We start from the raw sequence: 72,089 nt of genomic DNA on the forward strand, positions 1-72,089 counted from the left end.
TATATCCACTGCACACGCTCATCCTGGTTTTTCTAATCAATTAATTATTTGCATAATTTAAAATGGGAAAAAATTACCTACGGCATGTGTAAACATTTAAAGCATTTAAATGCTTTACTTTAATGCATGTAGTTATGTTTATTGCTCAAACTCCAACCTTTAACGTAACCATCCGCTGTCGGCTAATAAGGATCATCTGCGGTCAAAATTAATAGTGTGATTAATCTGTGGTAATACAATGATTAATGTGATAAATTTTTGTGATTAATTAATTAGTTAACGCTTTAACTTTGACAGCACTAATTATATTATTATATGACAATTTCATCCTCATACCATGATGACTGAAACTAGGATTTTTTTTTTTGTCTTGTTAAACTTATGACTTCATTAACTTAATGTTACACCTTTTTCTTGTAGTATTCTAACTTTATTCTCCTAATATTTTGATTTACTTTTTTTGTCCCGCAATTATGACTTTATTCTTGTGCATGATTTTTTGTAATATTACAAATCTATAATATTGCGACTTACTTTCAACTTTTTGTAATAACTTGATTTGTTCATGAATTGTGGCTTTTTATTTTACAAAACTGACTTTATACTACATCTGTATTCTCCTAAAATTTGGACTTGTCATAAAATTAAAAGAAAAAACATGTTTCGTAACATCAACGTGTATATTTTATTTTCTCCCTGCCCGACTCATAATAAAATTACCATGACATCATTACACGGTTTCCTTGTCTTATTTTTCGTTTTCTCTCCCCTCATAAAGGATTTCAATTTACAAATGCAATTATACTTTGAATCCATTATTCAACCGCTGAGGTGCACCAAGTGCCCTGCCTTGTAATTATGCATCAGACCGCCACTAGGCTCTTGTAATTGCTTTGGCATGCCCTCGACCCCTTGCACAAACACACACTACAAATTGTCCAGTAATGTTCTTACATAAGCGGAAAAAGTCTCCCTTTTGTAATTTCCTCATTCTTCGTGCATGTAAATTATTGAACAACAATGTCAAGCATGCCACGCTATGCTCATGTTTCATGTTACTTTATTTTTGGGTCCTGCAATGGGTTGAATGCCTTTTTATGCTGTGTGTGTGTGTGTGTGTGTGGGGGGGGGTGTTCTTTTAATAATTGTGCTTAATAAAACGCACATTCATATTAATCTTGCCCGGCACATTCATCATACAACCCCTATTAAAAAGTATGGAATCACCAGTCTTGGACGAGCACTCACTCAGACGTTTTAATCTGTAGATCAAACTCAGATAAAAAGCACGAAACAGTCGTAAGGTCATTCCAAAGTGCAACATCTTGGCTTTCAGAAACACTAAAAGAAATTAAGAAAAAACATTGTGCTGGTCAGTAAATGTTACTTTTATAGAGCAAGTGCAGGGAAATAAATATAGAATCACTCCATTCTGAGGAAAAAATATGGAATCACTCCATTTTGAGCAGAAAATAAAAGACACACCCAGTCAATTCCCTTTCCTTAATTGGGCACCTGCCTCAAACTACATCTGCTCGTTAGCCAGCAGTTTAAAAACGGTGCAGTTATCACACCTTGGAGGGCTTCTGGACCAAGTGGATTGGCAAGAATCATGACTCCAACAATGGAGATGTCTCTTGAGACCAAAGACAGGATTATCAAACTTGTTGAAGAAGGTAACGCTACACGTATGGTTGCCAAAGATGTGGGCTATTCACAGTCAGCTGTATCGAAGATCTGGAAAGCTAAAAGGAAACCATCATTGACGCTTAAACAAAAAAGAACAAGACTGCAACGGGCTAAGAAGAGGCAATCATGGACTGTGGATGACTGGATGAAGGTTATCTTCAGTGATGAGTCACCAATCTGCATTGGACAAGGTGATGAGGCTGGAACTTTTGTTTGGTGCCGTTCCAGAAAGAAGACTGCCTAAAGAAAACATCCAAATTCCCACAGTCCTTGATAATATGGGGCTGCATGTCAGGCAAAGGCACTGGAGTTAAATCTTCAATAAATGCACAAGTTGACATTGACATTTTGGACAGCTTTCTTATCCCGTCAATTGGAAAAATGTTTGGGGATGATGAAATCACTTTCCAAGATGACACAGCAAAAACTGTGAAAGCATTCCTTGGAGAAAATAGCCCAGATCTCAACCCAATTGAAAACCTGTGGTGGAAATTGGAAAAAAAAAATGGTCCACAGCAAGGCTCCGACCTGCAAAGATGATCTGGCAACTGCAATCAAAGAGAGTTGGCACCAGATTGATGAAGAATACTGTTTGTCACTCATCAAGTCCATGCCTCAGAGACTGCAAGCTGTCATAAAAGCCAGAGGTGGTGCAACTAAATACTAGTGATGTGTTTTGACTGTTTTTTCTTTGTCTTTCAGGATTCCCTACTTTTTCCTCAGAATGTAGTGATTCCATATTTATTTCCAGGCACTTGCTCTATAAAAGTAACATTTACTGACCAGCACAATGTTTTTTCTTCATTTCTTTTACTGCTTCTGAAAGCCAAGATGTTGCACTTTGGAATGTCCTTTCGACTGTTTCAAGCTTTTTATCGGAGTTTGATCTACAGAATAAAACGTCTGAGTGAGTGCTAGTCCAAGACTGGTGAGTACATACTTTTTGCTAGGGGTTGTACTAACAGAAACAAATCAAAGCACAAAGCAACGTTTCAAATTGTGAAGAAATAAGTGATTGTGCTTAGCTATTATATTATTTGAATGAATGAGCCCTAGATTAGCAGTAGCCTATTTGTAAAATGGTGTACACTGTCAGTGATAAATGATCACTCAGCTTGGCTGTTAGCTAACAAATAAGTACATGAGCTATAAGTATGATAAAGTACACAAAAGCCATGAAATGACAAAGAAACAGGCAATGTCTAGGAAAACAAGATCAGCAAAATGTTGCTTTTTACTTAGATTTGGTCCTGCTTAGATTATGAGTGTGTTGTGCAAATCTTCTCTATATGTGTGCATATGTCATGAAACCCTGACTGTGGGTTGGTGGTATGACAAGCAAAGGCTTACTGGCCTTGAACACTATATTGGCAAGGCAGAATACACAGATATATGTGTAGATGACAAGTGTCAATTGATGGTCACTCTGGCCACCCCACTGCAAAAGTTCTCCTTCTGGACATGTTTTTAGCCTTTCTTCAACATGTGCTATGTTATGATGCTATGATATTATGTAACTATATCACACTGTACTGCAGTTTGTTGTCTATGTATTAGTTTTGCTTTGTCTTACTCAGCTCTCTGCTGCAAGGAGGACATTGTAAACAAGAAGCTGTTCTTCATTGTCTTGCATAAATACATTATTAATAACTGTTCAATTACATTAAAAAGAGTGGGGGTTTGTCAGGATGGAGCTGAAGGGAGGCTGAGATAAATGGCCGAGGTGTCCTCCCAGGACTATCATGAGGTCTTCATGCATCTTTTTGGTCGTTTGTCATTTCAAGTTGCTGTCAATGCCATGTCGCTGTGACATCACTGACCACTGACTCAATGTTGACCCTTCCCCTAATAGCCTCGGCTGGACACACAGCTTCTTGAAGCATTATGGGTGTATGTGTATTCCCATGTTGAACATACATTGCTGTGGTTAGTGGCTGTCAACTCATAGTTACCAGTGAATACATTACATCCGCTTATAATAGTCATTATGTATTCAACATGCAGTACTGAGAGCTGGATGTCTTTCCTGAGCTGTAAAGACGCAAACATTACGTACAGCAGAAGAATCGACGTAATTTTTTTTATGTTTGTTTGTTTGTTTTGTTTTTGGCAACCCTCTTAATGAAAACGGGTAAAAGCAGTATCTCTCCATGTTACTTTCCCAGGGCTTTTGGACCGCTTACAGCTGCAACAACAGTTTTGTGGTTTGTACACAAACATTCATCTCAGGATGCTCCTCATACAAACATGTGCACTGTCTGCAGTCTCATTTAATACCGTACATGATAAAACAGTCATTTTTTAAAAGACTTTATAATGTTTCAAAAGGCCGAAAAACTGCAAAAATCATCTTTATTTCCAAAAATAAAACCAAAGAGTTGTCGTCACCAAAAGTCATAATGTAGCCATTTTATCACGCGAGAAACTGTCATATCATAAAACAATTCCCTGTACTGCAAGTGATTATTGTCCTTCTAACATTGTACACGTGACATGCGTTATTTCAGCTTGTGTCCTAATAGTCTTTTCTTGATTCATCAGCAGTGGGAAAATCTTGGTGCTCAAGGGCCACATTTGTTTTTTTAACACGGATGACAGATGGGCCAGGTCATTTATGATGAATTAAAACAAAACAAAACAAAAAAATGAAATCTGTATGTAAAATAATTTATTTTAATAGTAATTCATTTTTATTGTATTGGTCAAATAATTGACTAATCACGTAATAGAACATTTTTGTCTGCACGTTTTATTTTATTTTTTTTACCTATATGTTAGTCATTTCATTATCTACAATAAATCAATTAGTCATTTATATACTGTGATAAATTAATTGACCAATTATTGTATTTTTATTATTTGACAGGACTCTGTAAATGCTTTGTGGTCTTGATAACGATGTAGGTTGTTTGCGGCCCGCGGGCCAGAACTTCTCCACCCTCACTGCTGAACTTTAATGCCGTTAGTTGGATTAAAACCTCTTTAAAGACACACAGAACATATAAAATGCTGTTGTTTATGTCCACTTTGAACAGAGCCAGTGGGTCAACATCAAAAGCAGGATTATGCGGAAAAAAAATGATGCATGACTGATTACCATGAATATTTTTTTTTTGTTTTTTTGCAGCGTTTAGGCAAGAGAAAATTTTGGTGTGGATCCAAGACACTTCTATGTAGCATGGTGGGAAAACGTCACAGAAAGCCACAGGAGACGATGGAAAAACCCCAAACTCGGATAAATGTGAGAGTTGCGTGAGGGATGACATCCGGCGTAAAGTGAAAATCCCTGCGAAATTGCCACATCAGAGGCATAACAGAAGGCTCAACATTTTTGAATTTGGTGGCATTTGATGTGACGGATCAACTATCTGACTGACAGTCTACATCGCTTGCAATCCCGCCTCTGTTACGGCTCCGATTATTACCTCTGTAGGAGGTAAATTGCTTGGTTGACGTTGTCCGATCTTCATTCTGTTTTACGCAGTGTAAAGCGGCTCGGCGAAGCAAATCATGCAAGGAAAAGCCTGATTCTAGCGACACCCATGGAGCAAAACAAAACAAAAAAAACAAGCCGTTTTGGCCTTGAGAGCCACATCTCTTTGTCATGGATTTTCTATTACTGCCTCTTTAGTCAGGAAATTGCTGGGTTAATATCACCCCCATTTGTGCTAAAGGCGCTTAATATAAGCAAATCATGCAAGGGAAAAGCACAATTCCATGTGGCGTCACCCAAGGGGCTTAAGTCACAAAACGCAAAGAGCTTTGGCCTTGGAGGAGGTCTCAGAGTGCTCATCCCACCTCTTTTTTTTACGTGACATCCCGCTGAAGGTGTGTAAAAGGGGCTTATGAAAATTGATCCATCCTTACCATTTTCTATTCCATTTATCCAGATTAGAGTCGCAGTTGAGTTGGTTCCTATCCCAATAAACTTTGGCTGTGAGGAGCAGGGTAATTTTAGGGTATTTATAGACAAACAAGCATTCACGCTCACATTCACACCAATGAACGATATAGTCTTGAAAGGAGGAAACTGCAGTACCGTGTAAAACCTAATGCAAGCATAAGAAGAACATGCAAACTCCAATCATGAAGGCCAGAGCCCAGATGTAAACCTTGAACCTCAAACCAGCAGATGTGCCAACTATCTGACCACCGTTTTGCTGCCAAGCAAATCATGTAAAGAAAAGCATGAGTCGGGGTGGCTGCTCTGAATGCTAGAATGATTAGACATGTATAAGAAAGAACACAGTTATTCACTCCCTCCGTCGTGGGTTCTAGGTGCATGGTTACGCTATTCCATGGAGGTTTTTTTGGTGCAGTTCTTAACTATATTTTGATCTGCCTCCTGCTAATTTTGGGTGTTATTCCCACTGCCGACCTCTAGATGGTGGCACACTATTTTATTCCACACTGAATTTGAAAGAAGAAGAATGGAATACGGGAAGTATTTCAGCTCAGCCTAGTTTTTGCTGAAGGTGGCTGAATGTCAAATCTTATATAATCCTGCTTTTTACGCCTACAGAAAGCAAAGGCTGTAGGTTCGTATATAATATACTGTACATCTTTGGGTGTGCTGTTTGATTATTGATTGATTACGGGGGTGGAATGGAACATATCCCCTGTAACGGAGTGGGGGAATAATATGTACAAGGTCTGTCTTTGGGGGTTTTTTGTTCATAAAGTGAGAAGGTTACTGAATACATGAGGCATAAGTCAGAGTTATTGCTTCACACCTCTGTCACCTCAGTCCTGACCGGAGGTCCCAAATGCAGACCGACGGCCGACCAGCTGGCCTTCTGCTTGACAAAGAGCTTCAACTTGTCCCGGAAGGTCTCCCCCAGAAAGCTGTAGATGATGGGGTTGAGGCAGCTGTTGGAGAAGGCGGCCAGGTTGACGATGTGGCCCGCCAGCGGGTAGTCGTGCCACAGCGTGGCGGTGGTCCTGCGGGCCGGGTCGGCGGTGCCCTGCAGCAGCTGGATGCTGATGAAGACGTTCTCGGGCAGCCAGCAGATGAAGAAGACCAGCACCACCACCACGATCATGCGCAGCGCCTTCTGCCGCCTCGGCCACAGGCCGCGGTGCTTCTGCGCCCGCATGAGGATCCGCACGATCAAGGAGTAGCACAGGCCGATGACGGAGAAGGGCAGCAGGAAGCCGATGGTCACCTCCAGCCACTGGATCTCGAAGACGTTGGCGAAGCAGAAGTGGAGCTCGCCGCGGTGCTGCGTCTGCACGATGGTGAAGGGCAGAAGCGTGGCCAGGATGGACGCCATCCAGATGAGGCCGCAGCTGAGCTTGGCGTGGCGCATGGTCCTCAGCGGGCTGCAGCCCACCGAGCCGGCCAATGCCACGTAGCGGTCGAAGCTCATCCATGTGAGGAAGAAGATGCTGCTGTACATGTTGACCTGCAGGAAGAGCGACATGAAGGTGCACAGCACGGCGTAGTCGTAGTACTTCTCGTTCAGGTTGAACACCTCGATGAGCGAGTCGGCCACCAAGATCAGGTCGGCCACCGCCAGGTTGACAAAGTACAGGTCGGGGATGGTCATCTTCTCGCGGTGGTTCAGGTTGACCACCAGGATCAGGATGTTGCCGATGAATCCGATGGGGAAGAGGAGGATGGTGTAGAGGCAGGACAGGAAGAGGCCGATGGCGTAAGACTCCTCCGAGGTCTCGGTGGAGTTGAGCTCGCCGGAAGCGTTGACCGTGACGTTAACGTAAATCCACACCAGGGAGGTGGTCTGCACTTCCATAGTGGCTAGCGGGGGAACCTTTCGCATCACCTGACACCGCTACATGGTTGGAGCCCGTCTGCTGGGCGGGCCCGATCATCGATGTGCTTTACGCTCCATCGGCAGCCGTGGACATCGAACTCCGGACGCAACATGGAAGCGCCTCCATGCCACCTTTGGCCTTAGCACACCTGAGATTGACTCGATGCGTCACTGGCCGCCGTGTTCCCCCCGCTGCCCCATCTTTATTCAGCAGAACTCGGCTGGAGACAACGCCGATGTGACACCTGAGCTAAGGAGGGAAGAGAAGATTAGAACAAACTCAATGCAAAAGGGAATTTGTTACCAAGGGGAAAAAACAAAAGAAAACCGTTTTTTAGTTCAATTCGTGACCCAGAGATTTACTATGCAAGGAGAAATTCTAAAAAAAAAATATGTTCTTGTTTTTTGTTGTGTCCTAACAGGATGGCAGACAAATAAGTGCCTTCATTAAAATTCAAGCTTCAGCTTAAGCAGATGCATTGAAAGTCCTCCTTTAAAATCCTTTTGGCCAATTCCGCCTGCCACGTCGTCCATATGGCAAACTGAACACATCGATTTACATTTTGGACAGTTATCCCACGATTATTAAATACGCTGTACACCATGGCACAATATATATATATAATGACATTACTGTTTTTTAAATTACGTACTTTAACGTCAACCGCCTTTGGTTGTCAGATGCTCCCCAGAGAAAGAAATCCTGATATCTGTTTGGCCAACATGACCTTTAACAAACATTCCCAGCCCGCAGGCTTTTCTCTGCACCAGAGGAAACTGCAAAATTAATGCACTCTTATTAGGAATATTAACTTCTTATGTGCAGTGTCATGCATACACAAAAGAACGAGATAAAATTCCCTTTTAATTAAGAGCTAATATTGTGCTTTTAAGACAAGAGAGCGTAATCATGCGTACACATTTGAGTAAATATACGATAGTCACTTTTTATTGCTGACGTGATTCTTTGCAGCATAATATGCTAAATTAACAAGCAGCAGGATTTTAATTTACTTTTTAATGCAAATTAAACGTTACACAGAAACACAAGAAATGTTAAAAAAAAAAAAAAAAAAAAAGACAGAGTGAACTAATGGATGGATATTCAATAACGCCAGTTCCTCATGAAATATTGTCTGACAAAACAGCTACAGAACAAGAGACAAATATTACATAACACTGATAAACATATTATAAGGTACAGTAGGGTCATAACAATACATACTGATATTAACCTAAATACCCAAAGACACTTTACAACGTTAAAGTTTAACCTTCCTCAAAAATTGTGTAGTATTTTCTTAATTTCTTTACGTGGCCAAATAATTATGGAGTGAAATGAGATTTTAATCTGACCATATTATGATCAGCATATTAAGAGACCGGTAATTATATATTAATCTTTAATAACAATTTTGGGGCAAAACGTGAGAGGAAAAGAAAATTAATAACACAGCTGGAATCACTTAAAACAAAGTAGCATAATTTTTTTTTTTGCATTTAATTCAATAGAGTGCAGAAATAAAGTATACCATGGGTGTCATTTCCATGCAAAGGGCCTTCGAAGTTCCTCCAAAACAACCCCAAAAATATGAATTATTGCACTTACTTGTCCCCAATTTTGGCTCTCCTTATCCTGTGCACAAGTCAGACAAGTGGAGATTATCAAATCCCATGTCCGTGATCCTCTGTTGCACCACCTGCTGTGTGTGCCCCCCACCCACTTTTCAGAGAGGGGAGGAGGCGGGCCGGAGAAGATGTCACTTGGACTTTTGACATGACCACTCGTCTTCCCTTTTTTTTTTTTTTTTTTTTTTTTTACCCCTTAAACGTTAAATAAATTGGCTGATTTTAAACAGCTCAATCACTATTTAACTAAAATACACTTTTACAGATTATTTTATGCATACGATTTTGCTGATATGACCTCATTTGTGTATGAAGTCATTGTCAGTTGCCTCGATTTACAGTATGACGTTTACTGTACTGTAGATAAGGATTTTAATAACGTGAATATAATACGTATAATAGGGCACCTGTCTACATCAATGAGGTGGCACAGACCAGAACCTTTGCCGCTGGGAAAATTAATGCAGACTGAATCAAAATAATACAATTAGAATAAAATATAATTATTGTTTATAGGCAACTTTCAAGACACCTATTGTCACTTTATAGGCTATTAGAAAGATAAAGAACTGTTGTCTTTGATATTTATGCTACATTTGGGTCATTGAATACCATAAATAGTCTTTGTTTACAAAAACAAAAGTAAATGTTGAAGATTGAATTTTTTTTCATGACAACAAAGATTCTTTAAAGATGCTAAATTGTCTTTGCTGTTTATGAAAACATGCAAATTTTGTTCTGTTGAAAACTAAACTTTCTGTTTACAAAAAAAACAAAAAACATCCACCCTTTGATGTTTGGGAGAAATCATGAGTGAGTTTTGCTGAAGATGCCAAGTCATCCTCAAGGTTCAGGGAATGCGGTTTCTAAAAACAAACATGTTACCATTGTTGACAACTAAACTAATTTGATGAGAACAAAAACAGGTTTGTTTCATTGCAAATGACACCACAACATAAAAATAAAAAGTAAAAAAATGCTATATTAGAAAAAGTAATAGCAGTAGACAGGCAGTAGGGGGGAAAAAAATGAAGATAAATGACCTTCACCCCTGAGGGTAGCAAGACCTAAGTGAAGGGGTAAAGGTGGGAGGTCTTTAAATGTATGAAAACATGCTAATTTTGTTGAATGCTAATGGAAATTTGTTGACCTGGTTTGTTGATGGCGAAACCGACTTTTGTGTTTACAAAAATGCATTCACTCAGTGCTCCTTTCGTTGAAGAAAAATATCCGCGCCCATTTGGTATCTTGGTGGTTTACACTACTTATGTTGGAGACTTCAACTGTCTTTGATGTTTACAAAAATAAGGTATTTTGTTGTTGCATAAAATCTCTGATGTTTATGAAAATGTGTACATTAGGTTTGTTAAAGACTTTAATTGTTATTGATGTTTATGCCAACAAATATGCTTCTTTTGTTGAAAACCAACAGTTGTTGATGTTCACAAAAACATCCTAGTTTTTGAGAAGATTGCTACGGAAACCACAAGAAAAAATATCTGCAAAAGCAGTTGAAAAAAAATTGTGGATTATGTCGTCTGGAGTGTCTTTGATGCTGTGGAAACATGCTAGTTTAGTTGAAAGGTAACGAAAATGCGCCCAGTAGGTTTATTGATAACTTAATTTCATTTCATGTTGTTTGTTGACAAGAAGAAGCCACATCCAAATAGTTCATCTAAATTTCCTTTCTTGTTTTACAGAAACCCATGCAAAGCTTCTTTTGTTGAAGATGAAACAACTTTGAATTCATAAAAACGCATACATTAGGTTCAATGAAGACTAAATGTCTTTGATGTTGATAAAAAAAAATGTTATCACTGGCATCGGGTCAAAAGCTTGTACCACTAAAATGGCCACTTTTCAGGAGACCCCGAAAATGGTAAGTTTGTTAAACCATTTACATTGCATCATTAAAGAGAGCAAGCCATTTTCAACAACTTTATAGATTGGGCAATTATTTGAAAAAAAACAACAACAACACCCATACATGTAATAGCATAGATTTGTGAACAAAATATGAAATTTGCCCAAATAGTGAGTTCAGCCCGACGCCAGCGATACACGATGCCTTTCCACCTAAATGAGGTGGACACTGACACTGGTGGGCAAACTGAATGAAGTTAATAAAAATAGAATTATAATCTTTTTTTTAATTTTTTTTATAGACAACAATTACCATCAACAGACACAACTATAAAATCTTCATCGCCATCTGTGTGGTTCTTGTCAGAGCACTTGCTGCTGACGAAAACCAGGCAGATTGATGGCCTAAACTGTGAGAAGCCACAAGCAAAATACATTCAGATATACAGTAAATACAAAAGAGGGCCTGTTTCAAATTAAATAGGGGCTCTTAATCAATGACAGTGTACACTGTGCAATGACAGTAAAGACTTTCTGTGACCTAATTAGCCTTCAGGCACATGTGAAAACGGTATGAGTCAATATCTAATTTAGTGCCTTGCCTGTGTTTGGGGGACTGATGACGAGTGACTGTTTTAATGCCTCAGGCACTGGGCGGGAAAAAAACAACAACAACAAAAACAACAAAGGAAGTCAAGCACTAAAGACTGTGCTTCCGGTTGGAATCCACGAGGGGGCCCTCTAGCATAAACAGTGTTTGATTGTGGTTGGCGCACACTTGTTACAGACCACTAAATAAATAAATACAATAACAATATATAAGTAAATAAATAAATACAGTTCCACTGTTCATATTTTTCTCTTTAATTTTGTAATATTTACGTAGCAATAAAATGTGGAAAAAGTGAAGCACTGATTAGTTTCACTGTCACAACTCTACTGCGGATAAAGATTTACAGGTGTACCTAATAAATTCTCCAATGACTTTAATCTGGCTGTAATAACCTTCAAAGTGACATTTGATTGTGAGTAGTGGGGTTCAGGGGTGTGTGGTAATGACAGTGAGAGGTCTTCACAAGGGATGATCCAACCAGCCTCATCTGCCTCCACTTAAGCGTCTGGAAGCAAACGATGACATCTTAACATCTCCAAGAGCCGCAAACCACACACAAGAAAGCACCAATTTCGTAACTGCTTTTTTTTTTTTTTTTTTTTTTGCTGTCCTTTGCAACAAGGCAAATCAACAAAGGAAGATTGACAAGGGTGAGGAAGGTTATGTTTTCTTCCCTTAATGAGGAGTGATGCAAGGGATAACTGGCATCAAAGACTAGCAACTAACTCGTCACAACAATTTTCAATCTTTGTTTATGAAAACACATCCGCTAATTTGGTGAAGGATTCTAATTGTTTCAAGTGCTTAAGAAAACAGGTAAAGTAGGTTTTGGCCAAGAATAAATCATGTTTGCTGTTTTATTAAAAACATTCACTAAATGATCTTTTACGGAAACATCAGGTTAAAAACAATGTCATTTATTTCATGTTACTGAAAAAGCATACATTAGTTTTGTCGAAGACTATAAATCATCTTTAATGTTTCTGAAAACACATACAGTATAGATTACTGCACTGGTACTACTAAAATATATTTTTATGTTTTCTTCAAATACATAAATTCACTAAATAGAATATTGCCTTTAATGTTTACGTATCTTTTCCTTGCTGTTTTGTGGGTTTAGAAGAGGGGAAGTCATGCACATGAACGTATCAACCTTAGATGCCCTATGATTAAGGGAATTATAAAATAAACCTGACAAATTGATAACTAAATCATCTTTGACCATTCCAGAGGGGGGAAAAAAAAGTAAAAAGTTTAACAACATGTACTCTATAAAGTCTATATCATCTTTGTCATTAACAAAAACAAAAACAAAAAAACAACAATACAAAAACCCAATATTCGGTTTGTCAATTAAATTGTCTTGATATGAATGAAAGCAAGTGCGCTGAAGACTCAAAATTGTTCTTACGTTAATAGAAGACTGTGACTCTTGACCTCAGGTAAAATACTCCAAGGTTAGGCAACTCAAACACTTAAAAGGGCTTTGTAAACTCAACTTGCTGGCCAAACCAAACATGCAAAACCAGGGGTCAAATGTTCCAACTCGTTGGTCCCACGATCTGTCAATGTGTTTGCGTGTGCGCCTTTGCGACTTTTTAGCCCGGCAACAAGCTTCTTAATGAGGGGGAAAACAACAAGAAAAACAAGTCTAACGGCCAATGTCATTGTAACCTTATTTTCCTCGGTTGACGCTTGTGAAAACCTTTTTCTAGTTTCAGAACTCGGGTGAAATTTGAGATGAAACGTGCCTTTTTACACAACTTCATTTGTGCAGATGTAAAAGCAAAATTCAGATGGAACACATTAGAACGGTAAAAGTGGATAAACAATATTCCTCATCAATATGTCATCAGTGCAGAATAATCGTGAAAACGGAGACACGCACATGCACTCGGGTCTGTGATAGAATCAGTCATCCAGTATATCGACGGGTTCTCGGTCCAAATATAAAAGGATTAGCTCAGTTTGGCTGGCTGTACGGTTGCTAGGCAACAGCCCAGTCCAGGTTAGACACGCGGCTTGACCCTCGCGCCAATATAATACTGTCATTATGTTGAATATTCTTAACTGCAAAAAACACAAAACAAAGATATAGCTAAATATTGACTGTTTCATAAGAGAGTATTTTGAATTTGATGCTGTATTGTGCAAGTGTAATGAAGCGACTGATTTACACAAGGAAATGGGGCTCATGGTTAGTTTGTGGTTTATTCAGTCTTTGACTCAGAAGACAGTAGATTACTTAGAGAATCTAGATAAACTCTGGCAAAAAAACACACACACACACACACAAAATACTGTAGGCTACATGTTGAAAGAGCACCTACAGTATAGTATATCTCGCTTACAATATATACACATTAATTCTGCGTCATATTCACTCATACACAGGGGAAAGCATAAGTGGACTCATTTGGACCTTATGAGGTTTTGCTGTTGGAAGTTAGAACATTGCATCTGAATATACTGAGAACTTGGAGACTGTTAAAGCTGATAAAAGGGTAGTCTTAATCACAAATGCTGCCAGAATTCCAAATGATTGTATACATTTGTCCAACAGGTGGCGGTGGTGCAACACGGTGAGCGGGGAAGAGAAAGAAAGTAGAAAAAAAAGAAAAGAAAAAAAAGTCTTCCACTCCAAACAATTCAGACAGCAGTTTGTTAAGGCCTTGACTTGATCAATTAACATTACATATTATATCTCATGATATGGCAGGGTGTTTGGGGAGATCATTTTTAACTAAATGGCGCACAGTCAACATATACAGTATACTGTACTGTATGAACAGCCACCATGGACTTTGAGCAGCTAATGATTAACTGATGGGACATATGTGTGTGTTTTATACGGGCCGTCGTTCGTCGTAAGAGTTTCTAAAAAGGGATGCCATGCCGGTAGAGTTAAAACAAACAAGTAGAACCTCCCCCAAAAAACGTGCCTTGCCTTTTTCTGTGTTATAATGAAACCAGCAAAGAAAGTTTCCAGCCAGCGATGGCAAAGAGGAAAAGTGCAACAATAACTAAATTTCTTGATGCTTTGGGAAAAACAGATGATTTCAATTCATTAAATACTGCCATCTTTGATGTTTAGAAAATACAAACCACACTGCCTTTTTGATGTATCCAAAAACATGTTCAGAAGGTTTAGAGATGACTCAAAATTGTCCACAATGGTTACTAAAAGCTTGTTGAAATTAGGGACGCATGCTGACACTTTGCGACACGTCTGTACTTGTAAAGCAGCTTCGATACAAGGACACCTGATAGCAGCCTGTCATCATGTACGATACTATGAATTCTGTCTTCTGCATGTGGTTTCCATGGGGGCAGCTAGCAAAGTTTTTCAAAAAGTAAATATGCATATAGGTTCAAGACGGGCTAATGAATAGCATTTGTATTACAATAAACCAGTAAATAATATCTGAGCACAATACTCAGATGCTTATACTCTATTTTTTCTATACAGTACTGTGAAAAATGGGTTAAATTACTTCAGCTTTGCATCGTTGTGTCATCATCAATAGCCATGTGCTATCTGCATATGTGCACCCCACTGCCCCCCAAGAGGTCAACAGAAGCAGTACAACTGACACAGGAGATCGAGCTCCTGGTTAAACGTGGAATAGGATTATTTTGCAAAGCGTTATATTCGAGTGAAATGTATGCTACCTTGAAATAATGTTTTTAAATTTTATTTTAACCAATATTTGACAAAATAAATTTTTTTCATCAAATTACAAGAAATAATGACATTATCGAGTATCGGTACTCAATAGTGGTGAGTACTCAAAATGTAAGTGCATCCCTATTCCAAATAGGCCTTCAGTTAATTTGAGCTCATGTGTCCATTGGGAACGGAAACAGAAACGTAGAGTCTGCCACAAACTTGTCAATCAATCCAGATTTGAAGACTAGATTAAAAGCCGCGTGAATTTGGACACTGCCGTGGGGTTGACGTTCACTGAAGTTATGTGGCCATCAAATTCAGTCTTTGGAGGACGCACCCCACATATTTGAAGCAGCTTTTGATATTTCAATGTCACACATACCTTAGGGTCATTTAAGACAATAAATTGTTTACAAATAAATGTATATGTCGGTCGAAGATGAAACTGTTTTTGCAAAAGCACATAAACGTTATACTGGTTGTTAGTTTCAACGAACAGAAGTAATAAATGCACATTTTTTGGACAGTTCAAACTGGGAAGTCAAAATGCGTTTGACTTTGGCGGTTCTGCCCAATTTTCTGTACATGCAACATCAAAACAAAAAGTGCTCAATCAAAAAAAAATAAAAATAAAAAATAAAAAATAAAAAATAAAAAAATAGCAGCCTCGATAGCAAATGCTACCTGAGCAAATGATGAGGTGCTTGCGCTGGAGACAAATTATTGGTCTCTCTTTAATGGTTTGCTGGTGAGGTAAAGCAGTTCTGTCTGGACCACCGAACACCAATGAGGGTCAGGTCTGGTATTTAGACATGTAGGCATTTATAAAAATAAGATCTGAATAACATTTTTATACGGAGCCTAATTCTAATCAAGGTAACAATGAACTGATCCAAAACAAAGCCATGCATTTAAATAATGTTTGGCATTGCAGAAAAAGTCATTGTAACAAGTATTGGAAAGAGTTGGAATATATACATTATCATCCATTTTCTATAGTGTATGCTGACTACAAACTGACTACAGACCCCCATTGTGCTAAATACAGATGTTAAAAAATTACATATTTTTGAAAATGTTTTCCTAGCTGAATTCCCATTCATGATCATTCTTTTCAGTGTCATTTTTCCAAATAACTTTCATGTTTTCACAATCCATCCATAGGCGAGAGGCTCCGAGGGCGTTAACACATTTCAAAGCTTTACAAAGGTAGTAGAGCAGCCTACACATAAAGCACATCTTTTTCAACAATGCCAACATTTATTTCCAATTATCAAAACTTAATGGCGGCCTTCTGGCACCATAACAATGGAATTCTGGCAGCAGAACAAAAATCGCATCCAAGAAGAGACCTTCAAGTTCGAATAAATTTAAAGGCAGAGTTGTTCTTTTGTGATTGATAGTGCTTTGTGAACATACTGTAGTTAGCTAATGTTCTCTGCGCAATGACTTCATTTCATAGTCCCATATGTTGTACTCCAAACTGTAACTCAGGGGAGATACGTCATACTGAAGAGCTTCGTGAATGTACAGTGACATTCACATGTTTATCACATTGCCAGGGTGTCAAGACACTGCAATGGTGAGGAGCTAAGAGCTGATGATGCAGCCAAAGTGACTTAGTGGAGAGCTTCCCTTGGTCACACACACACAGATACACACACAAAACGGCAGCACTTAGTGGCTTCTTGGATCCGTCAGCTCACGCGCCGGAAGATGACAGGAAATTCCACAGTTTGCTATGTCGCGCTTGAACACAGTCCAAAGCGGTGAGGGTGTGGCGGCGCCGAGATACTGGCCCTGGAAGGATGTGGGGGGTTGAGATAAGTGCTTCGGGGGCGGGGGCGTGGCAGGTAAGCTTCACGTGACCACTTGCTGCACCGCGGAGCGTTCGCGTGGGCACGACTGGTCCCGGCAGCGCAGCCTGGCCAGCAGCCGCCGCAGCTTGTTGGAGAAGTTCTTGTTCATCTGCCGGTACATGAGCGGCATGGCGAAGCTGCTGGAGAACGCCAGCAGCTTGGACAGGCAGCACAGGAAATAGTAGGTGGGCAAGTAGCGCGAGCCGCCCACGTACGCGGGCGCGCCGGCCACCGTGTGCACCAGGAGTGTCACGTAGTACGGCGTCCACAGCGCAAACTGCACGCACACGGAGGCCAGTAGCAGCCGGTGGATGGATGGGTCCAAGCGGGCCGAGTCCTGGTCCAGCGGCGTGGACTCCTTGCGGATGCGCAGGATGAGCGCAAAGGCGTACAGGACCGCCACGGCGGGCACCACGTAGCCGATGAACATCATGATGGCGTCGGCCGCCTCCTTGTTCTGCATCTTGGAGCACTCCACCATCTTGGTGGAGATGTGGTTGCACACGTAGAAGAGCAGCGAGGAGAAGCTGGTGAGCACGGCGCCGCCCCAGATGAAGCCGCAAACGTGCTTGGTGTTGTACACGCTGGACATGTAGGTGCGCGGCAGGGCGCGCTCGATGTAGTAGTCCAGACTGAGCAGCGTGGTGGAGTACATGATGACCAGCGAGGAGATGTTGAAGAGGATGAGCAGCGTGATGTACACCTCGTTGGTGTACTCCCATGCGTGCCAGCGGGTGAAGGTGGAGCTGAGCAGCTCCACGGGCGCCACCGCGTTAAGCACCAGGCCCGCGATGGCCATGTTGACAAAGTAGACGTCGGGCATGGTCATGGATACCTTGTTGGAAAGGTTGACGGCAACCAGCAGCACGTTGTAGCAAAGGCCAAGCGGGAAGCACACCAGCAGGTAGACCAGGGACAGCACCGACAGGATCAAGCCAAAGTCCTGGCACAGGCGGAAGTCCACACTGGTTTCCGTCTCATTGTAAACCATGCAGATCCACATCGCTGGACCCTGGACCAGGTCAGGCCGCGGGTGGACTGCAATGAGAATCAGAATCACATTTATTGGACAGAGTCAATAGGCAATATCGAGTGTCCAGTGGTACAGTAACAATGATCAACAAAAATGTGCAAATGACAGAGCAGAGGTTCTCAAACTTTTTACACCAAGTACCAGTCTCAAAATAATACCAAAAATAAAATACTATGACATAGTTGGGGTGTTAAAAATTGTTCATTAAAAACCATGCAAAAGCCTGGTTGCCCACCAGGCTTATGCTACATTCACACCAACAGCGGGGGAGGCGTTTCCGGCGGCGCCATTGCATTGATTGTAGTCAATGTACTTTGCGCAGAATGGTGAGATGGGGCGAGAGGCGGCGCGGGGGACGCGTTTGAGGCGGTATGAGGCGGTGCGGCGAGTTTCGCCCAAGTTGAAAAGTGTGAAGTTTCTACGCGCGTCGCCTCGCGGCAGCCAATCGGCTTCGGGTACAGGCCACATCACACACAGTGTCCTGTCTGTGGTCACCCTGAGTGCAACAACACGGCCACCCGGGACTGAATGGTGAACAAAGAAGTAGCATATTGAGTGCCGGTAAGTGTATTTACTTGTTGTTGAACTGTACCAAGGTAGAAATAGTGTTTAGCATGCATTAGCTAAAGCTATTTAAGTGCTACCACCGGCCGTCGTATTAAGCAGTAATAAATCACGTGTGTACAATAAATAAATAAATAAATAAATAAATAAATGCCGCTGCTGGACAAAATAGTACCCCGGCTGTATAGTGCCAGTTAAGAAGTACTTGGCAGTGCTCTCTTTTGTTGACTCGCTAAAGTGCTCTACAGTAGTCGTTAACCAAGCGACACACCTCCTTCTCTCCGGTGTGTGCGTATGCACGAATGAGTGGTATGTGTTCCAAAAAACGCAATGAAATGCTAGCAAAGGAAGCATTCCAGAACGCCGCCCCTTCTGTTGGTGTGAATGTAGCATTATAAAGCACTGGGGGAAACCCTGGATTCTTAAATGCATGTCACAAACAAATTGTGCCTAAAAAAAAAGTTCAAAAACAAGCAGTCCTTAAATACTACCGGTACTTGTGTTAAATATAACCAAATTGGTAGAGCGGTAATTCATTTGTGGACCCTGAGAGAGCAACCACATACCAAGGCCCAGTGGCATGTGTACAACCCCTTGAGAATCACTGATGTAAATGAAGCGAGATGTAATGAATAATAGAGTAATAAAGGCTCTACACTATGCAAATTAGCAAAGTGTCACTATGAAATTACAAGGCAACCATTTAAGCAGTAAGTGGAGTGTCTGCTGGGAAAACCTGCATTATTAGAAACAGCACAAATATGAAGTTATTCATTTGCCGCAGTATTGGGAAAATAGGCCACTAAAGTTTTTTTTAATTTTTTTTTTTTTTTTATTTGGTCATCTGCATGCCACATGATGACGATTAACTCCAGCGTTTGGGTTTTTGCTTTCTTTTGCCAGTAAAATTATATATACAACTCACATGCAAAACAAGGTTTACGTTTCTTTTAGACAACTGCATGGACGCTTTTAATTTATCTAACATGTTTCTGCAAACTGCTGCGGCCTTCCTCAATTGAAAATATTTCTTTGCTGTCATATACAATACAAAGAAGCCTATGGTATCCCTTATGAAGTGTCATTCATACCAATATTTACTGGAATTATGATTATGCTACTGATAGAGTACGGCATGTTTCATTTTCACTTTATTTTGAGGACAGTCAAAACTTCGGGGCATTAAAAGTGCAATACATGTTAACTGTAAAATGTACCTAGCAGCCAAACACACAGGCACAAACTGCTGCTAAACCAGCAGAAGCGCTTCTAATTTCACTCAACTGCATCTGACTGGCTGAATATGAACATCTCAGGGAGCACGTCGGGCTAACACCAGCTAGCCGCAGGAAATGAAGAGTGCCTTGTTCTGGTTCTTGTGCCACACAAATCTGAATTGTTTGACGCCTCCGTAAGCTTCTTTTCCACCTCGCCGTCTGTTACACTGTCACATGCAGGCCTGCTTTCCACATGGCCCAGAACAATGGCATTTATGTCCTGCTTGCACAAGGTCGGTGCATTATGCTGTTGCTACTGTTCTGATGACATATTTTCAACAGGGGTAGGGTTTAAAGTACAAGAGCATGTAAAGATTAGAAATAAACAGGTTTTATAAAATGGAATTAATAAGTGCATATACTGCAGTATTCACATTTTGGATGTGCACCTTTTGGGGGCTTGCCCTTGTGAGTGTGTCACACAGAAGTGACGTCATCTAGCAGCAGCCAACAGAAAGGCACCTTCAGATGATGTTGCTCCTAGGTGACAATTTTGCGTGCTTGACTTTTGGTTCCAATGGCTCGGCTTGCCTGCTTTTTCATTTAACTCAGCTAAATGCAACGATAGGTAAGAAATGATTTACTTTTTTCATTTTACCATTAGGGATGAAACGATATCCGAACATCACGATATGATATTATCAAGATATGAAGCTCACGGTACGATAATTATCACGATATTGTGGGGAGGTTGGCGATATTTCAAAAGTTCACAATATTGTCAAAAAAATGTAGCTCGTACTAAAAAAAAAAAAAAAAAAAAAAAAAAAAAGCAGAATATTGTGCTTTTGTACATAACATCATTGTTATCATTATTATTATTATTATTATTAGTATTATTAGTATTATTAGTATTAGTATTATTATGTTATGTTGTTAATACACGCACACATTGAGTTCCTACACATATTGACTTGCTTCACAGGCATATTATGTTCCCTTTCATCTGACAATTAGTGTGGATTTTAAACAGAGAAGGGCCAAAACATCCCTAAGAAAAATTAAATTGCAGTAAAAAAAAAAAAAAATAGCCACCAGAGGATGCTAGAACCGCACAAATGGAAATCAACCTGATTTTTTGAACAGATGTGTTGCTTTTAAATATCGTGAACGTGACGATGACGATAATGTGGCAGTTTTAATATCACGATATCACACTTATCGTTGATTCGTTATATCACTATTTACCATGGTGGTCATTAAATATTGCGCACAAATAATAAACTTTAAAAAAAATAATACTGAAACTAACTAAACCTAAACCAAAACTAAGCATTTTTTAAATAGCTATAAGTAAAACTACTAAAAACAGAACCAGCCTGAAAACTAATTAAAACTAACTAAATTTAAAAAACAAAACCCAAAACAAAATAAAAACTAACTAAAATAAAAATTCCCAAACTATAAATAACCTTGCTTTGGCCACAACTAAATGTCGAGTCAGTGAACACATTGACCTGCTAACGGGTTAGCTAGCAAACTCTTGATTCAACTTTGCTGACACTCATGTTAATCACCAGGCCTGGCAGTACCTTTAAAAGTCATAGATCCTACAGTAGAATGCAAGCCACCCCAGGAGGACAAAATAATACCAGCAAGTTAAATGCAAGATCAATTTTTATCTGATTACTCGAATTGATAATACACTGTATTTAGTGTCTTGGATGCAGACATGAGAGCCATGCGAGGAATCCTGCATTGACAACATGGGCTAATATATTTGAGGAATTTTTGGCAACTTAGCGTGAAGTGCTTTGAATCTTCTTCTTGACACATCACACATGGCGGCGACTCGATTTATATTGAGTGAAATGTGAAGCAGGCTGCGGTGAAGACGCCACTCCGAGCGTCTGGGAGTTCAAGGCGAGGTCAAAGAAAATGACCAGGAGCGTCAGGAATCAAGCAGAGGTGTCGAAAGTGCTCACTCTTGTTTATTTTCATAGGGCCTAATTTGTTCATTTGCAGATTTGGCATCCATACAAACACTACTTTCCCTGATCATGAGTAAATAAACGCAGAAGCAAAACATATACTAATCTACAGGAAGGCCACTTTGTTTTCAGAAGGATTAGTCACATTTCCAGTAAAAAAAAGGGAAACATTCTTCTTCCTTCACTTATGTAAGAGCCACTACTGAGGGTCTGTTTTGGCCTACAGGAGGCACGGACGTCAGTCCGTCTCCTTACTACTCCAGCTCGCTATAATGAGGCTGAGACTTGGAGTCAAAGCAGTTGGACTGGAAACAGGGTCAGCAGGAAGAGCGTCTCCAGTTACTCTCGACAGAAGTCTGTTTTCATCCACAGCAGCGCCGCTCGGCCCACATGTGAGCACCACCGGGTGAATCATTTACAAGCACTTTCCTTGCTGAAAGCTCACACAGCAATTAGCCTGCTAATCGTCCTCTCCCTGAAGCCTTCTTAAACACAAACTGTGTTGTGCAATGTATCGTAAAGTTGATTAGGACGCATAGGTATGGTGTTGATTTTATTTATGATATACTTCATATGGGGAAGTAGGCTTCTTTAACTTAATCAGCTCACGAAGGGGAAATCGTCAATAGAATTAGCAAAACTTGAATAGGAAAAAAAAAAAATCTGCTTGATTTGCTGCTATTACGTCCGCCTGAGACGAAATAGTACAACAGGTTTTATTGTCTCTGTCAGAAAGACCTCTACGAAGTGTCTCACCTAAGGCCCGACCGATATGCATTTTAGGAGGCCGATGCCAATACCAATTATTGGCAGGAGAAAAAAAGACACTGATTACTGATTAATCTGCTGAATATTTAAAAATGTTTAATTTTAAATTTGTATTATTTATTAATATTAATATTAATAATTCATATTTTAAATGCATAAAATTAACGCCTTCCCCAATTCCTTTTCAATGGGTGCTATTTACACACAAACTTTCGCTATTAAAATCATCCGCTTTGAATGACAAGTCCATATAAAAAAAAAAAATCATGAAATATACAAGGTTACTGTATAGAATGTAGAGGTGGGAATCTTGGGGCACCTCACGATTCGATTGCGATTACGATTCAGAGGCGACGATTCGATTATAAAACGATTATTGATTTCCCCCCAGGCAGCAGAAAAAAAACAATGTATTTTGGCGCTTTTAATGTTTCGTACATTAGTTACAAAAATAGTACAAAAGTCCTCTCAGGCCTAAATAAACTACTATTTCAGTATCAAGTTAACAGTTCAAAACAGTAAATAAAATACTCAAGTCCTCATTCTGTAACAACAGCTTTTAAGTATATTCAGTCTTCAACAGAATAAAACATAGCATTGAGCAAAAATATATTATTTTTATCCACTCAAAAGTGCACTGAGGTATAAATGAAAGACAATGTGAACTACTACTTCAATACAAATGCCTTAAAAAAAAAAGTGCTTTCCTGCTTTTTAAGTTGTGTAAAGATGAACATGTAAACATTAAAGTTTCTCAGAGGTACAAAAAAAAAAAAAAAACTCAAGTGCTTTTCTGCTTTTTAACTTGTGTAAACATGAACGTGTAAACATTAATGGGATCGTTCGGCTTTTTTAACATGAATCTCAATTTGATCCTCACCTCCCGTGTGTGCGATCAGCGCTGACTTCGGCGTTGGACGAGAGGAAAATAGTCCAGCAAGCTGGCTGGGGTCTCGGAAATAAAGCGTTTTTCTTCTAAAAACTATTTGTTTTCAAAAGCGTGATACATTTCCACCACAATACTCTTTTCTGAATAAAGTCAGACGCCATTACCGCCAGCCACTACTTTTCTGTTCGTTCGTTCGTATCACTGCGCGGCGCCCTGTAGAACGCTAACCGACGCACTGCAGCCAGCTAGCTGATACTTCCGCCTGAAGTTGTTTGCCTTTTCGGAGCAGGTCTGATCTCACGAAGAGGTGGGTTGGTCAGCTCAGCCATGCTTGTTGTTGTTTTGAATCTCGAGGCGTGAGTTGTGGATGTGTACTCTCGGTCCGTCCCAAAAAGCGTCCCGAAGACCGCGCGCGCTACTGCGTTTCAGTTCCGCGTACTTTTCGCTCGTTTCGCTTCCCTTGGCATATTTATATAATCGGAATTTGGACATTTGTGAATCGTTCTCGATTGTTGCACGGCCGAATCGTGAATAATCTAAGAATCGGAAATTTTGCACACCTCTAATAGAATGTGTTAATAAAAACATTCTTACTTGTTTACAACTGTTTTAAAACATTAACCTTTTTGTTTATGTATTTTTATTTTGTGTTATTGTCACAAGTCTTGGGACTTACTGGGCTAACCTGGGACCTCGGGAATTGTATTTCCTGCCATGTCATGTGGAAATGTGTGTTAAGACAAAAAATAAAAAAAAGTCTTTGAATCCTTGAAATATCAACTTTATAATATTATATAACTTGAAAGGGAAATGACAAAATAAAAACAATAAGAAAGTGAAATAAGGATAGAATAAACTAAAATAATAACTGAAAAAAAACAGTAAGAAGCTAGAACAAATGCTGACTGTTCCTGTGCGTTTTGGTTTCTTGGGGGCAGTGTGGTGCCATGCATTCATGGTGAACACATTTAAAGCGAGTACAGAAGAAAGTTGCGATTGAATTCTATTAAAATAGCCAGCTTTTGACACATTGGGAAGAATTTGTGCCTTTGCGTAGTGTTATCTCATCTGTGGGTATGTGTTCCCACAAGATTTGTGTGTGGATTAGGGATGTAACAATAAGCGCGATATCGTGATATTAAAACTGCTGCAATATCGTCGTCGTCATGTTCACAATTTTTAAAAGCAACACATCTGTTAAAAAAGTCAGGTTGATTTCCATTTGTGCAGTTCTAGCACCCTCTGGTGGCTATCTGTGTCGGGCAATTTCATTTTTATTAGGGATGTTTCGGCCCTTCTATGTTTAAAATCTACACTAATTGTCAGATGAAGGGGAACGTAATATGAAGCAAGTCAATATGTGGAGGAACTCAATGTGCGCGTGCATTAACAACAACAACAACATAATAATAATAATAATAATAATAATAATAATAATAATAATAACAACATAACATTAATGTTATGTACAAAAGCACAATATTGTTCTTTTCTCCCGAAGTCAATGGTAACTTCCGCTTAGCTTTGCTAACTTCCTGTTAGCGCTAGGCTAGCGATGTTTCAAAAATTAAGCGTGTTTTATATTTAATATACAGTGGATGTAATTCTTAACGTTGTGTATTTAGTTTTACAGTTAACTCCAACTGCGGTTTCATTAAACAACTTAAAGGACGCTTCGGGACAACAGAATAACCAGAAAAACATACGCTACACACTTTGCTATGCAAGCAAAACGGTGCATTCAAGGTACTGTCACAGCGTCGGAGACTTCGGTTTTCTTTGATAACATTTTTAAGGGGATACGCTACACACTTGCTAGTTGCTAATGCTACGCAAGCAAAATGGTGCATTCAGGTACTGTCACGGCGTCGGAAACTTCGGTTTTCTTCGATAACATTTTAAGGGGAAAATGATTGGCCTAATTGGCCGATTGTTTTGGCCAAATATTGAAGGGCAATAATCGTCCGATTATATTATATCGGTCGGGCCCTAGTCTCAGCAGCTCGTTCACACAGCCATTGCAATTTTGCACCGTAAAATAATTTACCTTACCGTGGCACACACCGCCCCGCCCACTAAATACAACGAGCAGCCCCCCTCGGACATTTGCCGGTCAAGATGAGCTGAAGTGCATTCACAGTAATGGCAAAGTTGTCAGATCTTCCTTGTGATTTCTCGGTCAGGTATTTTCAGGATGCCGATACGTATTTCTCTTCCAAGCAAGCAGAGGAGGCTTTAATATCTCTTAATCACTCCCTCACCATGCAATTTTGCCCCAAAACAAAAAGAATACACATCGCTGTCTGCTGCTGCAGAAGTCAGGAAAGACAGAGGGACCTATTCACTAAAGTTTTGCGTCGCCTTTGCACCGCACTAACTGGCAAAAATGGAGCAATCCTGGAACGCCTAATTCACTAAACACGCGCAGATGGGGAAATCCGTCACTAAGTGCGCGGCCAAACGGATTGTGTCACGGTGCGCCAGTGTTATTTGCGTGTATGTAAATTAGGTAATTTGCATACATTTGACGCAAAATATGCTCACCCTAATTCAAATGAGACTCATTGATATGCAGCGTCTAATTCACTAACGTCAGCGCAAATAGCTACACCGAGTTTGCGTGACGCAAATAACGTTTTTGGAAAGCATGTATTATCCTGACGCAGCCCCGATCCCGGAATCATGACAGCAGTGCGTGCCATTTGCAGCAGAACATCCACGGCAGATCACGCAGAGAGGAGAGAGAGAGAGGGGGAAATAGTTCCGTGTTAGTTTAGGACACATAACGTAACCCGGGCTGATCGGCAATGACGGGGCATTTTACGATCATTCTTACGTGCCAGATGCATACTGTACGCCCACGTCAACCTCTGAAAATATATTTTTAAAAATCGATCACACCAATATTTTGTATTTTATGAATGAATGACATCGTCGTCGTCCTCTGCTCTGCAGAGCTTAATGGCGCTATAAACGCTTACTCTCGGTCCAACCTCGCTTTCGGATGTCATCTTTCTCGCAACTGTTACTATAACAACCATGTTGTTGGCGCAAATCCATTGCCATGTGTGGTAAATCAGGTGCAAATTTGCTCCAAGCTGTCAGCTTTGTGGGCGTGTTTGCGCCGGTATATGATTAGAGCAATATCCTTAGCTGCGATTGGCTGGCAACCAGTCCAGGGTGTCCCCCGCCTACTGCCCAGAACCAGCTGAGATAGGCGCCAGCACCCCCCGCGACCCTTGTGAGGAATAAGCGGTCAAGAAAATGGATGGATGGATATCCTTAGTGAATAGGTGGGTAACTGGGCGCAGACTGCGGGTGCAATATTTCGCGCTATTACTGGACGCAGCGCATTCTTAGTGAATATGCCCCAGAGTCGTCTCACTCACTTCGACCGATTGTCAGCAAAGGCGAAGTTTTTGGACATTGTTCCCATTTTGTAATCTGTATTCTTCGATACATTTTCAATCTCAACTCTGCTGCTATTCTATTCACTGCACAATATAATCCTAATTGAGACTGCTTTCATTTGTCATCCAAAACTCCAATAGACTCCACAATTTTAAATATACTCCTGCATGTACTGTGAATTGTGTGTAACAATAAACAATAATGAAGCATGTTTTAAAAAACTGAAGGGCCCCTGCTCGTTCAATCTTGCATTTTGGCTTCAGACCACACCTCCAAGTGCCGACAGCTTTGCATAGTGACTGACACTAAAAGCATACTCCATTCTCAAGCCTTGGCAATAACAACACAATGAAGACATCTTGCATTGGTTCTCCTCGCACGTAACTTCAGTCCAACCCAGTCTGAACTTTTTGTACGACTTTGCGTCAGGAGTGGCGGAATGAAATATTTCCCAGATGGCGAGGGCCCCACCAAACATGATGTCGTAAGACTAAGAGTGACCCTCATGTGCTCCATGTGTTCGAATGTGTGACATGCCGGGCCCCACAACTCCAGTCTTACAGTACATCCTTACTGGAATTTACAGTGCCTTCTGAGAAATGACTGGATTGTGTCACATGATTGACTGCACGCAGTGGGGCAGGGCTACTACGCAAAAAAAAAAAAAAAAAAAACATTAGGTGACTCATTCACAAATGTTGCGGCTGGGCAGCGGTGACAGGAGGCGAGGGAGACTCTGTGACATCCAGCACTCATCTTGGTGTATAATTTACAGCAGAACAACCGCATTGCAACCACAAAGCTACTTCTGAAGACTTTTAAAAAGTCATGTTTTTAAAACGTCCCCAAAGCTCCTCAAACCCATTCCTTAAGCTTCTAATAATTCTTGGAAGTGTAATAATGAGGCATCTGATTCAGGGCTAATGCTGCATAACGTGTTGCTGATTAAAATGACTCACTTCACAGGAAGTACAACATGCTATAATTTTTAGCGATAACATCCCCTGATAGGCATTTCCTCAGTTTACGTCAGTCCCAACATTTATGTGGTTTTAAGATTACAAAAGGCACATCATGAACTAGCTCAATGACCACGAGAGATGGGACAAGATCTTGTACTACGAGATCTCGCAGGATTAGAATGCCACAAGAATTCTCATCCCTGCAGAGCAGAAGATCGATTTTTTTTCGAGGCATTTTTTTTATGCCTGGGGTACCCGCTTATTTAATGTACATGTGCCAGGAAGACAGTTGCAGCAGCAACACTTGTTGAAACGGTAACACGCGGTAAGAAAGCCAACTTCAAAATAAACCTTACTATACCAATAATATATGGACATCAATGCCTTGGTACTAGGGCTGAACGATTATGGAAAAGAAACTAATTGCGACCCCCCCCCAAAAAAAAATTGCAATATCATGTGCGATTATTTTTTTCAAGGTCCTTTTAAATGATTTTTTTTTTTTAACCCAACAACAAGTTAATTATAATAAACAATACAAGATCTATGATATATTACAGGATCTTAAAGGAATACTTGACTCATCGAGCCATTTTCAGCAGTAAAAAGTTAATATTTTGTCTATAATTCAAGTGGTAACTTCATTATTTTTCATGTACAAGTAGTACCTTTAAAAAGTAATTTTTCTACTTGCTGTCGACTGATGACATCACCTGTGCTGAAGAAGTAGGTAATGACCAATCATGGCTTAGTTTACTGACCAAACCCAGAAAACTGGTGAGCCATGATTGGCCGTTACCTACTTCTTCGGCACAGGTGATGTCATCATCAGTCAACAGCAAGTAGAAAATAACGAAGTTATCAAATTCATTCTGGACAAAATATGAACTTTGCATTGCTGAAAATTGTTCAATGAGTCGAGTGTCCCTTTAAGATTATTGGCAAATGAAGCCTTTTAATGTCATTTTTTTCTACTAGTTACAATTTACCACTTCAACATATCAAACTTTTGATGTTGCATGAAACATGACATGTAAACACTGTATTTATAAATAAATGTATTCAATATATGTACTTTGAAAAATAAAACTAGCGATCTCCAGTCAGTAAACTCACACGTACTAAAGTGTAGGCCAACTAAAATTATACCTGCTTGTATGACATAACGTCTACAATTTAATTTAAAAAAACAAAAAACAAAAAAAAAACACTAGCATTCTATAGCAATCCTTGTGAGTGGGTCACGGGTTGGGTAGTTTCCCATGGTCTGGATGGGCCATGAAGGCAACACAGACTTTTGTTTTGGTAAGCTAAGCGTGTTTGGAGCTGTTGTGTTCTGGCGCGGTTGCGGCCGACAGTTACTTGCAAATTGTCATTAAGGAGGTGTTGTTTGGTTGCCGCTTGGCCTGATTAATTCACCAACACTACAATACATTAAAAGAGGCAGTGGCAGCAGCGGCGGCAACTAAATGACGTTGAGTAATGATGACCAATAATTTCGTCCGTCCTAATCTCTATTCATGAAATCGGACGACACAACATACGACCACATACACATCTAGCCTCAAAATATAGGACAACTCGAATTTATAAGCTGCTGCTGCCTGCCGCACACTTGCGTGTACAGTACTCTAATTTACAAAACGCGCGACACTACGCAGCCGAAAAGTCATAACTCATAACAGTGAAATGTTGTTTTAAAACCAAGCTCAAACATATTAAACATGCTAAGACACTCGTCTAAAGGTGATGAGACAAAAAATGATGAGACAAAAAAAAAACTCACCAAAATTACATGCACTTACACCGCTCGGCTTTAGTTACAGCGGTGACGGTCCTGCTACCCACTCTCTCTCTTTCCCTCCTTCCGCTCCGTTTCAATGAGCACTTAAATCGCACCTTTCCGTGATTACGTAATCGCGTGTTGTCAAACCGCGGTTTAATCGCAAATGCAATTAATCGTTCAGCCCTAGTACTTGATACGTTCTTATTTAGTTGTTGCAGGCTGCGTGTCACGGCCTAACGATGTCTTGACTCATCGCTTGTCATCTTCAAATCACATTCAATCGATAATTACAGACGCAAAAAAGAAAAAAAATCGACTTAATTGTGCTGACATTGTATAATTATACTATTGCCAGCATTTAACAGCAGCTCCAGCACTAGCGCCACTAATGCTTATGAGGCTAGCATCGCTCAGAATGTACACGGGCCATTTGATTAACTGTGCACACTTTGATGCTGACACACTTGCTGTGCTGATCACTTTTTAACAAAGCAGACTTACTCAACTGTGCTGATTTAGCATGCTGATTGATTACAAAAAGATTAGTTTGTGACAGCCCTACTGTACTTATGACTTTACAACTTTGTTAGCATAAGGGCTGCAGCGAATAGATCTATTCCACCGATTATCCCATTGATTAATCAGGTAAAACTTGATTTTGCATTATTAATTAAAGGCCCAGTATGACGGTTTCACTCAGGAAAATGCACTTTTTAAATACAGGATGTACACACTAACTTTCTCTCAGTCTACACATCTGAGTTTATGTTAATCTTTGGTGGTGATTTTGTCCTAAACACCCCCCAGCCTGCATTTTGTCATTTTGTGTTTGATTGTAAACAGCGGGACGTTTCAGTGGAAAGACAGTGTTTAGACCCCTCCAGCCAATCGCAGAGCGGGGGGTGGCGTGTCGCAAACGGGGCCGGGTGAAAGTGTCGCTGCTTGAATTTGAAAGCACGCACGGATTATTATTATTTTTTTCACTCACTCACTCACAGAAGCTTACGTGTGTGAATGAGTGAGTAAAGAAAAACATATTCTAATTAGTAGCTCAACATGTTAGCTGTTCACAATGGGTGCTCCTACAAGCCTCTGGCCAATATTTTTCAGGAAGCATTCGGTCCTATTCATTTGCATTTCCCGCCCTCTGTCTGCGGATGTGACATCAAGCTCGTTCTCGTTCATTGTTTCCTGGAGTCGCGAAGTCGGAACTAGTACAGAATTTCGCTGCGATGGAGCCTACTCAGAAGAGACCACCATCTGCATCTAGCGTGCCCCAGACACCGGCAGTTACTTCGCGGAATGGGCAAAAAATGAAAACAATGTCAAGAGCCATGAAAAAATCTAAACTTGATAGTGACCGACTCCGAGCAAGAACGAGAGTGAACATCGGTTTGTCATTTCAGCGGTGGAGAGAGTTGAGATCGAACGTGGATTTGAAAAGTGATGCACGACTGGCTTGCTTTCTACTCCAAAAGGTAAGAAGCGAGTATCTTGACATTTAGAAAAAAAAATGTGTTGTTTTCAAATAGCAGTAACCTCAAGATCGACCACTTCTCGGTCGTAACTATTGGGGTGAAAGTGAGGTGGACGGCAACATTTAGCGTGAAAGGGGCGGCAAGAATGGATGAAATAGAAAAAAATGACTTTATGAAAAACAGACATTCCATTCCATTTCCTCCGTAACGATAGCCTATTGTAGCTACATCATACTAGCTGATGACTTGAATCAGGTTCACGTCCGTCGAGCGGGGTGAGTACAATATGTAACTGCTTATTGACGACGGAATGAGGTCCAATTAATTGAGGTAATTTGCACGTCATTTTGGAGTAGAGTGCAGAACTGGTCTTCAACCGACCAATGCAACAGGATCTGCACGTCCCGTGGATGTCAGTTGTTTAGTGGGGAGTCTCATTCCGTGAATTGATGATTGACAGAAGTGGCCAGCTTTGTATAACTTTATAAAACTTCTTACCTCTAAAAATACCTCTGAAAACATAGTTAATTGGATATGAAGAGTCCAGCCTCTGCGTCTTCAGTAATGAGGTCGTGCACGTACGAGTGCGCACAGCGTGTACAAGCGTGCAGTTTGTTTTCGGCCACAGGTGGAAGTAGTGATTTGAAATTTGAAATCCTCCATATAGTAGCTTGATACAAAGTTATAGTATAGATTTATGTGCAATACATAATGAGACCAGTCTCACATGTGTGCAACTGCAGAAAATGGTTAGAGTAGGGCTGGCCGATATGGCCAAAAAATAAAAACTCGCTTTTTTCTGTCATTCTGGACAATTACAATTTTAATCGATTTTCATCAAAAGTTAAAAAAAGACATTTAAACAAGGTTTGATTTATTCAAAAAATAATCTTGTGCAAAATGTTCAGACAATAACGTACAATAATGTTTAATCAGTTTTAACGTAAATTTAACATGGCTTGTTAAAAAAAAAAAAAAGCTACTCACATCTTTTGCATAACTTAAATGCCACATAGCTTGTGCAAAAAGATACTACTATCAGCTTTTGCTCAACTTAAATGCCTTAAATACTTAAATAATACTTATGGCTTTTGCATAACCTAAATGCCACAAAGCTTGTGAAAAAAAAACAAAAAAAACAAAAAAAAAAACACTTTTGTTCAACTTAAATGCCACATACATAGCTTGAGCCAAAAAACTAGTCATAGCTTTTGCTAAACTTAAATGTCACATATATATCTTGTGCATAAAAACTACTCATAGCTTTTGCATAACTTAAATGCCACAAGTAAGTAGTTCTAACAATTAGAAACAGGTATTGTAAACCACACATCCAGTAATGTACCACATGTGCAAAAATACAACTCAACTCACAATAACATTTGTATAAAACAGAACTTCAAGATCAACCAGCTTAAAAATAATAAGCACCACCTTTTATTGCAAATAAACTCAAATTCCTTCAAAAAAAAACTAGCCTGTCAACTGACTCTGGCAAAAGACAAGCTCTTGTGCATGTCACAAGGTTTCCCCTGGTACTAAATACAGCTAAAGTTTGTTGTTTCATGGTGTGCTTGCACTTATCTTTGCTAGCGTTAGCCACGCCGCACTCTCGAAGACGTGAGCGTTCCTCCCTTTCTTTCGAATGCCTTTGGCGCAAGTGCTGGAAGAGGTTAGTTGTGCTCCTACTTAATAGCTTGTTCGGCAAACCTTGCACACGCTTGTACTTTGCTCTACATCGCTCTTGTAAAAGCCGAAAAGCGTTTGGCCGAAGTTGCAAACAGGTGGTGATGTGGAGCTCCGGATGATATGAAACCGTCACTTGCCTTCGCTCCCGGTTGGCGTGGGTTGGCTTCGCCGCCTGGGAGACCGTGTAAAGTCCTCAGTATACTTCTGCGTCAGGCTCACGCGGAGACGTTACGGCGGAGCTCCGCTCGTGCGTTTGCCTTCAAACTTGTGCACTATACACATCACATTAATTAATTAATTTGTTCATTAATTTGCGTGTGTGTTTGTGAGGGAAAAGAAAAGGAAAAAAACAGGCAGTGATGTGAACTGCCTGTACGGCTGTTCCGGGGTCCTGTGCTCCTTCCGATGATGTCACATACCGCAGCTTCGCTATAGTATGGTGACGTCATCAGCAAGCGCGGCAGCCACCAAGCGAAGGACCCCAAAACAACAAGCGTTCAAGGTTAGATGATGTGTATTTATTTATAAGCACCTCGATTTCACGATTTAGCTCATTTTCACATCGTTGTACTTTAAATGGATGGATTAATCGAATTAATTCAATTTATCGCCCAACCCTAGGTTAGAGTATATAAAGTTAAAATCAATCTGCACAATTTGGCCAAGTGGCCCATGATTTTGGCCCATGTTTGAAGGGCCACAATCGGCAACTGATTTCACGCCTGTTTCAGGTGGATTTAGAATGCAATAAATGGGAACCTCAAAAAACAAGGCCCTCATGTAGTCGTCCAATGATCCCCAGAACACGTTGTACCTTGCACCTTGTAATTTTAATCGCCCTATCATGTCACCAATCTGCAGTCACGTTTCCCTGACAGCTTTCAAGTGACTTCTCTCTGGCGGCAGCAGGTTGTAACTGTGATGGCTGTCAAATAGAGTCAAGAGTTCAGCGGTCAGCATACAGCAGGCTTAAGCGCACTTAAGCCACGGCCTCTGCACCCAATGTCGCCTTTGGTCACGTGGCCGAAGTTGACGAGAAGTGCGGCCAGGCCGGACAAGCAGGCAGGGTAGTGCTTTAAATCTCAGGTGGTGTTTAATTTGCTGAGTAGGAAGATTACAGCACAAGTATTTGGTCAAACTGCAGCTTTCACTTTCAGTGGCAATCATGTGTTTATTATTACAACATGAACTCAATTCAATATTAATTCAATATTTATTCATTTGTCATTGTGCAAATAACATGGTTATAAACAACAACGAGATATCGTTATGAGCAACAAATACTGGCGAACTCTTTTGTTGTGTTAGATATAGTTTGAATTGTGTTAGAGGGATGAAGTAATTAAACCGTAAATAATATACAACCTGCACAGCCTATTCTGCCAAATGACATTTATCATGTTTTCATTCTTAGTGTAAAGCAGTGAAAGCTGTTTCTAATGTTCAGCTTTTATGTCAGGGTATGGCAGCTCAGCACCCAACTGGAGCCACTAACAGTGTCATCAACATATAGTTGATACAAATTAATCATAGTCATGAAAAATGCATAGAATGACGACAAGAAAATAGCCTATTTGAATCTGGAACTCAATACGGTAACGAAAATACATATTAGAAACCGCTCTGGTAGGGTGAAGATGAATAGAGATAATAACTTGATAGTGTCAATCAAAACTGAGCATGATTATCTGTGGTCTATTTGACATGTTTGACTTTGTATATATAGTGTATGTTAAAAATGTTTTTAACAGCCAGAGTTAATACATGCTAGGATGACATTTGAACTTTTATAACACCGTTCAATTGCTACATAAACATGCTGTAAAAAATTGTGGGTGAATATGTCACTATGTTATTTAATGTCTACAAAACCTTTAAGATAGCTTCACAACACACATCAAAACTCTTCAAACTTACTTAAAAGTTAGAAACGTCCCCTTCGTTCAAATAAAATGCTATATTTTACGGTTAAACGTACACGGGACGAAAAACAAACAGGACATTATGTGGTGACCTCCATCGCACTTGACGCCACAGATCAAATTGTGGCTCGCTGTCACGGTTTAGTCTGCATTTTGAACCCTTCCCACTACTACTACTTCTCGCGCTTAAAACATTTGGAAACTGAACAATTTCGCACTTTTTTTTTGAGGGGGGGGGGTTACTTTGGAGGTAAAAACAAGTCACAAAGCAGAAAGGGAAGACAAGGGAGGCGACTCACCAGGGACGTTTGAGACTTGGCTCTTGGTCGGAGCAACCTACGGAGGCATCGGGTCAGGATGTAGCATTTCTACAGACATTTCTCAATCGCTTCATTTGGCGGAGAAACGTCCCGAAAAACACACGTCTCGCCCGCGTTCCTTAATTCCTTACAAAAGAAAAAAAACACCGCTTTACTCCATTCGTGACGCTCGACTATCAACTTTTGGGACGAGGCTTATTCTGAAGAAAAGGGGGCCGTCCGCTTCAGACGCTACGAGCGCTACAATGTGTACACACGTGACCCTCCCCCACAGACCGCCAGCCTCCCTCTGCCTCGCCCCCTCTCCTCTTTCCCCTCCGGAGGACGTCCTCCGCTCTGATTGGGCGTTTGTTGCCAAAGGGGGCGGGTCGTTATGAGGACACCGAGGAAGAACCGCACAACTCACGCACAGTCGCACACACAAATACACACTGTACTCAACAGAGTCTAGTAGAACAATATGGGAACAACGCAAGTACAGTAAGTGGACCTTTTTCATAGAAAACGCTCATTGGAGGTTATCCGTCTTTGTTTTTTCATCAATTAGTTCCACCCTCCTAAAAAAAATAAAAATAAATCACCTGAATTCTATGGTGACATATGTTTTCTATAAAGACAAATAGCACTGCATTGCACAAAAAATGCTAATAAAAGAGATTGTAAAGAAATAAACAGGGTTATTAAAGTGTAATTACTCTATGTTGGGATAAGCCGCTGGGCCAAACGTCAGGATCAGTGACACACTTAAAGACGCACCCTGCTGGCATCCGTTCAACTCATAAAATATCTGATTTACATGTAAGCAATAGTCACAGAACAATGCACAACAAAATTTGTAGGAGTATTTACATTTTTATTTATTCTTTTTTTTTTTCATTATTTAAACAAGAATGACGAGCAAAATCTTTTCTCTGTGTCAAGTGGGATAGTGAGAAAGGAAGCTTTCTAAACAGTCAGTAGATTAACACCCTGGCACTATAGGTTGTTTTGCCGGTTTTAGCAAATAATAGGGCTGTGACATTGTGCACAGCTGATGGTGAAGATCTGATAGATTATCTTCATGATCCCTCGGTTGCAACAACAAACTTGTCATCATTTGCAACCTATTTGTTTAAAGGTTGGAGGAGGCTAAATGCTGTACTTCGCCAATCTTCTTTACCGGCGGATTAATGGAACTGTATTTTGTGTAGGCGTGGGTTTTAGGGTAAGCTCGCGTGACACTCGCCACAAGGCAGCCAGGTGTTTATCTCACTGAACTGTGATTAAACATTGCACAGTAATCTGATGAGCAGGACACTATAACGCTTAATCGCTGTGGTGATTTGTCAACAGTTTGTGAGTTAAGATTAGACAATATTGAATAATCAACATTCCTAGCTAGTTCTCATTGATTCATCATTGTGAAATACACTCTTATCATTGCAGTTTATTGTAAAAGTAATTAGGATAAGTAGTACATAAAATGGATAGAAGGATGGATACGTGTATCTTTACTGTAACCTTACACTAAAATGATTCCTTACTTAAAACATTTTGGGAGCACAACTTAGGTGGATTCAAAGGTGGATTTAAACAGAGCCAGGTCAGGTGAGTACGGAGGTTGCTCTAGTATGATTATGCTCTTCTCAGTCATGAACTTTTGGATGCTCAGGGCATTGTGAAGAAGTGCATTGTCATGGTGAAGAAGCAGCCATGAGCTGTCCACAACTCTCACCTCTTCGCGCACACTGAATGAAGAGAACACCTTTTGCAAAATACAAATACAGTAGTTTGTATTTGAAATACATGCTGTATAAAAGAAAGTATAAAAACATGTGCAATAACTTGTACGGAACTTGTCACTGCCAAGCAAAGTGTATGTATGCCCAACATTGCATCATCTTTAATCAAGGGTAAGCAATGGCATGATCAGGTTTTATACTGGCAGTCAGTCTCCAGACTTAAACACTATAGAGCAGTGGTCGGGAACCCTGGTCCTCGAGAGCCACTGTCTCCCTCCACCACCACAGCTGATTTATCAGCTCATCAGCAAGCTCTGTAGAAGCCTGATAACGATCCTGTTCATCAAATTAGCGTCTAAACTGACAGAGATATTCTTCAGGATGTCTTTTTTAATAAATCGATTTCTACTTTTACTTCAAATTACTACATTCACACACTAAACCATGTCAAATTCTAGCGGGGGAGCTGCCGCAATGCCCCCGCTGAGCAAAATGATTGAAAGGTTGTCACTCTGCTCCTTCAATAGGGAATTAAAAGTTGTGACATGCGCCATTGCCTAGTATGTAATGTAGACTAAAGTAATAATGTATTGTAAATACTAATGTAAGGTTTTGATCGTTTGTCGATGTCTATTTCATACGACGCTGGACACGCCGCTTCTTCATTGCATCAAAAATGAACCGTCTGCCTGCATACGTCACAAAGATCACTACACATTTTCACTTATGCTCTTTTAAATGGGTTAACATGAACATAAAAATGAGCTATGAAATATGAAACTTGAAGATGAAAAATGGTCCTCTCAAAAGAGTCAAAATGACACGCCGACCCAAAATGCACACAGGCTATGTTGATTTGTAAATACAATACTTGGGTTGGAGTGGTGGGACAAAACAAACAAACAAACAAAGAAACAAAACATTTTCATTTTTTTTCCTGTGGCCAAAAGCATTTGAGACAGACTTATCACAGGCCACATGAAATGGCAAATAATCTTTTGACACAAAATTATTCAATCAAATTTCCCACTGTGGTAATATGACCTCATTTACGTAAGAAAATACCACAAGGAGCAACAATAAAATAAGCAAACTTCGGCTGATGCCTCAGAAGATGAATTGTAAGCCGAATGTGATCTTCAAAGTTGAGGCTGATTTCATCTCTTGAGAGGTCAAAATTTTCAAACGTTTAAAGGGTTAAAATCTTGGACGATGGCCTTGCCTGCTATTGGAATTGACTTTCCATTGATATTTTAACAATTCCTGAAAATTTCAGATTCATATCTTTTTCCTAAGGTACTGGTTGCTATGGACATTTGAAAGATGTAAGTACCAAATCTTTAAACCCCTTTTTCTTAAAACTAGGAATTTCTACCTTCCATTAAAAAAAATTGCTGTAACTGCCAATTTTTGAGGTACGTTCATGTATTATATTTCATTTTAAAGGCAATTAAGTGCAGAATTCGAATACTGTATATCAATATATCATTTTTTTTTTTAAATTTTGGCACACGTGGACCGTTTTGCCACAGCCATCACATATGATTTGCTGCAGCCGGAAGAGAGTATGGTTGTCAATGTGCATAATGTCTAGAGGACAAAAAATCACACTTTATCCCTAATCAAGCACTAAAATATTTCCCTATTCTTTGATGGCTAAACAGCACAGAAAGTCATTCGTCTGCACTTATAGAAATTTAAGGCCGCATGACGACACGTTTGTATCGCTTGTTTACAAATTGAAATCTACGTATGCCCTGCCTGGCCCAGATGCACGTCAGGTGTTTACGTAATTACTTTGGCACCAGATGGTCACAGACACGTAAAGCGAGTCTAATGACTAGACTGACGTATTTGTGGCCACACACTGCACTTGCGGTCTGTCTTGTCAGATTAGCACCTCCAAGTCATTTCCGGTTGAAAGTCACAAAATGCTGCCAACAAGATCAGCAGATGTACATCGTTGTGAATTGTGATTTTTAATAACAAGGGTAGCACAAATGCATATGAACTAAGACGAAGCAGTGTCACACATCACTTTGCTTTTGTACTGTATGAACCAAACCACATATGCCTTTAAGCTCATTAAGTCTGTGATGGAGATTATGGTGTGTTGAGGGACCAGACACCAATGTCCAGTGCCTGGCCTTGGGACATGGCAGATTCGGGTAAACGGTTATTATTGACTGACCACCAGAAATAGCTGGCGCGACACAGTGATGGGAATTTGACCAAAAACAATTGCTGTTAGTGTTCTTCCTCACCCCACAAACTAGTTGTGTTTGAGACAACAGCAAGTTGTCCTGTCTCATTCGAATAAGCCACTGCTCATCCCAGCCTCTCGACTGTGGGGTTTGTTAAAGCCCAACACAGTTGGTGGGCTAACAACTGTTTTTTCTATTATATGTCCCCTCTGGAGTCAAAAACATAGGCATCAAGTAAATGTTCAGATAAATTAAGTAAGTTACACTTTTAGACAAGGTTTCACTATGCAATAACATGCCAGATATCACATGAACAAGCACATGAACAAAAAAAACAAGCTGTATATACAGAAAACCTTTCAACTTGTTTTGGGAGATTCCAGGAAAAAGGCTTGCCTTGAGGTAAAAAATGTGTTTGTGGTCAGTATATGCACTGCTGATTGTGTGTCTTGTGGTCTTAATGTGAAATAAAGTCATTGAGTTGTTTCTCTGATGTTTTGGAGAGAGTTTTGATAATGAATTTTAATATTCCCCTTCCATCTGTCTCATCCATCATCCCCGCCAACACCCCAGATAGATCCATTCAACTTTATGCTTCTGCAAAGGGATGCTGTGAATATTAGCGACATATCTTTATTGAGACCAACAACCTTTCGCTGTGTTTCCCTCAAATAAGCAGTATGAGGTTACATCAAATAAAAAGGCCACAAATGAATTCAAAGTAATGAAGAGTGGATCATTTCTGCAATTTTCCCAAACAAAGTTCAGGCACTTTGAAGAGAGTTGATTAAATGAATAAAAGGTTAGAAAACTTTTCCATGACTTCAGAGAACTTCAAAATGCAATCAAGTCAATTTCCTGGAGATTTACCTTTTGATCCTTGCCCTGCTTAAACCTTAAGCCAAGTCATTTGCTCAAAGAGGGTATGATTTCAGTCATGAAACTTCACACCAGCTCATAATTGTCATGAAAATGAGAGAACACATATACTGATAATTAGGTGGAATTTGAACATCTTTGTAACACTTTCAAATATTTTAATATTCATAGACGTGGGTGTGGTGGTGGTAGTGGGGTAGTCGGGGTGCAAATGGCGGTTCCGGAAGTTCCCGATGTCCATCCTGTCCCTGGGTTAACTCTGAGTTCGGAATCCACGATTGTGATGTGAAAAAGTAGTTGACATTTTTTTTGGAATGAAAAGCACCCCCCCAAAAAAAAAAAAATAGAACAGCAACCATTTGGTGGTCATATGTGTTGTTGTCATTTGAAAAAAATCAGCCAAGATGTTAAAAATCACTACGTTTTAGATTTTACAATTGATTGATGCAATGGGGTACACCTCAAGAGGCTCTGTGTTTTGTGGGGTTTGTTCATGTTGAATTTCAAAAGTGTCAATTAAAATAAGTTTTCAAAAATGTCTTCTGATTCAGTAGATATAACATACTGAGACGAAAAACTTCACCAAGACTGAAGTCTGTCAAATAAATAGTAATAATTTCTTGAAAACAATTTTCAGTCTCTGTTGTCATTTCCTGGCCAAAAGATAATCATGAAATATCCATTTTAAAAAAGTCACATAAGCTCATAACTTGCCTTCTAAATGTTTCTGGGCTGTGCAGAATATAATGTAAGCCTGTTTTGAGTATGTGGGTCTGCATAGATGAATAGAATTCTTGTAATAAGTGAAGGGCACAAGATCAGCTGGTGGTGGGCGGCTTCAAAGAGGAGATGCCATGCTTGCTGAGATGTACTCTAGCCGCAAAAACATGCACGCAGCAACATTATTTACACTCAAGAAAATACTTTTAGTGTCATCTGACAGGAAACATCCCTTTACACAAAGAAAAATGTGCAGCCGTGGTCAGCTGTTTTCTTTGGCCAAAGCTGCCCAATAATAGTCTGGGTCAGGGTCGGTTGGCAAATCCTCTTGTACCTAATCCACTTATGGGGTTATGACATACATGTTGTTGGAAAAGTACTGTATGGTATTTTCACTAAAGTTGCGGTCAACGTTGTGGCCTTGAGGAATGCCGAGTGTGTAAACAACAGCAGAAGCGTATGGGCAATTATTGTTACTATCTAGAACGTCTTGCAAAATAGTAAATTCTTTCCATGCTGGAGTCTTTTTTTCTTTCTTTCTATTTTCAATGGGATTTTAGGTCACGATTGCATTGTTTCCATTTGTATGCGCTGCTGCTTGTGGGCTTTGAGTCATGACGCCGTTCTTAAGAGCCAAAGACTTTGGTAAAGAAATGTTGTTTGCTGACACTGGGTAACGTGATTTTGCCTCCTGTGATTTCAGCATCCCTTTGATGCCGGAAAAGGCCTCCGGCACCACAAACAGCTTCGCAGCATGATAGCGCCTCCTCAAAGACTTTTTGTTCCCTGCTACCCGCACCCTAAGGTCATGCATGGATGTTTGTGTCCTCGTGGGCTTCATCAGGTGGTACTTTCCCAAACAAGTTTGACCACAAATCTGCCCAGATAGACCTGTGAAGGATTTTTTTTTCATAAGTTTGAGTATTATCTTTTCTACACTGAAAAATATTGTTCCTATAATCAGACTGAAACTTGGTCTGTTTTAGATGAATGTATGAGTGCTCAGGCACATTTACCCAATCTGCCTTCATTTTAATGATATGACTGGGTGACTGCTGATTGTCATGTCTGGGGTCACGCCAGGGTTAAGTTTGAGTTTATGATCTGTTAAGTTGGGTTCATGACCATGAGGTCAAGTGTTTGTTATGTACTGATGTAACAAGTGTCTGTTTTGAACTGATGGAACTAGCATCTAGTTTCAACTGGTTTTAGGCTTTGTGATGTTTTGTGATGTCAAGAATCTTTAATCCCTTTACCTTGTCAACAGCCAATCAGATAATTCCATGTCAGTTCTGTTGCGCACATGTCTAGCCACAACCAATCAGCTTTTCATGAAGCTGAAGAAATGACACGAGCTGGACAGGAAGTCGGGCTAGGTAAATCCGGTATATTTCAAAATAAAACCGTTTGTGAACTAGTTTTTTTGGGAGGGAAGATAGCTAACTACATATCATGTCATGAGTCGGACATTTACGACAAAAAAAATCAGGTCAGAATAAATTAAACATGACCAAATAACACTATTTAAACACAAAACGTACTTACCCATGGTATAAGTCCCAGAAATAATGTCCAAAAAGCATATTGATGTGACAACAGGCAGGTGTGGCTATTGCTTACAAAATAGGACTCAATATACACTGTTGTTATCGCATGAATTCAACTCTCCAGTGTGAACCCCACGTGATCTTGTGGTCTGGCGGGTGCAGATTTCCGGACACGCAGCGCACATGGTTTGAATTGCAGTCCATACGGAAGCCGTGCGGAAAGCGTACGGAAAATGCACAGCGTCCTTTCCGCAGTCAGTGTGAATTGGGCATTAGTGTGGCACTTTCCCAAGCTGAAGGTTGTGGGTTTGTTCCTCAACCCTTGAGTGACTTTTTTTTTTTTTTCAATTTAAGTGTAAATCCTAGCCTATTCTATAACGGAGTCTATTTGGTCCCACTCAAAATAGAGTCGAATTTACTGTGTACTCTTTCATGGTTACACAGAGATAAGCCTCCCACCTCAGCCCCCCCTTCCAATAGACATGAACCAAAATGATTCCGCTGCGTGGTCCCCCACTGCATAGATGCCAACGAGAAGAGCTTACGAGGGATTAGCGGGCTGTTGTGGCAGATCGGCAAACAGTGGGAGGCTGTCCATACACAGCTGTGTGCTTGGGCCTTTCATAATGCTCCGGCCTCTGGCCCCCTGCTCCGTCTTTGGTTCGGACCCCTCCATCACCTTCCCCTCCCGCTAACCTCACAGTTCACCAAGATCGCCGGCTGAAGACAGCAGGAAGCGACAACGTTTCTTCTGGAGTACGACTCCCCTCGAGAATGAGGATGAAATGCGGGAAGACATCACACATGACATATGATTATATAACACATCAAGCATGTCTGGTCTCGTTTTTTTTTTTTTTTTTTTTTCTTGGCTGAGTTTGAACTGTCTCACGACAATGATTTTGGTTATCTCACTACAATGTACATGTAGACTGTAAATAATGTTATGGTCTATACATGCCATGTCTGACATGTCTGGTCTTGTTTTTTTTTTTTTTGCTTTACTAAGAGTTTGTACGTAGACTTTAATTCTTTCCAAACAATGAATTTTTGATGGATCCAATGAGATAGTGGTGTACAGGTGTACCCAATGTTACAGTTAGTGAGAGAGTATACATACATGTTGCTACATGCATCAGACCTGTCTAATCTTGTTTTTTTCTGAAGTGAATTTTTGTACATGGCCTTTCATTCTTTTCAATGAATTTGATGGATATCATCAGGAAGTATATGTGTAGCCAATGCTTCACCAGTAATGTACACTGTTTCATACTTGGCTAGTCTTGTTTTTGTCTTTAAAGTATTTTTACTTGGCCTCTTTATTCACAAACTACACATTTTATGGCTCAGTCAGGTGAACTTAATGTTATGGTGTGTATAATTGCATGCCGGTTCACCATATCACACCCATCATATTGTTTTTTTCCCTTCCTAACTTAGCTTTTTTACTTGCCTTACAATTCTGTAGAGACAGTCAATATGACAGTCAGGAAAAAAGTGCAACCTTCCAAATGCCTCATTACCCCACACCCTACCACCCGCAGTACACATATTGTGGACAGAGTGTCTCTCTTTCGGTGCTGTCTGTTTGATGTTGCAGTGAGGCGGCAGTCTCAAGGGGGAAAAAAAAAAAAAAAAAGTGTTCTAGCGAGCCCACAGCAGACTCTGTGTGTTTGTGTACATACAGATCTGTGTATATGTCCTGCATTTGTATTGCAGCTTCCATATAAACACTCTATCCTCTAAAACAAAAACAAAAACAAAAAAAAAAGGACCTTGTTTAGTCTGTAAAGGAGAGAGCACCTTTAGTCAGCTGACAAAGCACATTTAGTCAGCTGATGTTTTTCAGCTCCACCATTTTATTATATTATTTTTTAAAGTAAGCTCACGCGCTCGTTCAAGGACGGCCTGGTAGTGAAAAAGCTCATTACTTTTTCATGACATCCCTCGTCTTTAATCAACGTCAGAGAGTTGCTTTCCACAGAAAGTCACTTGCTCCTCTCCCCCAAGTCAGAGCTTTATCTCGTTAAAGGTCTTCTTGCTTGCACGGTGTCAGATTAGCTGTGCTTCTGCTCAACTTCCTCTATATCTTCCAGGAACAAAAAAAAACAGCTTTCCAATCCTCTCTGACACCAGCCCCCTTTTGAATGGATGTGGATGTGAAACAGGAAAGAAAAACAATGACTATTTTCTGCATTGCTTGTTCTGCGCACAAATGCTGAGGGAATAATGAAAGTAAGTTTGTGCAGTTTTGAATGCACTGTACAATTTTCACTGGTTGTGACTAGTTCAAGTCTATTGCTTTAAAAAAGAAAAAAAATGCATATCTTGGCCTTCTTATCTGCTCGCTTATTGCTAATGCAATATTGGAAATGCCATAAACAATTCCTACAACAAACAGCATAGCTATATGTATCACTCTTTTAAATAATGGATATTAGAACATAAATGGCGCAGCAACATGTAATGTAGACATGCATTTATGTAGCAATACTCACAGGCATATATTCTTTATCTTGCGCAAAGAACGACTACTTTAACTTATGGTGAGTTGTGACCACTCCTATGTCTCTATGTACTGTATGTCTATGTCTCTATATATGTCTTTGTTAGATGACCTCAGGGCATAATAATGACCATTGAATTGAAGCAAAAACTGGTATTTATTTTCCTACACTGTTCAATTATGTCATTACTGAATATTTTTGTCGAGTACCTGATTGTAGAGTTCTATTTACACCTAATACTATATTACACACATTATAAAGATTTTTTTTTTTTAGAGGTCTGGAACAGATTAATGGCATTTCCAGTCCTTTCAATGATGAAAGTGATTTGAGATATCAAATCAAATATTAAGTATGTAAGTGTAAGGAAATATAAGCATTAGGAGTTACAGTTGTGGTCATCGAGCAAATTAAACAAGTAGCAACAAACTGCACCACTATATTATAATATTATCTAATATTTCCTAAATATTGTTTCTTTTATTTAACCGGTGTCTGTAAAATAAATAAATAAAAAAAAAAAAAACAAGAAAATTACAAAACACATTATATTTTTATTTTATTTTATTTATTTATTTTATCCCAATTGTTACTATTCAAACTTTGGCTACACTGTATACTTGTTTTTTTTTTTTTGAGTTCAAGAAATTGCAAAATCTTATTTTTTAAATATATTATAAGAATATATCATATTACATATAATTTATTATTATATTTTCAGGATCATCAACAATGTTATAGCAGTCTTCAACATTATTATTATTATTATTATTGTTATTATTATTATTATTGTTGTTGTTATTGTTGTTATACATTATTACATACGTGTTTATTTTCCAGTGGTTAACATCCCTTTTATGCATAAACGAAATCTTGAAAAGTGATCATGGAACGGATTTGTTTACTTTACATTATTTCTTCTGGGAAATTAAAACAGCTTGAATGTCAAAAACAAGGTTACGACAGTGCTGATTAACATGTAGCCACAGGCTCAATTAATACAAAAAAAAAAAAAAAGTGCAATGTAGGTCTCATATGAAGACGTGTCCAAGGCAAACTGGACATGTTCCAGACAGCTCTTGAACGGCGTTACATTGTGCAGTTGTCCCAAATGTTGTGACTGATGGCTGAATGTCCTCAATAGAAAGGAAGTGCAATGAAGCCTTTGAACAAGAGAACAAAGAGCTCCTGGACTCCCGATGATGTGTGCGCCCAAGTTCTGCATGTGCTGGGAAAGGCTGCAGGCCTCTCGAGTGTGGAGAATTGAATTTTTGAACCTGCGCTTGTTCAAGGGAACAGAAGACAGCATGGGGGAAATGTTAACGATCTTTATGGGCAATAACAGGACATACATCTTCCACCCAGTGGATGCTGGTGACCTCTGGGTGTCATAGAGTTTACAGTGAGGAATCTGGGTTTCTTCTTCTTTGGTTGACATCAAGAAAAAAAAAAAGCCCTTAGAGGTTCGGAAGCAGAATGATGAAAAAGCACAGAACAGTCCTCCAATGTCATGTGTTCATCTTGTTTTTCCTTCCAGGAAGCAGTGAGGCTCTGCATTGTCTCATTGTGTTAAAAGATCCTGATGCAAATGTGAACTCGCATACAGAACATCTCAAAGGTCACAAAATGAGGTAGAGGAATAGTGATCAACTGCCAGTGATTGATAACCTTGCTCTGCAAGATGATTTCTCGCAGTAATTGTGAGTTCACAAACTCCCGAGAATAAATAGTGTGCCGAGCCCGTTGATTATCACCGAACCGAACCACAACTGGTTCAGAGCAATCACAGACCGACATTGTGTTTGGGGCGTGATATGCAGCTGTGACGAAAACAGGAAGCGCCGACACCTGGGCAAACAAGGAAACCTAACATGGACGAATGGACGTTCTCGCAGAATTACTCACTGTTTCTTTGTTGAATGTTGAACAGCGAGAGGCGCTTCGTGCATTTTTAGATGCTAAAGATGTTTGTGCTTTTTTTCCCTCCTACGATGAGACCGAAAACAACATTCTCATCCGTTACTGTGATTGGTCAAAACAAACACCTACAATGGCACATCGTCAAATCAGCTCGAAGTATTGTACAGAAATTCCCGCATTTCCTGAGCAAATCACCGTGGAGCAGTCCCAGATTGATATTGTGGTGAACTCCCTTGAGTGAATCGCAAAATCAATCTGGCTATTGCCAGGTTAAGTAATTGGCAGCCTTTCCGAAATATATTAATAATTCAAAGTCAAACCTTAAAAAAAAAAAAACACACACACAAAACTATCACTATTATTTCAAACTCATCTTGCAACATTATTCTTTCAAATATAAGGCTTACAGATGATTTGATTTTCAAAATGCACACTGGAAATGAATGCGTACAAACATGCATGCAGGGAAGACTATCTTCGACGAGGAACCTCGACTAAACTTACAGTAGCTCCTCCCAGACATACAAAAGCTTTTGGCTCAGTTGAGATGCATCATTTCAACTTTATACCCTTAGCACCAATTGCTACTTTTGTAATAAATAGGGTTTTGACACCAGCTTGTGCTATCTTAAAACATCTCATATTGCAGATACTTAAAGCAGCTATATGTAAGATTTAAAATTTCAAATCGCTACTGCCACCTGTGGCCGAAAACAAACTGCACGCTCGTACACGCTGCACGCACTCGTACGTGAACGACCTCGTTACTGAAGACTGGGCTCTTCATATCCAATGAAACTATGTTTTCAGAGGTAAGAAGTTTTATAATGTTATACAAAGCTGGCCACTTCACGGAATGAGACTCTCGATCCCCACTAAACAATTGATGTCCACGGGACGTGCAGATCATATTGCTTTAGTCGGTCGAAGTCCAGTCCTGTGCTGTACTCCAAAACGATGTGCAAATTACGTCAATTAATTGGACCTCATTCCGATGTTAATATGCAGTTACATATTGTAGTCACCCCGCTTGACGGACGTCAACCTGATTCTTGTCATTATTAGTGTATGTCGCCCCCAGGCTAGCGTCATTGTGCATGAGCCGAAAGGTGGGCTGTCATTTATGGAAATTGACGATTGTGAAAAACATATAGACCCATTCACTACTTAGTGTGATATGGCCGTTAATGTTATCGCCATTCAGTAGTACCGTTCACATTCCGTTAGCATAATGTAGCTACAATAGGCTGTTTTCACGGAGGAAAATAAGGCGACATTTAGCCTAATTGAAACGCCGCAGAATGGAACGTCTGTTCTTCATGAAGTCATTCTGTTCTATTACATTCAACTTTGCCGCCCCTTTCACGCTAAATGTTGCCGTCCACCTCACTTTCACCCCAATAGTTACGACCGAGAAGTGATCGATCTTGAGGTTACTGCTATTTGAAAACAACACATTTTCTTCTCAATGTCAAGATACTCGCTTCTTACCTTTTGGAGTAGAAAGAAAGCCTTTTTCTAATCCAAGTCCGATCTCAACTCTCTCCACCGCTGAAATGTCAAACCAATGTTCACTCTCGGTCCTGCCCGACGTCGGTCACTATCAAGTTTAGATTTTTTTTTTTTTTTGTGGCACTTGACATTGTTTTAATTTTTCTTTTTTAAGCAGCCTTCCGCGGAGTAACAGCGGGTGTCTGGGGCAGCGAAAATCTGTACTAGTTCCGTCTTCGCGCGACAGGAAACAACTGACGATGACGCGCTTGACGTCACATCCCGCAGACAGAGGGCGGGAAATTCGAAGGATTCGGACCGGACGCTTCCTAAATAATATTGGCCAGAGGCTTGTAGGAGTACCCATTGTGAACAGCTAAGATGTTGATTTACTAATTAGAATATGTTTCAGTCATAAATGGTCAAATAAAAAAGCTATTGTTAAGATATTTTGGGGGGAAATCCTACATAGAGTAGCTATTTAATTTCTTAGTCAACTCAATTGAACTTTACGTATGGAACACTTTAAAAACAACCATAGCTACATACAAATCAAGTGTAAATAGAATGTAAGCACTGTAAAAAGTTTAAAACCGCAATTAGGGTTTTAAACACTTCGTCTTAACTCAAAAGACTAGTTACATGGCAGACATACATCATGATTTGACATTCACATTGATAAAGTTAATATGAAAATTTACTAGAAAGTCACATCAGCGATGGTGTGGTCCCACATGCCCCCAAATTCAACAACAAGCCAAGAAAAAAGAAAAACTCGAGTTTACACATGGATGCTCTCTAGTGTTTTTTAAAAAATATATATTTATTTATTTACTTACGTTTTACAATGTAGAAAGGCCCTGCAGTTGTAACTTTTTAGCTCATAAGTAGGAACCCACCCACCAAGCAGTCTGTTGTGTGCTTCTGCTTTAACTCTAGAGAGCTCCGTTTGCCAGAAAGCTTTGGCCAGATAACAGCACATCTGATATGGCTTATCTACTTTATTCTCCGCGAAGCCTTTATGCTAAGAAATAAATAAAAAGGTTCAATTGTAGTGTGAAAAGTTTCAACTCTACTGAATTTGTGCCATAATGGTGAACATTTTAAGATACCAGATCTGGTTTATAACGCTCTGTGTGACAAAGTGTGACTTTTAAAATGACTATAGGGCAGAAGGTTAGCTAAGCTTAGCAAAGAGGTACACTGTAAAAAGAAGAAATAAAGCCTTGTCCAATAAAACTACACAGTTCTGTAGAGTCAATTTGACTCTACTTAGAGTGGAACCAAATAGACTCAGTTTTAGAGTAATATTGACACTTGTAAGAGAGTAAAATAAAGAATTGAAAAATAAATAAATAAAATAAAAGTCACTCAAGGTTTGAGGAACAAACTCACAACCTTCAGCTTGGGAGACAACTGATCTGCTCTCTCAGGCATGCGCCTCCTGCTTGTGTATCAGTAGATCGCTCATGTCAGTTGAATCTTCCTAATCCAAGAGACCATAAGCAAACAGTAGGAGGGGCATAGCTCCGGTGGTAGTCTCCCAAGCAAAAGGTCTTGAGTTCCTTCCTCAACCCTTCAGTAACACCGCCCCCCCCCCAAAATTCTTTATTTTACTCTCTTCCAAGACACGACATCTACAGTCAACCTTTTGAAATTGCCAAATCATTGTTACTCAACCAGTCTTAAGTTAGTTTACTGCCATTATCTCAGTCAAAATCTCAAGGACAAAATGTTTTTTGACGTTAGATAATATTAAACAAATGACTTGTGCTTGTGTGTGTGGATGGTTTTTCGTCTCTGTGTGCCCTGCGACTGGCTGGCAACCAGTTCAGGGTGCACCCCGCCCACTGCCCGAAGCCAGCTGGGATAGGCTCCAGCACCTGCGCAACCCTTGTGAGGAGTAAGCAGTTAAGAAAATGGATGGATGGATGACTTAATGTTGACAATATCTTAATAAAATTAAACTCAGACATGACCAAAAAAGGATTTAGTTGTGCTACATATGCGTACCACATGTACAGTGATCAAAACTTTGCCCTTGTTTGCTGTGGCTGCTGTCCATGTTGTCGACGTGCCACCAAATCTGGCTAAGAACCGCACTTTCTCTGAGATGTATCTTTCCACACCCTTGCGGTGCACCCAATGTTTACCAGTGAGGCAAATCCAGATGCAAAACCACACAACGGGACCACATGTTTCACATATCATACCAGGCAACACACTGATCCTTTGAAGCCCAAATCCCCTTATGAGGAATGTTTGAAGGACTTACCTTAAATGCAGAGATGGGAAAACCAGGTCAAGAAAGTAAAAACCCTGCCAGAGTTTGGCTTCAGCCACAGGTGCTGCTCGTAATGACCTCGTTTACATGCCGGTTGAGTACAAGCACCTGTTGCAAAAGCCAAACTGTGACAGGGTTTTTACTTTCTGGATCTGGATTCCCCATTTCTGTTAAATGCATTAACAAGGTTACATTTAGTTGAGGCAGATGGTTATCCTGACCAGACAACCAAGTATTGAGTTTGTCAAAGTCTTGAAATTTTACTCAAAATGGCTTCTTCAAACAACAATGGCTGGTTTCCTGCTCAATTTGGTGCATGCATGCTTGTGACTTTACTGTGCGCTCTGTTTTGATGAGCATGTTCACCCAATTTTGTGTCCATTGGTAAAAGTGGTAGTTTTTCTGACTTTAGAAGTGACAGACTCCTAAAATACATCAATTTTCATCAGTGGCCAAAACATGTGACCTTTTGGGCCGCATTGAGGTACAAATAAACACAGGAATTCCAGATATTTTTCATTAGTATCTTTCTTGCTTCATTTGCAGCCCTTCAACGCTCATTCTAATAAATACTATGAATATTGCATGCTATGTTTGTCTACATGAGCAATATGTCAGACTTAGCGGTAATTGACTTGCTCATTTTATCATTTACATCTGGTCTCTCTAAACCTCTCTACCCATCTTCTGCACGCTCTCCTGTCCACCACCACCTGTTTCCTGCCTCATGACCGTCATTCAGGGTTTCTATTCAATTTTGGATATGTTCAACAAAGCACTTTTGAACACAGGTTGTGATGATGCACAAACAAAAGATCTGTTGTGCACTTTTCAGAGTCGTCGAGTCAGCGTGCATGCAGAGGTGTGCCTCCCACTCGGGCTCCACTGTGTGAGCCTTTCAGCAACCCCTTTCCGGGCCCCTTTTTACCCTCTATCCAAAAAAAACCTTCCTGCTTTCTATTGTTCTTGTGCTCTCTTATCAGCTGTGCAGGCTCCAGCCTTCCTCACCACAAACATCTTTCTGCCTTGCTCCCTGGAAAAAACCACGTTAAGCGAGAGGGAAAGCGCTGAATGCCGATTTCATTTTCCCGCTCATTTAGTTGAATTGGTGCCAGAAAATGAAAGCATTTATGAAAGCGTGTGCATTCTGATGCACATGCATGCATTTTAGGAGTCCCAAATACGAGATGAACTCCCAAAACTCACTCAGTCGTGACCCATGGGGAGTTGCAAGAGTTTACAGTAGCTACACCACTTTTCACCGATCAACATGAAATTGGTTGGATATAAAAAAAGACCCACGGCTGAAATTGAGCAAGAGGTGAGCCATCTTGGTTTGAAACAGTAATTTCACATTCAGTAGTGCAGTCAGAAAGTTAGAAGAAAAAAAAAAGGAAAAAAAAAAAAAGATTCCCTAGCTGACTTCCCTGACTGATTGGTATAGAATTGTGTGGACACGTCAATCATAACAGCACACATGAAAATTTTTCAAGGAAAAGGAAATCAGCCATTTTGGTTTTAACTCTTTGACTGCCAAACATTATCCAAAAAAACAACCCCAACAGTGCCAGCCGATTTCGAGCATTTTCACTCATCTTTCAAGGCAACAAAATATTGTGCGCTACGACTACATAAACATAAAAAACAAAGTATGTTTCTACCTTATTCCGTTCTTTAGTAATCACCATTTGAAAATAGGTAATTTGAGTGACATTGAAAAGATACATTTTTTTTGCATAATAGTAACTTAGACACTTTTTTTTTGTTTATTGACGCTCTGTGAATTAGATTTAATGTGACAAAGGCTTTGATCGTCAAGTCATCCTTGAAAACATTCAATTTCATCACATCAGTCGCGTTTCATTGTCATTTCATATACCGTGAGCCAATTGAAAAGAGATACAATGGTGCCATCTCCTGGCCGTAGTTAGTGGGTGTTTTTGATTCCACAACCCATTGAGCAGGCAACGCTGCACAAGACATTGCACTGCCCATTGAGAAGAAAAAACAAACAAACACCTTAGTAAACATCAATTAATGTTTATGGCAACATTCATTAGGATTTTAGCATACGTCTTTAAAAAAAAAAAAAAAAAAAAAGATTTTAGCATATTTCAATAAACGTTTTTGGCAGTCAAAGAGTTAATAAGTCATCTTTCACTCAGTGGTGACACCTGGAAAGTTGTCAAAAAAATTACACCTGGACCAAAAAAAAAAAAAAAAACATGCCCAAAATTGAAAAGCAAGTCGGCTGTTTTGTTGAAATCAGCCATTTATAAAAAGCAAAGACTGAAGAAACAGATACGATTACACTTCATTCAACCAGTTTACTTCTTTACATTCATTATGTTTTTTTCCCCATAATTGTTTTATTAAAACCACACTGAGGGGTTGGGACAGGTTCATGACATTTCAATTAATTTCATTGGAGAAAATTGAGTTACTAGCTTGGCTACGGAGGAGAGTAAAGTCAACTTTTAAGGCAAAATAACACTAAAGATGTCAACGTTATTTCAACATATATTGTCTTTTTTTTTTTTTTTTTTTTTTTTTTAATCTTGAGTTGCTCAAAAAACATCTCCCATGACCAAAGCTGAGCTAGGAAAGCAGGCTTTAGCATTTTTGTCCAAGAAAGACTGAATAAATGAAATGGGCTTCACTTGGCCTTGCGGGATCAGATAAGCGTTAAGTACAGGGAGTGCGTAGGAACTCCTGCTGAGGTGTTCTTGGGCCTTTCTTGCACAGAGAAGTTTTGGTTTTCTCACCATATTGTCAGCCCTCAGTCAAGAACGATGCTGTTGATGATCTCTTCGTTGCCAAATGAATCAAAAAGCGCAATAATTGAATCGGCACCTATAGCTACAACATTTGCCATCCGACGTATATCACGACGAGACAAGAACAACAGACCACCCGTGTGACACAGGAGGCACAACTGTGTTTACTTTTGCGTAATCTCGCAGTTTGATGTCAAGAGATTTGGCAGTGTGAGGCTCTGTCATAAAAGCAGGATGATTATCTCCGCTGGGCCATGCAAGGAAGGAAAAGCTGTCATTATAAGTAAATGCAACCTCCCTCAGGGGCATGAATGCTATCTGTATACCTGCTGAAAGCAAGTTATGGCGGTATGTGGCGCACGAGTGCTTCATCCCAAAGTGATAATTAGCTCATTCACTGCCAGTCCAGCTAAAATGGATTTTTGACGTCTATAGTCGTCAATGGCAGTGAATGAGTTAAGAATATGTTTCTATGACCAATTTTTTTCAAGCATGTGAATCAGCCCACAAAAAATATTCATTCTAGAGCCGCCAATCATTGCAACGCGACAAGGAAAAAAGGCTCAACATAGTACATCAAATTGGTAGCATTTCGTTTTTGGCAATACGCCATCGTGAAGTACGGCTACATTCAAATCTCGCTAGCAGCATCAAGACACATCACACAAAAATCATACAAACATTCAAGGCTGCACACTTACATTCCCAGAAGACGTGTTTTCATTCACCAGAATGAAACCAACCAAAAATAAAATAATACTTCATTATGCTGCTTGTTTACTGTTTTTGGCCTCCTCAAAGTAGGCATCCAACCGCATGCAAGGAGAGATTCTTGCCAAGGCCTATTTCACAAGATTCTGTTGTCAATATATCATCTGCATCCAGAGGCTATGTTTTAGACGAGTGAAGGAAAACGCAGGCGTTTGATAAAATAACATGTGGCCGACTTAAATCCCAGTTGGTGCGTGTGTTTGGTGGCCAAACTTCAATACAAGTGGAGCTACAAAGTGAGACTTGTTATTTCATGGATTGATGGGACGGATAAGGTTGGTGAAAGCGGTGAAAGTTACCATCCAATCATTTTACTGATTAGTTGCATCTTGAAGCAATTGGGTCGAAATAGGAAGCACTACAGCAGTGCCTTGAGATACAACATGAATTTGTTCCGTGACCACGCTCGTAACACTTGTATCTCAAATCATCTTTTCCCTTTGAAATGAATGGAAATGACATTAGTCTGTTCAAGCCTCCCAAAAAATTCCCCCAAAATTGTGATGTGTTTTTTCAATGAATAAACAACACTATAATATATTATTTTACATTTAACATACATTCTCTGATTTGGGCGCATGTGGCCAAGGCCCCATCAACCCCCCTCTCAAGATGCCCCTGTTTTTTTCAACCATTATGTTTCAGCCAATTCCAAACAGAAATCCCTGTAAATCGCAATCCAGATGACTCAGTCTCAACGGAATCTGAACGTGCGTCATTGAATATTTGTCAGGCGTCGCCCATGCATGGGATCATACCGGCGAGCGCCGCACGGTGTTGTCGTCGTTGCACCGGAGGCCCCCATTGGGCGGATGTGGGACTGCCGGTCTACACGGCGCTGCCAAAAAGCAGGCAGGCATCTGGATTGAGTTTGGTCCCGCTGGGGCCAGGCCCTCAGTCGATGGTGTTCGCCAAATAAGCCACATAATGCTGATTAGAAGCAGACGGGTAGCTGGAGAAGAGCGGAATGTCACACTTCTACGGAGGCCTAATTTTTGCAATTAGTCAGTGAGGTTGCACATTGTTGTGTAGTAAGTTTTATTTTTTTAGTCTCTTTTATGCAGTGTTTATTTGACAAGAAATTTTAATTTAGTTTTAGATATAGTCTTTTTACTAAAACTAATTACAATTTTAGTCATAATTTAGTCATCTGATTGTATTTTAGTTTTAATCCAGTTTTAGCCTATGAAAATAAAGAACAATTTTAGCAGACAAAATAAAGTGCAATTTTAGTCAGAATACATGTCAACTTTTATGCAGAAAATTATAACACACCTATTTGTAACTATAGTTTAACACTCAAGACACATTTAACAAATAAAACTTTGGTTCAATGAAACATGCTGCACTGGCAATAATATGCGGTCTTCAAACTTAGTATTCACCTAATTAAAAAAAGAAAGTGCATAATTGCCTGAGGTTAATCTTACAGCAGCACAATGAATGGAAATATGTTTGAACATTGAATAAAGTGCAGCGAACAGTTTCTGAGTGGCTCTTTTCCAACAGGTCCTCCAACAAATACGACCATAGTGGTCGTTTTACCTTGCACGAAAATACAACCAAATAGAGTGGATTCCACGATGGCTCCTTCTAGAGAAACAAGACGTCCAATTAATATGACTGGGACACGCCAGGGTTAAGTTTGGGTCATGACCGTGAGGTCAAGTGTCTGTTTTGAACTGATGTAACAAGTGATATAACTTATGTAATCGGCATCTAGTTTCAACTGGTTTTAATTTTAAGCTATGTGATGACATGAGCTATGTGATGTCAAGAATCTGTAATCGCTTTTCCTGGTCAACAGCCAATCAGATAATTCCATATCAGGCCTGTTACCCACATGTCTAGCCACAGCCAATCCGATCAATTCACTGTCTATGTAAGCCAAACCGAGAAGTGTGTTTTTCTCGGATTATTGCCTCTGTTCCTGTGTGCACCTCCACAGCCCGAGGGGGCTTGGCGTCTCGTGATTCTCAATGCATTCTCATTGTTTCTCATCTAGTCAAGTTTGTTCTACGCCTCTCGATGTTATGTGAATAAATAGTTAAAACCTTATTTGTGTCCGGTTTTGGGATCCAACCTCAGAACATAACAATGACCATATTTGGCACATTTCAAAATGACCTATGAGATTGTATTAATTGGAGGACTGTCTCTTCTTTTCTCCCACACCCGTTCCATTCCTTCTTCTGAGAGGATTTTGTGAAGATTTCGTCACTTTGTTTTGTTTTAGTCATTGACAAAATTGTCAGTCAATTTAGTTATTGTCATTGTCTCAATGAGTGGTTACTATTTTAGTTTTTGTTTCATTTTCATCTGAAAAGTTTCCGTGACACTATAGCCCCATCAGAAAACTGTTTGCTCAGTTAGAGCGTCCAACCTTTTTTGATATTCTAAAATACATTTATAAATCATTTTCTCCTGCGATTGGCTGGCAACCAGTCCAGGGTGTCCCCCGCCTACTGCCCAGAGCCAGCTGAGATAGGCGCCAGCACCCCCCACGACCCTTGTGAGGAATAAGCGGTCAAGATGGATGGATCATTTTCTCAGCCCCCACATGTATTGGGCAAGGCCCCCTTTAGGCCTGTGAAAGAAAAAAAATATCCTGGAGCCAAGCCTGGTTCTCATAATACTCAAGACTTTTTCTGGCAAAATTACAGCTACTAGTATTTCATGTACTATATTTTAACTGTTTTCCTCATACAAGTATATTTTTTTCCCACGCACTTTCTTTGCATTTTCATGTATTTAAAAAAAAATGTTTAAAAAAAAAAAAGTAAAAAAAAAAAAAAAAAAATCCAACAGAGTTGTCTTCTTTTTAATAGCAAAGAAAATCACAAAACTATATTTTTCATCATTACATTTTCTTTAACAATGATATCATGTTTTATCTAATAAATTGCAGTTTTTCCCCCAGTTTTTATTTTTTGTAATGTCATGAATTTTTTTTAAGAAAATTAAAATTTTATTTGCAATATTAAAACTTTTTTCTCACCAATATTAATAATAATAATAATTTATCTCATGTAAATTAATACAAAATTACCCCCCCCCCCCCCAAAAAAAGCAAAATTGTGTTTTTTCTTCATAAAATAATCCAACCCCATGCAATATCATGACTTCAACAGTTGGTGCCAGCCCAGAAAGTGAGTCAGTGCTGATTCTGAGTGAAAGGCTCCACACTGCAGCTAGTCAGGTACAGGGAAGATCTTTTTGTTAATTGCATGACTTTGTGACGATTGATCGGTGTTCTTGTATTACACCGAGTCTAGAGCAAAACCATTCCAGTTTGGAGTGTGTCAAATCCCCCAAGGGAAAGCACAATGCAGTTTGTTCATTTTCCTTGCACTGGGAGAGGCAAAATTGAACATGCAGCAAGAGGCAGAAAAGAAAAGAAAAAAAAAAAGAAAAATTCTTACATTGTTGCTCTCACCGCGTAGTTTGCACTTTTTTTCATAGACATAATAATAATAATTGTCCTCCTCATCATCATCATCATAAGAATAAGAATAATCATAAGAATAAATTCATATCCTCATGCCAGTCATGGGAACCAAGACAAAACCCGCGAGGAAGTGACTCTCACAGCTCTTTTTGAAAATAATATTGACATATACAAATGTTGATAATTTGTGTTGGTGCACAGACTCCACCAGTCCTTGTTGTTTACATGTGAAAGCTGATTATATACTTGAATGAATGCTGATGGGTGGGTTTGGTGTGGTGGGCTAATGTTCAGCAGGTTCTTATGAGCTGTTCCTCACATGATGTCCATGTGATACACAATACATAATGACCACCAGGGGGTGGGTCGGGCGCTAAGGTGGTCCTCACTAGGTACGAGGGGATGGTCCATCAGTATTCGGGCAGAGAGACAGCCAGACAGGAAGCCTGGAGGTTCGCTAATTAGCGCCCCAAGTTTGTTAGTAAAAATAGGAAAAAACAAAACAAAACACAAATGAGGTTTTCATTACAAAGAATGAAAATCACAGAACATCTGCAAGAAAATAGGCATAATTTAACAAGATCAGTAGGAGAATAAAGATGTAACTGTATATTATGAGAAAAATGTGATAAAATTTGAAAATAATTTGAAATACTATGGGAATATTACAAGAATACAAGTAATACAATTATATAAAAAAGTGTTTTTTCCCTTAAGAAAATAGTCTGCATTTAATGAGAATACTAAGAGACTAAAATCATATTATGAGAATAATGTAATATAATTAATTTCTTTTTTGTCTTTTTCACTAAAATGTTTATAACAACAATTAAATAAATAAATAAATAAAATACAAATAAATAAAATGTTTATACCAACAATAAAATATTAACATGACAAGAAATTATCAAAAATAACATTTTTTAAAGAAGGTAGTAATTAGGTAGATGGTAAAAATATTACAAGAATAAAAGTTACAAATGATCAAAAGTAGATTTTTTTTTTTAAAGAAAATGTTGCCAATTTTACAAGAACATTAATGGAATAATAGTGTTCTTATAAAAATCCATCTTTTTTCACAATTTTATGACATTCTCTTCGAGTTTTCTCCCCATAAAATGTACAATGTTTAATAAAATAAAAACCCTCTAAGTTTGATCCAGTTTACCTCACAAATTGTCTGATTTATGACTTGTAAAGGACCAATTACGTCTTCATTCTTATAACAGTTTGAATCCTCGGTGCAGTAGTCAACAATATCCGCTCTTGTCTATAGCCCCTATTCCCCCTGTGGAGTACAGTGTTCCTAGAACTCATTCCCAAGTCACAAAAGTCAAAAGGACCCCCCCCCCCCCCCCCCAAACCTCCATATGTGTGCACCACCCACTGACCCAGCGCACTTTGGCTGGGACTTTCGGCAAACATGTTCTCTCACATTCATTAAGCGCGCATGAAAAGAAAGCACATTATGTTCTGTACAATGCACCACTTAACTGTCTAGTTACTCTAGTAGTTAATGCACGGACTCAAAGGTGGGGGGCCACGCACGAGACCTTCCATTCAAAGTGTCTGGAAAAGGTCCAACTTTGGCTGGGAAAGTCAGACATACAGCATACAGTCCCACAAGACACCAAATTGGCTCAAAGGCAAATCAAAGGTGGCGTATTATGGAAAGTTAAGACTTTGTTGTTGTTGTGAGGAAAGGGCACACCGAGTAGGACAGAACTACACGCATGCAGTTGAATCTCTTTCCAAGAGAATAGATCCAAAATATGGTGGTCACTGTCTTGCAGTCATGTGAAACATGCAGTGACCTTAAGACAAACCCTGACAGCACATATCCTGCCAGCGTCCATGGTTACAGGTGTCTTTTGTTTCACTTCAAACAAGGAGCCGGCCGGGACCACTCGGTAGCTCATCCAACGAATGACCACCTGACCCGCCGACGTCTGAGATGGGAAAACGACTTTTGTGGATTACACGCGCCGCAATCATCCGGGGGGATCCATCAATTAGCAACAAAAGGGAGGAGAAGGCAATGATGGTGGTCCTTTTGTTTCGCCACCGCTGCGACTTTGAAGGATTTTTGGCTGGACCATTCATTACTTTGGAAAAAGGCCAACGGTGACACAAATTAAATAACATGGCCTGGTCAAAATGTCACAGCTTAAGCCGCCGCGACTGTGTTGGCTGTAATATCGATTGGAATATGGGAAATAATATCAATGAGGGGCCATATTGGGCCCAGTTATTTATATTTGAGGAAAGAATTACAGCTAGATGTGTATAAAACTTGTGCATTTCAAATAATACAGTCTATGTCCTTCAAGCTCGGGTCCTGGGAAATTGAGGGTACATATACACCCAGAATATTCGACAACAAATGCTAATTAATCTCCAAAATATGTACAATTTCCATGGAAAACTGGGAGTCTCTCCCCCACAAAAAAATGGGGGGAAAAATCTGCCATTTATGCCAAGCCATGAGTATTCGGGGGTCCTCCCATTGGCCGCCAGTTGCCCATCCCTGGTGATATACAGGTAAGTCAGTTTCAATTTAAGTGTGCACTCTTTCAGTGTAATACCACCTTGTGCCACAAAATGGGAGCACTGAGCTCCACTCGTAGAGATCCACCATAATTAAGAGCAAGAAAAAGAGGCAGAAAACTCACCGAGCACAGAGAAAACATATACCTTATTTTCCAGAGTATAAGTTGCTCCGGGGTATAGGTCGCACTAGACCAAAAATGCCTAATTAGGTGGAAAAACAACAACAACAAAAACATACATAAGTCACACTGGAGTATAAATTGAATTAAGTATATATATATATATATATATATATATATATATATATATATATATATATATATATATATATATATATACACTCCTGATCAAAATCTTAAGACCAGTTAAAAAATTGCAAGAATTTGCATTTTGCACTGTTGTATCTTAAGAAGGTTCTAAGTAGAGTTTCAGAATGCAAAAAGAAGAAATGGGAACAAGAGACCAAATGTTTTGAACAGGCAATTAATTGAAAAGAACAATTTAACTGAAATAGGCTGTTCATCAGCTGATCAAAAGTTTAAGACCATAGCTCAAAAAAAGCCCTAAAACAGAAATTAAAGTCTCGAAAACAGACTCAGTAATGAGTAACTCCACCATTATTGTTGATCACTTCAAAAATTTGTGTTGGCATGCTTGATGCGAGTGTTTCCAAAAGGCTTGTAGGAATGTTGCTCCAAGTGGTGAAGATGGCTTCACGAAGGGCATCCACTCTCTGGAACTGATGTCCATTTTTGTAAACTTCCCTTGCCATCCATCCCCAAATGTTCTCAATTGGATTTAGATCAGGGGAACATGCAGGATGATCCAAAAGAGTGATGTTATTGTCCTGAAAAAAATCCTCTGTCAGACGGGCATTGCGAATTGCAGCATTGTCCTGCTGAAAAACCCAGTCATCACCACACAGACGAGGGCCCTCAGTCATGAGGGATGAACGTTGCAACATCTCCACGTAGCCAGCTGCTTTTTGACGCCCCTGCACAACCTGGAGCTCCATTGTTCCATTGAAGGAAAAAGCATCCCAGATCATGATGGCGCCCCCTCCGCTGTGCCGTGTTGAAAAAATTTCAGGTGGCATCTCCTTGTCATGCCAGTAGCGATGGAAGCCATCAGGACCATCAAGGTTAATTTTTTTCTCATCAGAGAATAAAACTTTCTTCCAACTTTGAACGTTCCATGTTTGGTGCTCCCTTGCAAAGGCAAAACGGGCAATTTTGTGGCGTTGAAGAAGACGTGGCCTTTGAAGACGTTTTTTGTTTTTGAAGCCGTTCCTTTGCAGATGCCGTCTGATGGTTATTGGGCTGCAGTCAGCACCAGAAATGGCCTTAATTTGGGATGAGCATCGCCCCGTCTCTTGATGGGCAGCCATTCGGATCCTCCGGCTCGGTGCCGGTGAGATTTTTTTGGGTCTACCACTTGATTTTTTTGATCCATAAACCTCAGGATCTCTTAAGAAATGCAAAATGACTGTCTTACTGCGTCCAACCTCAGCAGCGATAGCACGTTGTGAGAGGGCTTGTCTATGCAGCTCAACAATCCTACCACTTTCGAAGGCAGTGAGTTTTTTTTTGCTTTTCCCATCAAAAGGTCTTGACAGTGTGATTACTTGACAGAAAATGACATGGAATCCAAATTTTTGCACAGATTTGGGCTTTTAAAGGATGTGGTCTTAAACTTTTGATCAGCTGATGAACAGCCTATTTCAGTTCAATTGTTCTTTTCAATAAATTGCCTGCTCAAAATATTTGGTCTCTTGTTCCCATTTCTTCTTTTTGCATTCTGAAACTCTACTTAGAACCTTCTTAAGATACAACAGTGGAAAATGCAAATTCTTGCAATTTTTTAACTGGTCTTAAGATTTTGATCAGGAGTGTATATATAGAATATATAAATTTACGTCTTCCTACTCCCTTTGAACATGTAAACTGTGACTAATGATTGTATACGTTTTTTTTCTTTCTTATAAGTTTTTTCTTTTCTACTACTTGTTTTTATGTTTATATTTTCAATAAACAAACAAAACAAGTCTAGGGTGCCCTCTTGTGGCTGTATGCAAAATTATATTTCCCGGTTAACTTTTTTTCATGTACAAGTATAATTCGCTTTGTAGTATAACTTGTATGAGCAGCCAACCTATGAAAAAAAGCACGATTTACAGTCCAGATTCACGTTAGCATTGAGCTAGCCTAACACTAGAGCTCTCTATTAAACAACAAAGAGGCTGTTTTCCACTCCTCAGTGCTCCGCATCGTTGAGCTGATCCTGGTGTGGCGTGATGACAGCACACATTCCTGTCTTTTTGATCTTTCATGAAAAGCCATTTTCGGGTTTGAAGCCCTCCTTATTTCAGCTCAACTTCTTGCTTGAGGAAACACACTGTACACTTAAGCCAATTAGTTTTAGAATGTTCCAGGAGAGAAAGAGTAGCAAGAGTGGCAGCTGATACCAGTATCGATACCCGTCGAGAGCACCGATACATTGAAATATGGCCTGGTATCTTCCCGATGCCGATACCTGGTATTGGTACTCTCCCATTCCTAATATCATTTATTTGTATAATGTCAAATATTTATTCGTACAAGTTTTCCCCCCGAATAATCATTAACCACAATTCGATTCCCAAAGCCGCAAAATATTGCCGCTTCTATCCTGTAGCATGACATCATCGGCTGGCGTGCAGGCCCCCGAAACACCATACAGGGCTCTGGGTGGCAGAGTGCTTACCGTTGCTTACCTTCGATGCAGGCGGTGTGGGTTCGCTTCCCCACCGGGGAGACCATGTGTCTGTGTGAGTGAGTGTTAAAAAAATACATAAAAAATAAAAATAAAAAATCCCCAATACAGTCTTGCATCCCCATCACATCTGATACCAACACCATAACCCGGCCCACCTGACTGGGGACCGATCGATGTCATACTCGAATGTTTGGTGAAAAGTTGACAGCCCTGATAAACACAACAGCCTGCCCAAAAGCAGTGGTGGCGTTCAACAATTAAGCACCATTCATATGAAGTTTGGATGTGGTAAATTGTCACAGAGGACGACCAGCTTTAACAAAATAGCAGTGTTATGCTAGCGTTAGCACTGTCAACAAGCTGATGTTAGCCACGGCTGCTATGATGGTATCATGACTTTTTCTAAGTACAGTATTATACAACACAAAATGTTACAACTTACCAGTGTGATGTTTTATTTTTTACACGTCAAGTGAATTAAAAGTCAAAAAGAAGTAATGAACTTACCTGATGAGCAGAAATGTTGCTAATTGCGCGTCCTTCTGCTTCTGTTTGTCCAGTTTGAACAAATATGACATGTTGTAAGATCTTCAAGTGCTTAACAAAGTATTTTTGCGTAGTTATTTCCCACCACCAAATGTACAGCACGAAAGGTCAAGAGTAGTCATGAGTCATGTGTATTTTCAACACAACTGGTTGTTTGTCAAAGAACATGATAGTCATTCTATCTAATCAACTAAAACAAACAGGAGGTTGTTTTGATTCTAAGGACATTCAGTGCAGTAGCTAAACAATCCTCATCTAAGCCCTCTTCTCAGGCCAACACTGTGTACTGTGTGTACCCCTCACTGCACTGATAGCATTGTGCGTCCTCAGGACGCTTCAGGGATGGTGGCCCTGTAGAGAGCTTGGCGTGGGGCCAAGTGAACACCATTCCAGTTTGCATTCCTCTGATGCACACACACAGTCCAATTTCGTCCGCTCACTCGGACACGCACAAGACACAATGGAGCTGCTGTGTCGGGGCTCCTCCCGGGGCCCCCAGGGGCCTTGTTACAGGTGTTTACACTAGTGGGTCACAAATTTATTAGGTAGCCTACACCTGCACCGGCTGCACTGTCTGATGAGGTCTAATATGAGCAAGTCATTGATGTTAAAGATAATTTTAGAATGACACATATGTGGAAGCTTTTTTTTTTTGTACTTTAATTATTCGTTGTTTTTTTAAACATACCCACTGATGCATAGAAAAGAAGAAAAAAAACTTAAGAGAAGTTTTGGATAGATTAATGTCACGTTGGGATTAAAGTGAGTTTACGACGACATCTGGTGGATAAAACCAGAAATCCCAAATGATAAAAAAAAAGAAAAAAAAAGAAAAAAAAAGAAGAAGAAGAAACAGTCTTAGCTATAATGTTATGTTGCACTTGTCTGCATTTTGCCCTAAAGACAAACTGTTGATGAAGAATATTTGTACGGTCGAGGTAAACTGGCGCATATCCATCCATGCAATAAAAAAAAAAAGTGTGCTATCGCTACTTTTTCTCCTTTTAGTGCTGGTCGCGTTAATTTTAGAATACTGCATGTGTCACTGGCAGGCCGATAAATGTGCAACATGCGTGTATAGCGAGGAGATGAAAATTGGTCAAGGTCCTCCTCGCAGCGCAACACCTGCGTCTGCACCCACAGAAGCTTCTTCAAAAATTCACCGAGCGACATCCGTGTTCCGAGGCTCTTCGTCTCGCACGTTGTCATGCTTGTTTATGCGCGTGTCGTCTCCCGTGGGGCTGCTGTGGCATTACAGCAAGCATTTGATGCCATGAGGCAGGGAGACGAAGAGGAGTGGGGGCGAGGGGGTTTATTAAAAGGTCAGTAGATGGAAGGAGCATCCTTGTTGGTGAAAATTGAAGTCTAAAAAGATGTAGGTAAAACAAGAAATAATTGAGAAGCACTGCGCTTTAAATGCTTTATTCTCGTTCAACATACAAAGTTGAAATGTAAACACAATTTATTTCAAGTTCATTGACAGCTTTTAAACGTTTACAGCAACACAGGCTTTTTACATGTTCATGAACAAAGAATTCACTGCAACAATAACAATTAAGGTGCTTTACCCACAAGACGCCTTAAATTCGAAACTACCCGAGTGCCACTTCACATTGTTTCTTGTAAGCTTCAAAGAAAGCGTGTCCTCCATTTGTTGTGTCCAACCGAAGATGGATTGAAAGGTTACCACCGCACCCGCCACCCCATAGCGACTCCACAGAAAACAACCGACGCAACACTTCACGAGAAGCTACTTTAAGAATTTACAACATCAAAAATGCTGTTAGTGTCATTTTTGTTTTGTTCACCTGCTACACTTCCCCACTCTCACTTCATCCCCATCATTGCACATCCCGTCATCTTGTGAGGTCATCTTGTAAATGCTTTTTAGCAATGTTTCCATGTTTTGTTTTTTTTGGCTGTTTGCCCAGGGAGTTATAGCACTTGATCCGATAAAAATATGCTGAAATGATTTTAGAAGAAATTGTACAAAAAAAGCTTAGTGCCATCTTACAGTAAAATTATATCGTTTTTTCCCCCCACAGCATTGATTTTAATATTAGTATCTACTTCATTTAATTGTTTTTATTTTGCTATTTTATGTTTGGTTTGCTATTTTAATCCATCTAAAGTTTTGGAAATAGCTTAAGAACTTAAATGATACAAGTTTAATAACTCCAAATAATATAAATAAAAATCAGATAAATAACGATTTTGGAATTCTGCCCAGAAGCAACTGTTTAATATTTTATATATTAAATACATTTTTATTATTACACATTTTCTATATTCATTGTTTTTAGTTTCTTATTTTATATTTGTTTTAATAATTTTCTCGATTTATTCATGTACATGGAAAATAATTCATATTTTCATATAACAAAATTTAAAAGACCTTAGGGTTGTGTTGTTTGAGTTCAAAGTCTTATCATTAGTCTCATAAAATTCTTTCACATCAAACAAATCATTCACATCAAAAGGTGTTTCCACTAATTTCAGAGCACTTTTGTACAAAATGTAATTAAATGCTCAAGAGAACATGCTCAACATAATATATATATTTTTTAATTATTTAGGTATTGGATTGTAGTCACGCAAAATTTTAGTTGCGAACGTGAGAATTTAGTAGGAAATGGTACAAATATCAGATTTCAAACTGGATGGGCATGCTGTGCTAAAACTATAACAGTTAACACAAGTTGTATTTTGATGAGTTATGTACCATTTTTATTACCTCTTATTTAAGAACACTGTATGAAATCCTACTAAATGTGCACTAGAACATGCTCAGTGTCATAATTCGACTTGACATTTCTTGGAATTCTTATTTACATACTGCATGTGACTACTGACTAACTTAGCTAACTTCTCATGTCTGCTCATACAACGCTCCAGATCGAGCATCATTTAGCATCCTTGTCATTGAAATGCTACATGAGTTTATTAGCTGCACTTAGCTTGCTTTCTCCTAAATTACGCCTCTGTGCCCACGCTGCCATTCAGGGTGAAATTGTCTTCCTTTCAAGTAGTTGTACACGACGCAATGACTCATCACACAGCAGATGAAAACTACACTATGACTCATTATTTTTGTGTTTCTGAAATGAAGAAATGACCAAATCCATCTTAAATGTTTGAAAAATCGCAAAAAATAAGTCAGGCAGGCACATCTGATCTGACCCAATACGTCCAAAATGTCAAAAGTAAAACTTTAACTAAAATGATATAAACTCGACATAGTTTGAAAATTTGATGGTGCAGAGGAATTTTTTTGTAACGTATAACGGCAATTTAGGGGAAAATTGCACAAAAATGAGTCCAAACTGGACTATTTTCAAAGTACCCACAAACATTTGTGGGTGATTTAACAACAATTATGTAATGTACTGATTTTGATTAAAAAAAAAAAAAAAAAAATCAGCGTGTTATTTAAAAAAATAAAAAATAAAAAATCAATGTATATGCTACTGATTGGCATTGACATCTGAAATTTGTATTTATGCAAATAGTATATGAATTAGTAACATTAGCTAACATATAACTTGAAATGGTGAAAACTGCTGGATGGTAAAATATGCAACATAATGTGCAACCCTCAATACTCGGTGCTCGGAAATTAGCCGAGAACATTGTTTATTCGTTACATGTGTTTCGTCAATGACTAACTGCCCCCTCGGTGTCTGAAGTTCTGTATCCAATTCCTACAATTAGTACAGTCACTACAGCTAGAATGCATACAGATAACAGTTTCCCAATTTCTACTATCACAGGCAGACGATTTCCCCCCACACACAAACAAAACAGTTTTAACATTAATAATCTTTTATATGTTAACAATTCTTTTAATTGTGACTATGAGCGCACATTCGGCACAGACATTAAATTGGCTGTGCTGAATGTGCGCTCTCTTTTAAACAAAACTTTTATTATAAATGACCTGATCTTAGACAACAACCTAGAAGGTATTCTTCTATCAGAGACATGGCTCGGCACAGATGCCCCAGTTGTTCTCACCGAGGCTTGCCCATCCAATTTTAACTTTTTATTTTCTAACAGGGATGGTAAACGTGGAGGTGGGACTGCATCCATTTTTAAAGTCACTTTAGCTTCAAGGGAAGTTATTTTTAATACTTATCTATCATTTGAGTATCATGCTTTTGTTTGTAGCAATCCTCCTATTCTCTGTGTTTTAGTTTATAGACCTCCCCATCATTCTACTTCTTTTATTAGTGAGTTTTCAGAGTTCCTATCGATTTTACTTACTACTTATAATCGAATTTTAGTAACTGGCGATTTTAATGTCCACGTTGATAATATCTCGGACCCATTGTCCAGAGAATTTTTAAACCTTTTAAACTGTCTTGATTTTAAACAGCATGTCACACAGCCGACTCACAACAGAGGATACACTTTGGACTTGGTCATAACCTATGGCCTGTCCATTGGTGTGTCCTCTGTTGTTGACCTGGCTGTGTCTGACCACTATTGTGTATTTTATAACATCGCCAGTTTTAATCATCAGGATGCCCCGGTGAGAACAGTGAGGAAACGCTACCTAACTTCTGAGGTGGCTGCAAATTTTATTGAGAATCTTAAGAGAATCCCTGCAGACTTTCTACCTGCTTCATGTGATTTTATTGTTGATAATTTTAATAAGAACTTAAGAACAACTTTGGATGAAGTAGCTCCACTTTTAACCAAAACTATAAAATTAAAGACTATTCCCCCGTGGAGAAATGACGAGATTAAAAAATCAAAACGAAAATGCAAGTGTGCTGAAAGGAGGTGGAGAAAAACTAAACTTTCAATACATTATGAAATATTACGTGAACAACTTAAATCCTACAATAAAACAGTCAAACAGGCAAGAATATCTTATTTCTCAAATTTAATCGCAGTTCATTCAAAAGATCCTAAATTTCTTTTCTCCACTTTCGATCTTTTAACCAATCCTGATTTTAAAAAGCCATCACAGACTCCATCAAACACTCTCTGTGATGGCTTTGCAGACCACTTCAGAAGTAAAATTGATGGCATTAGGTCCAGTCTTTTAGTTGATAAAAATATAATTTTTAATAAATATGGACAGTCACTTTTACCTGAGGAAACACTGGAAAGTTTTACCCTGGTTGATGCAAGGACACTTGGTCGAGCTTTCTCCCAGGTCAACCCAACAACCTGCCTTTTAGATCCGATTCCCACATCACTTTTTAAGACATTTTATGGATTTTTTGAGGAACAGATTTAAACTATAGTCAATTGCTCTCTTCAGACGCGTGTCTTTCCTGCCGCCTTTAAAACGGCGGTGGTGAAGCCCCTTCTGAAGAAAAGCAATTTGGACCCCAGCAGTTTTAATAGTTATCGACCTATATCCAACTTACCCTTTTTAAGTAAGATTTTAGAAAAAATTGTTTTTATTCAATTGAATTCATTTTTAGATACAAATAATATTTTAGAGAAATATCAGTCTGGTTTTAGGATGAACCACAGTACCGAGACTGCCCTTTTAAAGATTTTAAATGATATCAGGTGTAACGAAGATATGAAAAAGCTTACAGTCTTGGTGCTACTGGATTTAAGTGCTGCCTTTGATACAGTAGATCACCACACTTTATTAAACAGACTTAGAAGCCTGGTGGGCATCTCTGGTACAGTTTTTAACTGGTTTTATTCCTATCTCACACACTGATATTTCTTTGTAAGTATGCATACATGTTCCTCTGAAACCCATGAAATTAAATGTGGGGTTCCCCAAGGCTCAATCTTAGGCCCATTACTTTTTAATCTTTATATGCTTCCCCTTGGGGAAGTCATCAGGAGACACGGCGTCAACTTCCACAGTTACGCTGATGATACACAGCTGTATATCGCCGTGTCACCTGATGACATGGGGCCTATTGATACCCTTTTAAATTGTATTTTAGATATTAAGTCATGGATGGCAGAAAATTTCCTGCAGCTCAACCAGGACAAAACAGAGGTTTTAGTCATCGGTCCTGAAGGTCAGAGAGAGAAACTTTTACCTAAACTACAAGATTTTAAACCCACGCAATGTGTAAAGAATTTGGGCGTCCTTTTTGACTCTGAGCTAACTTTTAATCCTCATATTAAAAATGTAGCCAAGATCGGTTTTTACCATCTTAAGAATATTGCCAGAGTCCGCCCGTTTCTCTCACAGGCCAACACGGAGGTGCTGATGTATGCTTTTATTTCTTGTCGTTTTGATTATTGTAATTCCCTGCTCTCTGGTCTTCCCAAAAAGAATATTTCAGTCCTACAGCTCCTTCAGAACTCAGCTGCACGTGTGCTGACGGGGACCGGAGGGCGGGAGCACATTACACCAGTTTTAAAATCGCTGCATTGGCTCCCCGTGCGTTTCAGGATTGATTTTAAGGTGCTTTTATTAGTCTTTAAATGTCTTAACGGTCTTGGCCCATCTTATTTATCTGACTTGCTTTTACCCTATTACCCCTCGCGGCCTCTGAGGTCTTCTGGCAGCGGCCTTTTAACTATTCCAAAGGTGAGGACCAAGACACATGGTGAAGCTGCCTTTAGCCACTATGGTCCTCACCTATGGAATGGCCTGCCAGAGAGCATCAGGTCTGCAGAGAATATTTATGTTTTTAAGAGGAGGCTTAAGACTTACTTTTTTAGTTTGGCATTTGATTAACCTTTTTTATTTTTATTTTATTTTATTTTATTTTATTTATTATTATTTTTACTTTTTTATCCCCTTTTATTTATTTAACTTTTAATCTATATTGTCTTGTAGCTTTGTTTTTATTTATTTATTTTTTCTATCGTGTTTAACCGTTTTCTTTTAGTGTTTAAATGTTTTTATTTGGTAGTTATAAAATTTTTAGCTCCAGTGTTTTCTCATGGGGGAGCCTCCACAGTGAGAGGGATGCTTGGTCTTCATCCATCTCACTGTGGATGAACTCCTCCTGGGTGCCTTTCCTTACAGGGTACATCTGTGCCCCGCCATGTTGTGGTTTTCATGTGTTTGTTGGGTTTTGGGTGTGTCTGTGGGTACGATCATGGGGATGGGGGGGCTTTTTCTTTCTTTTATTTTATTGCATTATGGATGTCCAGCACTTTGAGTTGCATTTTAAATGTATGAAAGGTGCTATATAAATAAAGTTGATTGATTGATTGATTGACATGTCGGGGTAATTTAAGGATTTGCAGAAAATGACATATACCAGATTCGTCCATTTCAAAAAGACGGACTGACACGTAATATATAAAATACAACATTTTGCAACTAAAAACACTCCCAAATAGTTTGGATTATAGTTGAATTATGTGTAAAAATGAATTTGCCCACTAAACAAAAGGAAAAAAAGAAATGAGTGCATTACTTTTTGTACAAAATCCAATTAAATTTTCATAACAGGTTGTTGACATTCATTGCTGTATATACAATTTTCTTATTTAGTAAACAAATTGAAATCTTAAAATTAATAAAATTGTTTTTGTTTTCACCTGAACGGCAAAATGAAGAAAGTGCAACTCGTCAAGGTAATTTAGTAGGACACTGCACAAAATAACAACTGCACCAGTTCCACAAAGATGGCCGACGCACTACCCATAAACATACCACATTTTGCTACAAACTGGTATGGATTATTGAATGCTAACTAGGGATGTTCGATACCACTTTTTGTTAGACCGATACTGATAGTCAGCTCTTGAGTCGTCACTAATACCGATACCAGATACAGATACTACTAGTATGTAACCCCCCCCCCCCACCACCACCACCAAATGACACATAATTTTAAAGAAAGACCTATAAATCCCAATATACTATTTTCCTTCAAATTGCATGAAATTAATGCCAATTTTCTATTCCTCTAATTTTAGTTCCTCATTGTAAACGGCCATTAGAGGGCGGCCGATACTGGTATCAGCCACCATCACGAATACCGATACCTTAAAATAAGGCTGATATCAGCACCAAAAGTGATACCTGGTATCGGTACTCGCTCATCCCTAATACTAACCAATGAAGAATTTAATGCAGCACATTCATTAATTAAATGATGAAGTATTTGCATAAAGTTCACTAAGTAAAAAGAATTTATTTTTTTGGACAAAATCCTACTAAATTCTCATAACAGGCTCATCGCTAGCTGGCTGATGACATCCAAAATAGTCTTTTTAAATTTAGTCTACTAATTAATACCATCCATTTGAATTAATACAACAATCACAAGTACGACTCAAAGTTGAAAAACGTTCAGTGATTCTCGCCAAGTTTTGTACCCTGAGCTTCCTCCATTCCTCATCGGATCCCCTCCAGAACCACAGAAACACATGAGGTAAAGATTCAGACTTTGACTGAGTGCTACTTCCACAAAATAGTTTGGAATTCTATCATATCAAATATACGACAAAGAGAACATTCCAAAAAATAGTCACACGTAGTTTTTCCTAAAAAATGGAGTTGAACTGAGACAGCATCGGGTTGCACAGTGACTCACTCCCTCGTAGTTTATCATTTTGGTAGCAATACTAAACAAATAATTACTTGGAATATCATAAAAAAACAACACCAACCAAAATATTGTAAACATAGTACCGGTACAAGAGCACAGGTGGCGACACGTGGTCAGAGAACATCGATACGCGTTAGGACGTTTCTTCTTCAATTTTTTTTTTTTTTTTTTTACTCCTCCTCCATGGACTTTTCAATCTCTTTCAGCCTGCGGACAAACTCCTGAGCCTCCCTGTCTCCCGTCCGAGCATCCAGCATCCGCATGATCGGCTTCTCTGCAGGACGGGAAGGAAAAAAAAAAATCAAATAAATCCATGATCTCATCACAACCTTTGACAGC

At 39.5% G+C, this 72,089-nt stretch overlaps 3 protein-coding genes across 7 annotated transcripts in view; all 3 read right to left on the minus strand.

Moving 5' to 3' along the window:
• Positions 1-4,249: 4,249 nt before the first annotated feature.
• On the minus strand, positions 4,250-13,452 carry gper1 (G protein-coupled estrogen receptor 1). 3 transcript variants are annotated; one of them, XM_077496752.1, is made up of 3 exons: positions 12,983-13,025; positions 9,073-9,099; positions 4,250-7,713 (listed from the first exon to the last, which is right to left on the minus strand). In XM_077496752.1, exon 3 carries the CDS (start codon positions 7,467-7,469, stop codon positions 6,417-6,419), a length of 1,053 nt encoding a protein of 350 aa, XP_077352878.1. In that variant the 5' UTR covers positions 7,470-7,713; positions 9,073-9,099; positions 12,983-13,025; the 3' UTR covers positions 4,250-6,416. The 3 variants fall into 3 exon arrangements, with proteins under 3 accessions (XP_077352878.1, XP_077352896.1, XP_077352887.1); XM_077496770.1 differs by lacking the exon at positions 9,073-9,099 and having other exon boundaries at positions 4,250-7,708; positions 12,983-13,452; XM_077496761.1 differs by lacking the exons at positions 9,073-9,099; positions 12,983-13,025 and adding an exon at positions 8,117-8,209.
• A 316-nt stretch (positions 13,453-13,768) lies between these two features.
• On the minus strand, positions 13,769-35,403 carry gpr146 (G protein-coupled receptor 146). Its single transcript, XM_077496783.1, has 2 exons — positions 35,110-35,403; positions 13,769-18,138 (listed from the first exon to the last, which is right to left on the minus strand). Exon 2 carries the CDS (start codon positions 18,101-18,103, stop codon positions 17,102-17,104), a length of 1,002 nt encoding a protein of 333 aa, XP_077352909.1. The 5' UTR covers positions 18,104-18,138; positions 35,110-35,403; the 3' UTR covers positions 13,769-17,101.
• Positions 35,404-71,318: 35,915 nt separating this feature from the next.
• The window catches only part of baiap3 (BAI1 associated protein 3), a 49,260-nt gene continuing 48,489 nt past the window's right edge, over positions 71,319-72,089 (minus strand). For all 3 annotated transcript variants that reach the window (XM_077496803.1, XM_077496795.1, XM_077496812.1), the window contains one exon: positions 71,319-72,024. In XM_077496803.1, coding sequence (XP_077352929.1) covers positions 71,921-72,024 — 104 coding nt within the window. In that variant the 3' untranslated portion in view covers positions 71,319-71,920. The remainder of the gene's footprint in view (positions 72,025-72,089) is intronic.

This window comes from Festucalex cinctus, chromosome 1, assembly GCF_051991245.1.
Source record: "Festucalex cinctus isolate MCC-2025b chromosome 1, RoL_Fcin_1.0, whole genome shotgun sequence".
Classification (NCBI taxonomy): Eukaryota; Metazoa; Chordata; class Actinopteri; order Syngnathiformes; family Syngnathidae; genus Festucalex; species Festucalex cinctus.

Bases quoted from the DNA above. Each gene is read 5' to 3' on its own strand.
- gper1 (XM_077496770.1), bottom strand. From the start codon at position 7,469: ATGCGAAAGGTTCCCCCGCTAGCCACTATGGAAGTGCAGACCACCTCC.
- gpr146 (XM_077496783.1), bottom strand. From the start codon at position 18,103: ATGTGGATCTGCATGGTTTACAATGAGACGGAAACCAGTGTGGACTTC.